This window comes from Eptesicus fuscus, chromosome 9 (genome assembly GCF_027574615.1).
Source record: "Eptesicus fuscus isolate TK198812 chromosome 9, DD_ASM_mEF_20220401, whole genome shotgun sequence".
In the NCBI taxonomy this organism is placed as follows: domain Eukaryota; kingdom Metazoa; phylum Chordata; class Mammalia; order Chiroptera; family Vespertilionidae; genus Eptesicus; species Eptesicus fuscus.
In genome coordinates this window covers 42,330,407-42,402,495 of record NC_072481.1, presented here as the reverse complement: position 1 = coordinate 42,402,495, position 72,089 = coordinate 42,330,407, and positions in this window count along the sequence as shown.

The following is a 72,089-nucleotide window of genomic DNA, read 5'->3' as shown; positions in this document are numbered from 1 at the left end:
GAATTGGCAACTGTTGTTATCAGCCTTCAGTCAAGCGCTCAGCTGCTCTCTCCCTCTGGCTTCATCTTATTTATTATTTTAAAAATAAACATTGTGCTGTTCATCATCTTTCCAGTCCTCAGAGAGTTCTAATCTGAGTCCAGGGGCTTCTTACTGCTGGCCCATCGCAGGTTGGGGAGGAGGTGCTAGAGAGGTCTGGCTTCAGGTAGCCATTTTCCATACAGCTGCTAGAGTCAGCTTTCTGAAGTGTAAAGATGACCATGCCTAAAATCCTCAGAAGGCCTTTTCTTCCTGGTCCCCTGCTCCCTCTCTAGTGTGGCCCACCCCTCCTCTACCTCCAACCCTGAGTGTTTTAGCTGCTCCTTACTCCCTCTTGTGATATATCTGCTCTGCTGGTTATATTGCCTGGGAGGCCCTTACCCCACCTTGTGTGAAGCCTTCTCTAACTTTCCCCCATGAGTCATCCCTGTCCTCTGGGCTACCATGGTGTCTTGTACATACACATCTCTTAGTGTATTGTGCACATTATGCTAAATTAACTATTCATCTACCTCCCCCATCAGACTGGGTGCTCCCAGGGAGCAGTTTTGTGTATTATTTATCTCAGTATTTTTAGCATATAATAGGGACTCAATAAGTGTTTGTTGAATGACTAATTGACTGATTAAATGAATGGAAGGCATACAGGCCTTTAGAATTTTCTAGTAGCTAGCTCTTGTGAAAAGGTGGATTGGGAGTCCTATAGATAATTACACTATCACACTCTGTAACGGATTGGTGCTAGCCGGGGAGTGACAGTATGTCCAAAAGGCAATGAATTAAAACCTTGCTTTGACATATCCCCTTTCAGAAATGGGAGCAGTCTCTCAAGTGACTTGAAAAATAGGCTTCAGTAACAGTGTAAGAAAATATATGCAATTAGACTCAATCAATAAAGTTGTCCTTGACTAATGTCTACATTTAAGGGGATTTAATTAAATTATGAAAAAGGCCTTTCTAATTTGACTGTCAGTCTGGTTTATCATGTATGTACATAAGCTCTGCATAGGGTTTTCTTTCCCAATTTCCAGACCCTCAATCAACACAAGGATACACAGATGTATCAACACATTGCTTAAGAGGGGGGAGTCTGGTAGGTGAGTTTGAGAAAGCAGGGTAGCCAAAGCAATTTGTCTGGGTAGGCTGACAGAAATGGAAATTCTGCAAAATGCATTTTCTCCCTTCATTTCATTCATTCAGAAAATATTTATTCAGCACATACTATATGTCAGGGACTATGCTAAGTGCTGGCAATACACTGGAGTGGAAAGACAGATGTTGAACATAAATAGATGTAATTGCAAATTACATATATTGTGTTTATGTTCATCCAAAACTCAGAATGCCCTCTCTTCTTTATTTTGTTTATATAAATTCAACATCCTTGCAATCACCATTATTATTCGTAGGTAAGGAATAATATAAAAAAATGTGTTGAGTCTGTGTCTGACATTGTGCTACGTCCTGGGGACACAGAAACACCTTCAAGGAGCTTATGGCTCTAGTGGGAGAAGCAGAAACTTGAAGAAAAATCAGAGTGTAGTATGGACAGTGTAGGGATAGAGAAAGGTAAGCACAGTTACTGTCAGAGGAGCATGGAGCAGCGAAGCTTCCTTCCTCCCCTCCCCACAGGCACAGAGGTTGCCCATGGAACTGGTTGAAATGGAATACTTTCACCAACTCTTTTCCCCAAGGAGAGTCAGAGTCAGCTCTGAATGGACCTCCGCACCCCTGCCTACCTTTTGTCCTACACAAGGGCCACCCTTCCTGGGCAGAGGGAGAGAAATAAACACATCTGTAACAAGGAGCTCCTGGACAGAGCCAAGGAGCTGCCCAGAGGCAATGGTCCTGAATATGCCTCCAGGGGCTGAACTGCAGGACAGTTCAGAGCCCATCTGGACCGGCTCCATCACACATTACATGGTCGCTTCAAGGTGCCCCAGGCAGAAGGGACTGATGTCAAAGGCAGCAGCAGAACAGTCCTGGCCAAGGGATGCTCAGCTAAATGTTCATATTTAAAATACATTTAATTTCACTAATTTTATTTGAAACATTCTAAATACTCCTGAAATAAAGGGCCACCCCCAAATAAAGTAAGGGCTGAAATTGCAGTAGTGTCACTGGCTTTGGGGTGGTGATCAGTAGCCAGAACGCACCACCGGCAGGCACAGGATGAATTTAGATTGCAGATACAAGCATATTTTAAACTTTCAGAATAAACATGCTTTTGTAGATGGGGCAGGCTTCCTCTGTTCACAGTTCTGAGCACTCACCGTTGGCTGCTCCTGTCATACCTGTTCCCTACTGGTCCCAGAGGGCGATGAGGTTGCAGCCGCTCACCTAGGTGGACCCATTCTATTTGCCGACAAGGGAGCTAAGATGTGGAGGGAAAGCGACTGTAATACAGCAGAGGGAGGACTGCAATCGTGGGATCTCCTCTGGTGGCTCTTCCTCTGGTGGGGGCCACCTCTCAGAGGAGCCCTTTGTGAATACAGTGTGCCTGGTAGCAGGAAGCAGCCATCCTGAGCTGCCCTCTGCAAGGGGAAAGTCCCCGGTCCTACCAATAAATGCAGGCAGTGAGGACCAAGGGGCAGACCCGTTGGAGACCTATGTCAAGGTGTCTGCAATCTACGTAACTGTTTGTCCTTGCACTTGAGATAAGTGGCCGGGGGTGGGAAATGACCTGTCTCTCTCTCTCAGGTGCCAGTGCAGGTGAGGGATAGCTGGGTGTCCATGGGAGGGAGCTCAGGGCAAGGTTTGCCTGGGGAGCACACATCATTGGGGAAACGCCTGAGCCAGGGCCACTTTAGAATGCCTGTTTGCAAACGCAGAGGTGGGTGGGTGGGGAAGATTATGCACTAGGGCTTATCTCTCCCTCTCAGCTGGGTTTCTGTTATTCCTGGGCCCCGTGGTGGGGGCGGGCAGAGGAGCTGACCTATTGACTTGGCAGTTTGATCTGCACGTGCTTGTCTTCACTATTGTCAAGGAGCTCCCCTGGGGGTGGGGCTGGGGTTGGGGAGGTGGGGTGAATTTGATGGTAATCCAGGTAGGAAAAAGAAATCAAAACCACACAACTAAATACAAATGTACACAACATAGATGAACTGGTTGGTCCTAAGTAAACCAGGCCAGCAATTTAGGAAGAATATGCTTAAGAAATTATGGTTGATATACCAATCATATATATATATATATATATATGTATATGTATATATATGTATATATATATATATATATGGTACATATATCTTTGTCTCATAGGACCTCGTGCTGTGCTTAACACATGGTTAGTGCATGGCAAAGAATTCTTAAATAAATCTATAGCGTGCTAATTACGGAGTGTAAAATTATTAGTCCGTGCTAATAAGAAAACAAATAAGATGTACTCTTCACCCATAAAGAGCTTAAAATGTAATGGGGGAAAAGATGCAAACGAGGAGGTTTACACACAGAAAAGAAGAAAGGAAGAGCATCTTTAGTTGAATGAGCTGCACTGTGGAGGCAGACAGCTCCTCCTGATGTTGCTCTCCTGCACGGATACCTCTCTGACTGATGAAGAAGCAACACCAGCCTTGCACCTCGAGTTTCCCATTTCCCAGCAGAACTATGTTGGGTCAGGTCTCAGGTGACATGTCTTACATACCTGGGCTCAGGCTGACTTGCTATGTTTCTTATAGGTAGTGACTTGGCCACTTGACCTACTCCTGGCAATTAGATTCACTTTGAGGAAAAGTTTTTCAGATGTCTTTTAGAGCTCATTTTTGAAAGATGGTCCACCTGGTGCCTGCTCCCTGGCTCTGGATGGAGGCCAGGGGATGACAGCAGCATGAACTTGCCATGGATAACAAGTCCTCTGTTATGACTGGGAGCGTTTGCAATGCTATAAATAACTCTATCAATATTGTGATAATGGCACTTTAAAGAGGTCTATTTTACAAGTGCTGAATGTAAGAGAGACCACAGCTGCGCTCATTAATTCTGAAGTGTGCCTCCCTCTATGTAGGACTTGCAGGTGTAACAATAAACATGTTGATTCAATGAAAGTCTAGATAATGTTTAGATTAAGAAAGAGGTTAGGGTAACATTGTTAGTTTTTCCATTGTGTTGGCATAATGAAAACAAATTATAACAGCTTAATTGGAAATGGGAAAAAAGGGCAAAACATAACTTTATTACAGATTTCAGATGCTTACCAATAGCTCCTCCCCCCTCGAGAGCGAGTATCATAATTGACAGCAGTAGATCTTTTGATAATTAATTGCAGTAAATTATCACTTGGCACAAAGAAGGCATAATTGTAATTAATTTGCAACCTTCCCAGCATAACACTGAATTAGAAATGGCACTGCCGTCATTTTTCCAAGGGAGGGGATGGAGGGTAGGAACAGTGCTCCCTCTTCCTTTGATGCGCATTCTGAGTCTTGAGGCAAAACCCTGGCTGTAATTTTTCTGGTATGATCTTGACATCTCTGTGACTCTCTTGGGTTAGGGGTGTTTAATTTAGATTGTGGCTGATGGTGCTGGGCTATGATAGTGTCCCCTGCTGAGTTCTGCTGTGGCCTCATATCATTTTAGCCTCCCGTTAGTCACTTAACCTTAGCATCTTTCTGTATCTATCTTTCCGTATCAGTCTCATTCACTGGGGAGCTGAAAGACGTAATGCATTCAGATAATAGGCATTGCTTCAATCCAAAAATTACTATATCCTCACTTGAATGAATTAAGAAAATCTTGCCCTCGAAATGTTTCTCTCTTTTCCTAGTGCATCCTATATCTAGGATGGTGCAGATTGTAATTAAGAATCTTTGCTATGGTCCAATTTTGTAGTGATCACCACAGATCAAGGGTCAAGTTAATTTCTCAATAGTTAATTAGAAACAGAAACGAGGAGTAAAAACTATTTTCACCGGGTTCTAGGCAACTGTTTGTATTTCATCAGGGTGCCTGAGAGAACAAATCATTAAGCTATAAAACATTACATCTGGGTTAGAATTAATGTCAAGAGAATTGATTAAACCAAATGTTGGCTCAGAGATGACGGCCAGGCTACACTGTGGACCACAGGCGTCCAGGGGTCATGGAACCTTTTTTTCCTGCTCCATGTCCTCTTGGGGAGATGAGGAGGATAAGACTTCTGACAATAGGGCAAGAAACTGTTCTGCTTAGTTGTTGGTCATAGAAAAAGATAAAGTTCATGACCCTATTTCAGGAAGACCCATTTAACAAAAAGAAACTTTATTAAATTATTTTGGACACTCTTCGAAGATTTTCTTAGCCCCATTGTTATAGACACTGAAATAAGGTGAATTTATTCCCAGAGATCCTCACCACCGCTGCCCTGCCAATGAATCCAGGCTTGACCTCTTTGTAACGCCTTCTCTGGGGATTAACAAATCACTCAATCTTCATGCAACTTTCCTTTCTCAAAAAGCAAAGCCTTCAGTAACCCCTGCTACTCTGCACCCCGCCAATAACTTCTTCCAGTTGGGTTGAATTAGTCATGATAGTTTTCCTGTGTGAGCTAATATTCAGCTTGTCGGAGTTCAAACCACCCAGCATATGTCACAGGAGACTTCACACTGAGCTCAAGCCTTAGCCCTCGTTGCCAAAGTTCACTTGACTGAACTCCCTATGTGAAGACCTGAAGCACATCAGAAGGACACATAGACACGCCCTGCAAATGCTATATTTTGTGCCCACGAACCTGACATGTTAGAATCTTCACTGGGAACAGAACTCCAGTTTTCTGATCTCAAACTGGAACATGATTTCCACGGAGCAAATGGAGGGAAGACATTTCTGACAGCCTCTTTCTCTTGAAAAAGGAAGAAGACTTAATCCGTGTGTTTCCCAAGGAATAGAACTAAGATTCACGAAAGGATGCTTCGGAGGGTAGGTTTTGGCTAAAAGAAGAATCGTTTCGTTTACAGTTGTCTGAGAGGCAAAATGATGCCCATCGAAGGAGCTGTGAGATCAGTAGGCAGGGAGGGTAAACGGGACTTAAGATGTGGTTTGGGATGGGGACTAGAAGGCATTAGACTATGTGCTTTTAAAGGCCTTTTCCAATGTATACATTTTTTTTTTTATGGCTGTTTGATTGCATGGCATATGAAAGCCAGTTAAAATGAAAGACAAAACCCGAGGCTCAGGAATCTCTTCCCTGCCCTAGAAAATGGGCAGCGTCATTTCTCAGCGGGTGGATGTTCAGCCCCATGCTGAGGGCCTTCTGAACCAGTTTCCAGTTCTTTGGGCCACAACATTGCTAAGTTAATGGTTGAACAGAAGGTCATTCATTTATTTTTTCAGTCGTTCATTCACGCGACAAACGCTCTGCGTCTGCAGCATCGCAATGCGCCAGGCTATCCAGGTGTCCTGATGCTCTGGAATGATTCAGGTATAATCCCTGCTGGGGCCTGTCCTGGGTCAGGCTGGCCAGGGTGCCTCCATATGTGGCTATTTTGATTTCTAATTCTGACTCTGCTGTTCAAAGGAAGGAAAATACATTAGCTAATGAAAAAAAGAATAAGCAAACTTTCTGAATCTATACAAGGTTTAGTGTGGTCTGGCTCCTGCCTGCCTCCCTCCCTAACCTCATCTCATGACTCTCACAGTTGTTCTTCCTCTCCAGCCACACCAGCCTTCTTTCTTCCACTTCTGTGAATACTCCACACCTTTCCCCATTGTAGGGTTTCTACTCATGCTGTTCCCTTGGCCTCCCCACACCCAAATCCTTTACCTCTCAAACATGACTTCCTCAAGCCAGTTTTCCCTGCTCTGCCAATCCAAAGCAGCCCCGCCCACCACTGAATGTTCTCTGGACATCTTGTAGTTTTCTTTTATAGCACTTCATAATAGTTTCACAATATTTGAGTATATTAAAATTTTGAAATATGATTCCATTGTCTGTAGAATTCCTGAAACATAATTGAATCACAGTTTGAGATTCAGTATATAGATTGGGCTATAACCCATAGCACCTCTTGGAAGATACCACATTTAAAAAGAATAATACAATAATCTATACTAATAAAAGGGTAATATGCTAATTAGACCAGATAGACTGGACATCTTCTGGACGTCATTCCGGACAAAGCCACAGCGGCTGTGAGGGCTGAGGGCCAGGGGCGCAGCAGAGGCAGTGGGACAGGGGTCTGCGTGGTCCCGGTCCCAGTGCTGCCCCTTCCACAGAGGCAGCCACAGAGGCAGTGGCATAGGCCCAGTCCCGGCACTGCCTCCGCAGAGGCTGGACAGGGTGTGACCTGCTGTGCCTCAACCTCCCCCAGCCCCTCCCCCAGCCGGCCTGGCCCCAGACCGCCCCCACCCACCAGTGGGTGGGGGGTGGGGCCAGCACTAAGAAGCAAGGGCTGAAGGCCGGCAGCCACGGTGGCTGGCAGTGGCAGCAGCAGTGGGGTGATGGGGGCGGTGCCTTCCCCTGATGGGCCCAGTTGTCTCCCGCAGAGGAGGCCAGACTGAGGCTTAAGCCTGATCCCCATGGGGAGTGAGCCTAAGCCATCAATAGGACATCCCTTGAGGGCTCCTGCACTGTTAGAGGGGGCAGGCTGGGCTGAGGGACCCCTCCCCCCCAGTGCACTAATTTTCGTGCACTGGGCCTCTAGTAGTAATAATAATATCTTCAATTAGATACATGTTATGATTTACATGTATTTTTTACCCACATTTCTCTTCTCTTCCTCAAAACTGACTAGTGTGGTAAGCATTCATTGCTCTCCCATTTCACAGATGAGTTGTCAGAGTCTGCAGAGCTGGTTCATGGCAGAACTGGCCTGAAAAATCACATCTGGCTCCGGTTCAAGTTTCATTCTGTCCACACTGGCCATCTCCTCCTTCATTGTGTTTTACACTTAAATCAAGGTGTACACAACCCAGCACTTATATGGATATTGTTTTTGTTGTCCCCATTTATTGTCCTCTTTGTCCTATTCTTTCATCAGCAGCCCCCATTCTCCAGTATCTTGGGAGCAACCAGGCTGAGTTGGGGTAAAGAAGGAGAGTTGGGGCTAGCCCTGGGACTGGTCGATTTTGGAGGATTTTGGAGTAAGCATATTCCCATAGTCTGTTGGAACTGGAAGGGGATTATGCTGTCCTTTGAATTTTGACCTGTGCTCTGTGGAGCTTTAAGGTAGCACTGCTCCACTGCACAACTCCAGGGGGCACCTCCCACATGGCACTCCATCCGCATGGCGCCTCTGCAGTGCGGTGTGTCTGCGGGTGACTCAGTTACTGCCAGGGTCACCTTCACTTTATTCCAGCCACCTCTGCTTTGATCTCTTTTGTATATTGAGCTTCTGATAAGATTTTACTTGAAGAAAGGGCTCTGTTTCATAAAAGAAAGCACTTAAAACCTCAGTATTTAATATATTTTTAAATTGATTTCAGAGAGGAAGGGAGAGAGAGAGATAGAAACATCAATGATGAGAGAGAATCATTGATCGGCTGCCTCCTGCATGCCCCCAACTAGGGATTGAGCCTGGAACCCAGGCATGTGCCCCAACGAATCAAACCATAACCTCCTGGTTCATATGTTGGTGCTCAACCACTGAGCCATCGGGCAAAAACCTCAGTATTTAATAATGTACCACCTGAGCTTGGCTATCTAAATGACTTATCCATGGTCCTATAACCAGAGAATGGCAGAATTAGGGCTTGAATTCAGACCTCTGGGCCCAAAGTTAACCCTCAGGCCTTTATCCTGGGCTGCCTGTCTAGACATGGACAAGTCAGGTGATATGGTGGGAAGTGAAACTAGGTTGCCTCCTGGAAGAAACCTTAGAGTGGAGGGATAACGGTTGGGATGCTCCAAACTAGCCACACACTGGGACCCTACCTGCCTTGGCCAGACATGCTTATTCCTTTGATCTTCCCTGGAAACGTGCCTTCCCTCCCCTCATCCCAGCCACCTGCTAAGCCTTCTCCACTTCTACCTTGATGCTTTCTCCCAGGGAAGCCTTTTCCTCTCAATTCTGAGATTACTGAAGATGAACACCAAGGTCCTCTCTCTGTTTCTGAAAATTGCTAGTGAGCAAATTACTCAAACTCTCCCCTATCCTCTGGATTGAACTTTATTGAGACCTTGGTCTCAGCAGTGACCTGTGTCTGCCTCTGGGACTTTTCAGCACCTTTTCCCAAGAATGAGAATGCTTTCAGGTGACCTTTTTCAAGAATGAGAATGCTTGTTTTTGCAGTTGCTCTCGACCATTAGCAATAGCAAAAAGGCCAAATAGTCTGAGAGTCCCTTTTACGCCTTTCGCTTTGGAATGAGATAGTCATTCTCCCTTGACCTCATGACTTAACGTGCGTGGTCCTGGGAGCTCTTGTGGGATTGGGACTGAAAAAGGATTTCTGGTCATATTCAGACCCAGGCAAGCACAAGCACACTAAACAGAAAGAAAGGAAATTCCTCTCAGTGTGTCTAGAGTTCAGTCAGAGTCAGCACATATTCCCAGCTGGAATGAATGACTGTTACTCTATCTTAACTCACAAGTCCCCTGACAGTGCTGACAAAATCTGTGTTTCTACAGTGTTAGATGCTCTGGCTAGAGGATATATTAATTGGACATCAGATGATGTCTCCTCACCCATTAAGATGGAAACAAGACAGACTCAAATGCCATTTCATGGCGTGTGCAAGCACTAAACCCTCACGGGATGATGGAGCCTTGCCCGGAGACTTTTATTCTCATGGTCAACTCTGGCTTTGAGCTCCAGTGATATTTATATACATATATTTTTTCCCATTGATTTTTAGAGAGAGTGGAAGTGATGGAAGGGGGAGGGAGAGAGAGTGAGGAGAGAGAAAAAGAGAGAGAAAGAGAGACATTAATATGAAAGAGAAACATTGATTGGTTACCTCCAACACGTGTTCCAATCAGGGCAGAGATTGAACCTGCCATTCAAGTATGTGCCCTTGACTGAATCGAACCCGCAACCCTTTGGTGTGTGGGCCGATTATTGAGCTCCAGTTTTCATTCGGTCACCTCCTACCCTGCACATGTGTCTGGCTCCCCACCATACTAATTGAGATATGAACTCAGCTCTTTCTCCTGATTTCTGCCAGAAAACAATCCCACAGCAAGGCATTTGGGCATATAGAGGGCTATCCTGAAAGTGGAGGAATGGGAGGGATTTTGATGGCAGCAACACAGATACCTAAAATTTCATGTTAGCAATTTTGCTTTTAAAGTCTCTCTTTAGCCAATTTGATAATTGGGCTCCAGTCTTTGGCCAGGTGGCAGAACATCCCATGTCCCCATGTCTTCTGTCCCCTCTCCTGTGCACCCCATCACCTCTAGCAAGCAAAGCAACACAAAGTCATTCCATTTCTTCACGCAGTGAAGTTGAGCTCTTTCACACCTGTACCTCCCAATTCAGACCTAAACTCATCAGAGTCCTTAGCAGAACAGAAGGGCTTTTATGTAACAAGATGCTTCTCTCCTTAGAAATAAAAGAGCAACAGTAAACAAAAATTGCCCTCGGTTCCATAAAGAGTCAGTGTCAGGTAGGGGAGGTGACAGAAGGCCTTTGGTGGGTATTGACCGGCACAGGAACCCAGCTCTCAGGAAAATGGCCTGTGCTTGCAGGTATGAGAAGGAGGGGCAGAGGCCATGGGATCTCTGCTGGGCCTTTGCAGGCCAGTAGCTTCCCTTTTGCTGACATTGCATTCCAGGCTGCTGTCACCATTTGCTCCCTGGAAAGGGGACCGCAGGAAAACGTGCCCTGCTTAGAAATGACAAGCTCACTAAGCCTTGCTGGGACTGAGGATGGCTGCTGAGTGGCGGGCACATCCTGAGGATGTCCCTGCCCAGAACCCGTGGCCTGAGTCAATAGTGATGACTGTCACTGACTTCAGCGATTATGTTCCTGTGCTGGGCTGCCTCTAACACCCGTCCCACTCAGAGATGGGAACTTGAACAATGGTGGGTAGGTGTATGTTACAATGTAAATCCAAGTGCAAGAAGCAGCTAGAGCTAGTGGGATGTACACAAGTAGGGTCAGGAGACGCTGTTCTAATCCTGCTGTACCTCGTGATTGCTGAGTGACCTTGGGTAAGTCATTGCTTACTTCCCTGTAAAATGAGGGGACTTGGTTCTCAAAGTGTGTTCCTCAGGGGACCCATGAGGCTTTGCATGAAGGTGGAGAAGTGAGGGGAGAAAGAGTCCCCAACCACAGCAGTTCTGGTTTTGCCGGTTTTATGGTTAGTGTGAAAGATTGTCATTGCATAAAGGATTTGGCCATAAAAGAAGTCTGAAAACCACTGCTCTAAAGGATGGCTGTCCATGACCTCTTGGAGGGCTGACATTACATGATTCTATATGGAGGTATGGAAGAAGAATGGGTGCTGGGAAAGACGCAAGCATAAGACAAAGAAATTCCTGCCACAAATAAATCCCTGGCCGATCTCTCATAATCCCTGAAAGTTTAAAGATTTAAAATCTATTTAAACACACACACAAAACTGCAGTTCTCAGCAAATAAAGACTACTTTAAATTTCAGGTTTGTTACACCCACAAATCACCCATCCAGTACATTCTAAATAAAAAACTAATAACTCTTTTGGTAGGGAGTATCCCTTGCAGAGGCCATGTATCAGCCATGAACCTGCACTGGGAGAAAATAATACTAGTGCTTTCCAAATTACACTCATTTCGGAAAATAACTTAAATAAATGAATTTGGCCAAATGCAGCCTGCTTATTTTCTTATTTCCTCTGCATTGAAATGCAGGGGTAATATTTTTCTGCCAGCAAGTATTGGAAACATAATCACTTAGAGCCATACTTAAGGAACATTTTAGAATCTTTCACAAAATTAGTTTAGTTACAGTTCCAAAGTCTTTGCTTTTTATAGTGCTTAGGAGAGTTGGAGAGGGGTTGGGGTAGAGAGGGCAGAAGAAAAAAAGACTCAAGGCTATGAGCCCAAGGGCATCAAGTTCAGGGACCTTAGCAGTCACCTAAGCCCTCTCCCTCCCACCCCCACCCCCCAGCTCCCCCCTTTCCATCAAGTGCTTCTGCCTCTGCTTGTAACATTTCTGCCAGGTGCTCATGCTGCCTCTGGGGGACCCTCTCTAGTTATTGGGAAATGCCTGGCCTATCGTAAGCACTCAATGTATGTGAATTAATGCAAATATTCTACACTCTGTTTTTTACCTTTTGGTCCTGGTCAGCCAATGGGACAACATTCCATCAAGCATGTGACTCAAAAGAGTCCTTTCTAGAGAGATGGTTGAGGCATGTTGCCTCGAGGGGGTGAGAAGCCAGGGACATTGTTTCAACCGTCTGCCTTGCATGGCACTGAGTGGCAGGGCTAACTCAGTGTGTCAGCTCAGGTTGGAAAAGCGGAAGCCAACTGAAGCATCCAAGACTGAGAAAGGCAGGGAGGGGCAGGGGCTGAGGACACGGGCTGTAGCAGGGGAGCTGGAAGCCCTAGTTCCAGTCCTAGCTGGGGATCCCCTTAAAACACGGACAGTGAGCAGTGGTTCGGGGTGTCTGAGCTTCCATTTCCTCAGTTGCTAAATGAGAATAACAGTGCTCAATGTGTAGGATGGTAGTGAGGACTTAGTCCAGAAACATTTACTGAGTACCTACTGTTTTGCCCAGAACTATGCTATATCCCTGTCTTCAAGGAATTCACAGTCTGAAGAGGAGGCAGTCAGGAAAGAGACCATGGGGACGTAGTGTGGGAAGTGGTGCAGAGTCAGTACGAGGTGCTATAGGGTTGCAGAGGAAGCACCTTCGTCCAGCCAGGGGGTGGGGAGTGGGTCAGAGCTCGCTTCTTGGAGGACAGAAAGCTGAAGTGAGGGTTGTGATCTGTGCTGGGAATAGAGGAAGCCACGGTGGTAGGCAGGGGTGAGAGCAAGAAAACCCTTGTTGATGATGCTAAGGACCTGGATGTCAGCTGGGTGATGGGGAGCCAGGGAAAGGTTTGGTGTAGAGATAACGTTTGCTAATGTATTGGAAAGCATCTGGCACACACTTAATCAACGCTCATTTAAAATTTTTGAGCTGGATCTTTTTTTTTTTTTATTATATCCCAGGAGAGTCCCTGCACTTCTTTGCTTTATGCATATGAAACAATTCATGGTAAGAGATTTAATGCTATAAAAAGAGCACTGGGCCAGGAGTTAGGAGTGGGCCCACCCTCCCCTGCTTATCTGTCTGATCTTGGGAAATTCACATAATATGGTTGATATTTAGTTTCATGATCTCTAACAGCATCCACCCTATCTACAGTACTGTGAAGGGTTACTTGCTGTGTCAATATCACGGGATGATGTTGTATTTTTTTTGTGGCTCCTCAGAGGATTCTGGGATTCTCAGATCGTAGGACAGGGAAGGAGCGAGCAGGCAGGGTGGTGAGAGTTTGGGGAAGGGGTAAATACATTTCTTCTTTTACTTTCTTAACCTGCACCTCCCAAGTGAGTGAAATGTATGCTGTGCGCATCTCGAGCGGCTGAGCAGAGTGGCCGAGGACGGAAATAGCCGGGCTGATTTATGAGCAGGAGGCAGATTTGCTTTAATATCGCAACACAAGAAAGTCAGGTCTCTTAAATAATACGGCTCGCAGATTTATGGCTGTGCTGCGTGCTCACCTCGGCGCTGTCTCTGGCCATGGACGGTGCTTTGCTCCGGAAAGGCTGAAGTCAGCAGCTTCGGAGACGCTGGGAAATAGATCCAGTGGCAGCAGCCAGTCCACTGGGTCAGCTGTTTTCAGCGGGGGCCCCACTCCCCTCCACCCGTTTATTATGTGTTGTCAGGACTGGTTTGGGTCTTATAAAGCCAGAGGTATAGCAGACAAAGGACTGGCACTTAGGGGGCATTATTTGGGAGATGACAGGAAGGTTCAAAATTGCATATGCTTCTCTCTATTTGGTGTTGGCTTCTGGGCTGAGAATTCAATAAGCCACTAATTCTTTAATAATAATAATGTGCTTATTCCACAAATATTTAGATTGCACTTATAACTCAGGCACTGTTCTAAATGGTTTACAATGATTAACTATAATTCTCTCAACAACCCTCTGAGGTAAGCCTGTTATTATCGCCATTGTACAGATGAGGAAATTGAGGTAAGTGCCTGAAATAAGTAACTTTCCCAAGGTCACAGGGCTCGTGAAAGGTGGAGACAGAATTTGAACCTGATGGTCTGGCTCCATTGTCCGAATTCATAGCCGTTATGCCATAAATAATAGCACAAACCCAGTTACAATAGCTATGAATATTCATGGAGTACTGTACACTGGGCTTTTCATGCATCTCATTTCATCCTCACATAACCTGTGAGGCAGGGACTATTATTATTCCCCCCTGTTTTACAGATGAGAAAGCTGAGCACATAGCTTGCTGAAGATCACGTAGGTAGCAAGTGGCACAGTTGGGATTGAAACTCAAGCAATCTGACTCAAGAGCTTGTTGGTTAAATGTGAATGTGGTGATTGAGTTTCTTTCCTTGTACTTTTTGCAGAGGAAGTGAGAAAAAGAGGGAGACATCTGTTAAGGGTAAATGTGAGAATAAAACTGTACCTGCTTTAGTTTCTGCCAACTGATGATTCCATCGGTCCTGCCACCAGTAGGGCCAAAACCCATGGAAACTGCACAGTGTAATGAACGTCCAGGCTCCTTGCATACCTTTGTCAACAGGGGTGATTGGTTTCCTCCACCCTTTCTTCTAGAACAATAGCTCCACCAGCTATCAGAAGTCATCCGTACCTCAGGGTCTTCCATCCTACCCTTGAGACCAATTCCACCTCTTCTGCTCCAGTCTGGTCCCTGAGTCCCCGACCTCTTCCCTCTACTTAAGCATCCACGTTGATGACCTGTCCATGTCACCCTTCCTGTAAGTCCAGCCCCTGCTTTGCTTTCTCCAGCTTGGCTCAGACCTCCAGGCCTGTGAATGTGGCTTGCTCTATACCTGCTGTCAAACCTGACCGTGTTGATAGGACACCTGCTTTCATTCCTTCATTCATTCGGTGCATGTGTATGAGGCTGAGAGAGCAACGACCGTGGGCCCGGCACCGTGTTAGATGCTGGGGACTAAAAAATGCACAAGAATTGGTCTCTGCCAACAAAGAACTCACAATCCAGTGGGGATAAAACAAATCAGCCATTACAGTGCAGTGGATGAAGTGGTGGGATAGCTGGGAGCAAGTGGCACTACAGCAGCAGAGAAGAGGAGTGTCTTAAATCACATGGGGGTGGTGTGTATGTGTATGCATCCTTTGTATCCTTGAGAATGATATATTATAAAGAACTCTCTGCATGGGGGTGAGACATAGAAATATGGAGAAAGCTGGTTTGTGAATGTTGAGGGAATGGTTGAGGGAGGACAGGGATCAGTGTTTTGCACAGAGGGAAAAGCAAATGTGAAGATTCTCAAATTTGAAACAGAATGACCAGTTTGGGAAACTCTTAGCAACTTGGTATGGCTGGATTCAGGGGTCAGGAGGGGACCTAGGAGAGTGTGGAAGGTAGGTGAGAGCAGGATGGGCCTTGTGTAAGATGAGATGAAGACTCTGAAGTTTGATGGAGAGTCTATAAGAGATTGGCACGATCATCGTCCCCTTCTAGTATTGCTCTGTCAGCTGTCCATGCCTTGCTGAGACATGAACTTGTGCTTAACTCCCAAGCTTGCTCCAAATGGCCCCTATTATTGTTCTCCATCTACCCCCAGGAAAACTGTGCCCCACCCACTAGATTGGACTTCCTGAGGGCAATTTGATGGCCTGCCCATTCATAGTCTTGGTGGGCTCTGCTTCTGTGGCCCACTACTTCCGGGCCATCTGAGGAGCAGCAAGGGGGCAGGCACAGAGGGGAGGGGAGAGAAGTGTTAAGATACATGGTAAGGAAGGTAACAGAAGACACACCACAAGGGCCTTGTGGGCCAGTGTAAGGACTTGACCTTGTGCTTTTATGGGACAGAGCACCATTAGAAGGTCTAAGCACAGACATGATATAATCTGAACAATGTTTTAATAGGATCATGCAAGGGGCAGTGTTGAAAACCACCCCACTATAGAATGGCAAGAGTGAACTCAGGGAGACTAAGTAGGAGGCTGTTGCCTAATTCAGGTGAGAGATGATGGCAGCTTGGGTGATGGTGAAAGCTGTGGAAACAGTTGGGTTCTGGGCATATTTCGGAGGCAGAGGTAATAGAATTTCCTGCTGTATTACATGTGGATTTTGAGACAAGAGAGAAAACAAGGGTGACCATGGGTTCATCACCTGTGCAAGTAGAATGATGGGGTTGCCATTAATTGAGATGCACAAGACACCCGAGTTTAAAGCCTGCCTTCACGGTCCCCAACAGATTTTGTTGGAGTGACAGGAGACCACAGGAGAGGCCCAGGGGATTACAGAGGATGTTCAGGGTGTGGCGTCCTGGCCTTGTGGCTCCCGCTGCAGGATCTAAGGTTTGGAATTCATTATAAGAAATATCATTTCTGGAAAATACAAGAAGCTTAGTCACTTCCGTCTATTTTTTTATATTTAGATATTTCCGGGCACCTGCGTGCTTCACCCCGCAGCCCCATTATATCTCTCAGAAGGTGCTGTCCTCTCTTGACTTTCGCTAAGTGACAGGATTTACTGTGGGCTCTCATGTCAGGCTTAAATCAGCCTTGGTGGTGGCGGCATTTTGCTCAGCAGGAACTCTGGTGCAGGGAATCAGTAATAAATGGGTCTCTCCACAAGCGTGGCGCGTTTAATAACTGCCAGGTTATCCCCAAGTGGTTTCCGTGGGAGTGGACCAAAAATTGCCCATCAGTCCAAATGAAGTATGCCACAATTTCCCCTGCTTTCCAGATAATTTTTAATTTCGGGACCACCTGCTCCTTAGTTCCACCAGGGCTGACTCTGCCAGCACCGTCATTGAGGGTTTTGTCTTTCTGTGATGTGTAACTCATCATTTCATGGGCCTGTCTCTGCTCAGTGGCTAGAAAACGTGTTTGCCAGTGTATCAGCATCTCTGGCCTGAGAGGTATAACACGGGCTGCCCCTCTTATATCCAGAGGAGACGTTAACCCGCTGACAAAAGCGCACCACATCATTACCTCGTGTGCATGAATTATTCTTGGCCTCAGGGTAAATGTTACCCAGACAAGATATGTGGAAAGAACAGGGGTGATTGTTGTCGGAAAGAACTGGGCTCAAGTCCTGGCTGTGTGACTTACTAGGTTGGTGACTTTAGGTAATTATGTCCATTTTGTGCTCTGAGTTTTCCCAGCGGTAACATGGGATTGCCCTGAGCAGTAGGAGAGCATTTGGGAAGCCTGAGGAAGGGCGTGGCACATGGTGGGCTCCTGAAGCATGTCCGTTGCCTCCCTGCCTATGTGTGTAGTCTCAGGAGTTTCACTGTGTGTAAAAGGGATCCACAACACCCCCAGAGGTCAAGAGTGCCGGCTTTGGAGCCAGGGCACTTAGGTCTGAGTCCAAGTTTGGCCTCTTACTTGTGTGATCTTGGAAAGTTACTTAATTTCATTCTACTCGGCTCCTCATTTTAAAAGCAGACATAATAATATCACAGGCTTCAAAAGAATGTTGTAGGGATTAGGTGAGTTCATTAATCCAGCGTGAAAGCACTTAAGTACTTAGAACAGTGCTAGGCATGGAGTAAGCCCTTTACAAAATGTTAGCCGTCATTCTGTGAGGTCTCCTTTCCTTCAAGGAGGTCTTTAATTTGTGGTTAATAAGCCCCTGCTTCAACTTTGCCAAGTCAACTCAGATACTTGTTTCCCAGAATCCTGGGAGGTAGGAGAAGAGTGTTTGTCTTTTCTTTTAATAGACACAGAGCAACGAGGTAAATCTCTCAAGGTCACAGACTACGTTAGTGGAAAAGACCAAGTCAGACTCTGTTTCCTCGACCCCTAGTCTCAATTCTCCCCACTGTCTGATATGGACCAAGTCCTTGGAGTGGTGTGGAGCCTACTGGCCCATGTAACTCTGGAATCTATGACCTTTTCCTCATTTGGAATAACAGAATCAATACACATTTATTGAGCATCTTCCATGTGTCAGGTGCTTTACATACATCATCTTGTTAAATAGCCCCACATCCTTTGTATTCTTGGCAATGATATAAAGAACACTTTGCAAACTGGGACATAGCTAACAACTCCAACCTATTCATTTTTTGAGATATAATTCATATATCATAAAAGTTTTTAATACAGTGGTTTTTAGTATATTAAAAAGGTTGGGTCATATGCTAATTTATGTTTTTGAGGAACTATCAACTGTTTTCCAAAGCAGCTGCACCATTTTAAATTCCTATCAGCAATGTATGACGGCTCCAATTTCTGCACATCTTCACCAATACTAGTTATTGTCTGTAAGGTATTAATTTTAGAAGGCCATATTTTTATTCTAAAACCTTCCCATCTTGGATACTAGTAAAAAGACCTCATTGCTCAGTCAAATAGATAAGAGAAAAATCTTTAAAATTCACTGGTAATAAGAGGAAAAAGTATGTTTGCCTTCTTGGCTGTTTAAAATGGCTTTAATGGAAAAGAACATTTAAAAATTTGTTATTTTATTTTTATTGATTTGAGAGAGAGGGAGAGGGAGAGAGAAATATGTTTTTTAAATATCATCGTGGCTGTTGTGTAGTGAATGGGTTGCAGGAGTCAATATTAAAAGCCAGGAGAGAGGATATAACAGCAGTGGTGCAGGTGAGAGATGGTGGCGTGAGAGACCACAGACTTAGGTGAGAGTGGGATGATTTTTGTAGAAAGGGGTCACAAACTTGTGTATGACTTGAAATAGGTGATAAAGGAGAGAGAGGAATTGAGGACACTATTAGGTGTGGGGCCTGAACAGTGGGTGGGTGATGGTGTCATTTCTTAGATAGGAATCCAGCAGAGGCCCTGGATTTGAAGGGCAATGTGCTAAGTGTGGTGGAGAGAAGGGAGCTGAGTGAGACCTGCATCCCCCTTCCTTATTTTGGTCTTTCCAATCAGGAAAGTCGCTCTTTAGGAAGGAGGATAAAAAATGTGAATGCCATACTTCCTCCTCTTCATTCAGGCCTGAGTGTGGCTTTCCCTGACCCTATCTAATCGTCAACTTTTATCCCTACCCCCACTCCTATCATTCTCAATTCCCTCCTTATCCTATTTAGTTTACAGTCATAGTACTTGTTCCTATCTAACATATTACATTTAAAAGTGCCTATGTCTGTCCATTCTATTAGAATACATGCTCCAAGAGTTTTGTTCATAACCCTCAGGCCTAGAGCATAGTAGGTCTATGCACATAGTAGGCATATAGTAGGCACATGGTAGGTACTCAATAAATTTTCCTTGAATGAAAGAAAAACCTGAACATGTGTGGCTCCATTCCCATCCTCTTGCCCATTTTCTTTTTCATAAGTTCTGCTCTCAGGATGCACACGATCTCTGCTCCTACGCATGGTAAGGTTTCATGTAGCTTTTTGTTATTTCTGTCCGACCACAGTCATTCACCAGGGAGCAAATAGGGATCTATGAGGTCTTAGCTTAAATGTGAACTCTTCACTGGTGTATTCCCTGCATACCTTATCCAAAGTAGGTTACCTTTACTGAAATTACTCTGCCTCAGCATCCTTTAGGCTTTTTGCTTCACAGGTCTTCTATTTACTCTGACTATTGCCAAACTACCTTGTGTCAAGAACCTTGCCAGGTACTTGGAGATCTGACATGGTCATTGCACTCAACTAGACTTCACTCTAACTGAGGGCCAGATAGATATCATTGCAGCAGAACTCTGAAGTGCAGAGCATGAGGCAGGGAACATACCAGCTAAACTAAATTCACTTACAACTGAAAGGAGGTATAAGACATGGCTTTGCCAAGGACTCACTATATAATCTGCTTCCTTGTTAATAGCACAAAGATAACAATAATACCCACCCTATTGGGATAAGGATGACATGAAACTGTATATAGAAAAACACTATTAAGTGCTGTGACTAGGTGAGATACGTGTTAACTTGCAATGCTTGCTATTGAAAACAAAAATGCTTGTTCTTTCAAGCCAGACTTGATCCCTCCCCTCTGTGTTATTGGTGTTGCCAGCTTAGTCTGTATTTGCAGCAGAGTCTTGTGGGTACAAGCCAGGCTGGTTATGGAGGTGCAGTAGTACAAAGGTTCCTCTCCAGCCCCAAGACACCCTGGCCTTGTAGCATGGACAGGTGGCCCATGTGTCCCTTGTCAAAACCAGATGTGACCAAGCTTTGACCAAATTGGGAAGATCCAACAAAACTGAGACAAAATATGGGCTTGCTACCCTGGAGTGCACATTGGTGGGCACCAGGCGACATGGACCGACAAGGCTGAAGGCACTTCATCCAACCTGGATGCAAGAGATTCCAGAAGTGTGGTGGGAAGTTCGGGAAGTTTTATTATTAGTCCATTCAGTATCTGAACAGTCTCATAAATGAGAGCTCTCGTCAGATAGGAACCAGGTTTTCATCTTAGTTTGGCAAATTTAGAGTGCTTACTCCATGTCAGTCCTCTTCTAGGAGCTAGGGTACAATACAGAAAACATGAAAACCCTTGTCACCACGCAGCATACATTGTAGTCGGGGAGAGAGATAACAAATATAATAAATAAGTCAGGTGGACACAGTACAATTTTAAATAAAGCAGGAAAAGTGAAGCCTAGTAAAGAGGAGAAGAAGATGGCCAAGTAACCATACGCAGATGTGAACGAAGGGTGTTCTAGACCAGTGGTCGGCAAACCGTGGCTCGCGAGCCACATGAGGCTCTTTGGCCCCTTGGGCGTGGCTCTTCCACAAAATACCACATGCGGGTGCGCACGTACAGTGCGATTGAAACTTCGTGGCCCATGCGCAGAAGTTGGTTTTCGACTCTCAAAAGAAATTTCAATCATTGTACTGTTGATATTTGGCTCTGTTGACTAATGAGTTTGCCGACCACTGTTCTAGACCACTGGTGGTCCGTGAGGTCCGAAAGGTTGGCGACCGCTGTTCTAGACCAGGGGAGGGTCAGAGCAAGATTCTGGAGCGCGGGTATGCCCCATGGGTTTGAGGAGCAGCCAGAAGACTGATGTGGTTGTAGGAGGGTGAATAAGACCAAGAGAAGTGGGAGATGAGGTCAGGGAAGAAATGGATGCCAGGTAGTGCAATGCTTGGTAGAGAATCCCGAAACTTGGAATGTTACTCATGTAAGATGGGGAATCCTGGGAGGGTTTTGATCAGAAGAGTAACACGACATATTTAGAAGATCATGACTAGATGCTGGATAGAAAATGGATTGTAGAGGAGGGGCAGTCATGTAAAGAAAGATGGTTGGGGGGCTATTCTAATAATCCAGGTGCAAGACGATGCTGGACTGGAGCTGGTAAGAAGTAGACACGTTTTAGACACATTAGGAATAAGAGCCAGCAGGATTGTCTACAAATTATCATGGATTAATTAACAGGCTTAATAATGCTGTCTCCTCTGAGGATTAAAAAGCACCGATTTCAGTGTATGATCTGATGTGATCTTTAATGGCAATCTTTTGATGTATGAAGGGCTGGTCTCCTCATTCCCAACACTGAGAGGGTCAGTGGTCTTCCCAGGGCCGCACAGCATGGGGACGGGTTGAACTGGCACTCTCAGCACCTCAGTCCCTGCCCCTGTTCTAGTCTGTCTCTTTTCTGCTGGCTGCCTTTAGATCTGACTTCTCACTTAGACCTGATCCTCTATTGTCCAAGCTTCCACTGGACCGGCACCGTCTTTAACGGCCTCACTCGGATCCATCCAAACCTCTCAATGCAACCATTCGACAAGGGCAAACAGGAGTCCACAAAGACTTTCTGGCTCCTGGGCCCCGAACCCCCTCCCTCCGTCTTTCGTCTCTCCCTCAGGTCTTCCCTCCCTCCGACACTGTTCGTCTGGACGGAATTCAATTATTTCTCGCACTCTCATTACAGTCTAACCAAGATTTATGAGTTGATAATTGTCTGAAAGTAAGACCACAAAGTATCATTTGTGTTTGGGGCTGACCTTCCCGTTGACCTTTAGGATTAAAGGCAAAATGAAAAGTGTGATGTCTGCAGAGCCAAACAGTGTAACCTGATCCAACCGGGCCAGTCATCCAAAGCCTCGGATTTCCCTGGGCGAGGACACATGAAAGCTGGCGCAAAGGGGGCGACTAATCCCGCAGGTTCATTTCGCAAATTAAATTTTTGAAGGTGTCCCAACCTCCCTGTCTCCCTTTCGGGTGCATTCTGAGTGGCGTTTTCCAAACAGGATGATGACAACAGCTCACACCTCTGAGGCCTTTATTGGATTATTTTTACAGGCTCTTTAAAAACACTTTTTTTTAGTAGCCCTAATTGGAAACAGACCTCTCTCCTTGTCTGAATAAGCACACGGAGCATCACTGAGGGTGAAAGGAAAATGAATTCATGGAAACTTTCCCAGGTCGGTGGGTGAGACCTGATCACCCACTTCCCTGAAGCACCATGTGTGCAATCATGGCCGTTTCTGAAAGCTCTTCCTCACGGCCGGCTCCTCAAAGACACGGCTGCAAAGAAAACACTACTTGAGACTCACCCGAAAGTGTCCAGCCAGCCTGAGACATTGGTGAGGCATTTGTGGTTCCCTGTTGGGAATGTGCAATAATGTGTCATTCTGAGTCAGAAGGCCACTTCCTAAGGGCAGAGGGGCAGTTGGCCTGTGTCCCATGCACTGAATCATAAAATGAGAAGGCCTAATAAAGATGAAACTGTGTGCATGCCTTCCCTCTGCGCTGGCAGCCTCCATGTTCAGTTCAACACATATTTATTTATTGGGCCAGGTTAGGCCTCTGAAAAAATGTCTGTGAAACCCCAAGGAGCTCACAGGCTAGAATCTCCCCTGTAAGGCCAGCAGAGACCCAGGGCTCTGACCAGGCTAGGCTGTAGGCTGGGCCTGGGGCTGGGGTTGGGCGTGCCTTGGACTGACTTGCAGTCACTGGCCTTGGAACAGAAGGACCCCACACCTTTGTGCTGGGAGAGAGGAGATTCAGGAAGCAGGAGTGTAGTGTCAGACCTAAGGGGTTGGGCGTGAGAGTGAAGGAGCTTCCTGATGGCAGGGCCACATTTGCATTTTCCATCCGTGATCTCACAGCGTATCTGGTTCACCGAAAGGTAAGATCACCCAGTGCTTAACGCTAACAATCCTCTCCCTCGCCCGTACCAATGTGTGGTGATGTCTCTGAACACATTGTATTTTGGACCAACTGTTTGAACACAGTCTGGGGAACTTGTAGGTATCCCACTTGGAGTGTTTCTTCACGCACGGTTTGCGTTCTGTATGGCATGTTAAACCAGCTGGACACATGCACCTGTATTGCAGAGCAAGGACAACCATAGGCTCTGGAGTTAGATTGTCTGTCCCATCTGTAAACTGGGGCAATCCGTAGTGGAATAAAGCATGTAAAGCACGAAAAACAGTACCTTGTCTATGTGAAGTGCTCCATAATGATAACTAACTGTTCATGAATGATTAACAAGGTTATTTATTGATAAATGTGAGCCAGTACGACCACTCGGATATCTGAAGCACATTCCAAAAACCTCCCTTGCATGGAGACTTGGTCCCAAATAAACTCTGCCCTGCCCTTTCTTTGTGGTCTGGTGTTAGCACTTTGTCTCCTATGGATGTGGCTTTCAGCTCCTTGCAAATACTGGCTTGGCCCGTACCTCTAACTTTTGCACTCCAGATGGCTTCATGTAAGCCCTCAGCTCACACCTGGCTCTTGAACCTTCACTCTATCCCTGGTGCCCTGGTCAGCCCTCTGGCCAGGTGAGGTCCATCTAGCAGTGCACTGGAACGGGTTGCAGCAACTCGTAACAGCCAGTTATTAAAAGTTGCAGGACTTTTGCTAGCGGTTGTTAAACACAGCCACAAATAAAATTCAAGTTACATCAACTTGCAATCAAAGAAATGATATTTAAAGCAGCTAATAACTACTCAGAATTCATTATTTCCAAATTTATTACCTTTTACTATGATCTATACTCTTGAGGTTATTACATCTATTGTAACTGTATGGGGGAAGTACTGTGTTGTGCATCTTTCCCCAATTCTCTGTTCTGTGATGTCATGTTGATAGCTTGAAATTGGTCATAGTGGGAATATTTGCACCATGGAAATTGGCAAGAGCTACAAATTAGGGCTTCTTTTCCCCTGGAGAACTGTTTGTTAAACATTGACCAGCACACCACTGTGTCCAGCCCACCCACTGACATAACAGTTATAGCACTGTTTGCAATTGCTGGTGTATCAGTTGTGTCCCTCACTGCTATGTGACCAGGTTGAGGGTGGAGATGAATATCCATTCATTTTTGGTATATAGTCTCCCTTGCCCCATGCTGGCCTGTCCCTAGCCTATTTACAGAATGAAACTTGAATGTGAGTTTATGAAAAGGTGGCCTCTGGTAACATCTGCTGACTTTTCCTGGCCTTTTGCCTTGATCTCTCAGGGTGACAGGTCGAGAGAGGGTGAATGGCATAAGGGCTGTAATCCCATCTTCACCATTGTAACTGGGGAAGCAGTTCTCAGTTGGGGTGGAGTTCTTCAGGACACTTCATGCCTAATCACCTGTACCACCACATCTTGTGCCGGGAACTTTCTATCAGCAGTACTTATTTTTTCAAAATGGAATTGTGTTTGTGTGTGTGTGGCAGTTGTATAGATAGGAAGGAGGTTCACTTTGTTGGGCTGTAGGAGGGAGAAGGTGAGTGGTAAGAGGGTGGCTGTTTAAGTATTATTTAAAGACACAAACCTATTCCAAACTTAGAAGCACTTTTGGTGATCAGAAAATAGATAAACATCTGCATTCAAGACATTTGCCTTGAACTTGGTGCCTGCATTGGAATGTCTAAATAGTGAATACCAGGTCCTTGTAACTGGGAATTATTGGGGAGCCTAGGAAATAACATATAGCCCTGGGCTTGGTACGTTCGGAAATTTCATATAATGATAACTAGTTAACACTTTTCAAAGGGTCCTAGGAAACAGCCCATATGAACCTTTGCATTTAAAATTCAGCTTCACACATTTTATAATTAAACTGCCTTCCAAGTGACTTATAACCAGGGGTTTTTCCCTTCCCTAATAGACTGCCTTGGCACCTTTTAGGACTTGGCTGTTAACCTGGGTGTCTGCCTTTGGGGAATAATCCCGAGTTCAGGAGAATAAAAAGCCGTTGCTTGTGCTTATGCAAAAGCACAGCCTCACTTAGGAGCCTGGCTGCCTCACTCGCCAGTAACCTGAAACACGTGTTTAGGTACATGTGTTAGGAATGTCACGGGCTAAGGTTTCTGACTCACTCAGGAACGCAGCACCAGAGAGGCAACCGCTCTTCAGGTGAAAAGCTGTCTTGTAGCGTGCAGTTTGGGACAACTGGGATCTGTAGGGCAATCATTCTGAATTTGTTTAAAAAAACTGCCTCAGTCAACATGTTGTTGGTGTTTTTCCCTAAATCAGTCATTTTAATCATGTGACTACCAGACTGTAGATACACTTCCTAGTCTGAGATCTCCTCACTCAGTCACAGCCAGGCACTAAAGTACCTTAATGAAAATTAATGAACATTTACTGTTATTTCTACTCAAAATAATCATAATGCTGGCTAACATTTCTGGGAGTACTGCTATAAACCAGGCATTCTCTCAGAACTTAATATGTACCATCTCATCCAGTCCTAATGAGCTGGGGGCTATTATCATCATCCCCACTTACCAGGGAAGAAAATAGAGGCTTAGAGAGGTTAAATAACTTGCTTAACACCACAGAACTAATAAGTAGCTGAGCCAGTCTTTGAACTTGGAGCAGGGCAGGTGGATCTGGCAGGGGAAATGGGAGATATCCAGCACAAGATACATTACTTAAAGAAGACAGGTGCCATTTAAGGAGACTTTTGTTCCAGTTCTATGTATATATATTTGTACATATTGGGTTACCATATAAAATGTATTTCTTACTGTGGGTAACAGTAAAAATAAAAGTTGGAAGAACATTTTAAAGGGGAAAGGGACTCATAGGGATGAGGGATGTTCAAGTAGGCAAGTGGTCAGGTGAGGTGACTAGATCAGATCTTTGACTTAGGGCCATCAGTTCTGGCTGCTTTGAACAAGTGGGTTGGGGAGTGTGTGGATGGGGCCAAGAGCAGGCAGGTGAGTTCTGGCTGCAGTTGTCTGAGTGCTGGCTGATTTCCTTTCAGCCAAGAAAGAGTGTCCATTGCCCATTTAAAAAATCTGGCCTATTCTATTCTACTTGAGGCAGGATGGCTTGGGCAGGGTGAGCATGAACTCTGGCTAGGTGTTCCTGAGCAAGGTCTTTAACTTCTGTCTGCCTCAGTTTCCTCATCTGTATAATGGGGATAATAATAGTAGCAGCCCTGTGGGTTTGTTGTGAGTCATCAGTTAATTTAAGCCCCTAGACCAGGACTCAATATAATATATAATTATTATATACTAGAGGCCCTGTGCATGAAATTTGTGCACTTGGAGGGGGGGGGGTCCCTCAGCCTGGCCTGCACCTTCTCGCAGTCCGGGAGCCCTCGGGGGATGTCCAGGAGCCTGTGGGGAGCGGGCCTAAGTTGGCAGTTGGACATTCTTAGCACTGCCGCAGAGGTGGGAGAGGCGCCTGCCATAGCTGCTGCACTTGCCAGCTGTGAGCCTGGCTTCTGGCTGAGCGGTGCTCCCCCTGTGGGAGCACACTGACCACCAGGGGGTAGTTCCTGCATTGAGCATCTGCCCCCTGGTGGTCAGTACGCATCATAGTGATTGGTTGTTCCACTGTTCGGTCAATTTGCATATTAGCCTTTTATTATATAGGATATGTATATATGTAAATATATACACGTTGTCTAATATAATTTTGAGATTGATATAAATATGGCAATGTTACAATTATGGATTCATTTAATCATTTTCCATTCAAGAACTATTTATGAATACCCATTGAGAGCTTACAACTTTGCCAGGCCTTTAGATACAGGCCAGCAGGGAAGGCAAAGGGTGATGCTATGGAGATAATAAACATAAACTAATTATGGGAACCCTGACATTTACTTAGGGCGATGTCCTCACTAGATTATTAGCTCCAGGAGAACATGGATTTTTGTCTTTTATTTTCACTCACTGCTGTATTTTTAGCAATCTGAGCAGTGACTGGCACACAGTCATATTTATCTGACAATAAATATTTATTGTCAGGTAAATATGCTAGCCACTATTTTAAATCTATAATAATAAAAATGTAATATGCTAATTAGACCAGATGTCCTTCCGGACGACCTTCCAGATGAAGCCAGGGCTGCAAGGGAAGCCCAGGTCCCAGGTGCTTGCCAGCAGCTGGAGGAAAGCCCGGGTCCCGAGTGCTGGAGAGAAGCTCGGGTCCCGGGTGCCACAGGGAAGCCAGTGCCAGCAGCCGGGGAAAGGAAGGCCTACTCTTGCACGATTTTTGTGCATTGGGCCTCTAGTAGATTTATATGTAGGAAAGCACCTAACTTCACAACAATCCAATGAGGTACAACTTTACATGCACGTTTTAACAATGAGATAGATAAACCCCAAAGTCACTCACTAGTAAGAGGTAAAGCTGGGATTTGAACCATAAGGAGGATTTGAACCTGATGCCCACTGACCCTGCTCTTAACCACTTTGCTATGCAAAAGAGATAGTGCATCAAAGACCTGTGGATGTTCCCATGGCATCCCCTACGGGGCACCACTGATGCACAGAGAAGGTCCTCGTGTGCCACCTTGTTTGGATCTGAGCTACTGAGATTGATTGGGCAGGATCCTGACACCATCCCACCCTGGACTGTCTGCTTTACAGGAGACTTCCAGACAGAGTAATCATCCCAGGACCATCTTTATCTACACACTTTCTTTTCAAAGCACTTCAACCAGTCAAACAATTTATCAGGCATTTATGATGTGCTGGGAGCTGTGCTAAGAGCTGTGGGGGAGATGGAAGAAGGAGATCAAGTTTGCGCTTTCAGATCCCACGGACTCCATCTGAGGAGGAAGGCTCTCTGCACAAGGGAAGGCCACTGAAGACACAGGTATTTGCGATGCGTTGTAGGAGCGCTGAGGTGGAGTGGCCATGGCCACTCGGTGGCAGGTGAGGGTCTGAGACAGAGCTTGGAATCACAGATCTTCAAGGCCCATTGATGCAGAAAGGCCCGCTCTCCGTGACTCCACCAAGAACCCACTGGAATTTGCTATTTTTGCTCTAGGTTTTGGCTAAGACTTGGGATTGGAACAGTGGGAGAGAGCCTCAGGGAAAGGAGAAGGCCCGAGGAGCAAGCAGCATGTGGTACCTGGCAGGGGATATTCTTTGATGGAGAAGTGGATTTCCTGGATAGTAATAAATGTGAGCTAATGTGTCTGCTAAGCTGCGTGCCTTCAAAAAGCAACTATTATGGGTATTTCCCCTCCTTACTACACACACGAATATGCCCACCAAAGTAACTAGTCCCGAAGGCTGACATCTGCTGGGAAACTGGACCCACTGGGCCATTTTCTGCTTGGAAGTTCATTGAGTTTGTCCTGTGCTGTGGGGAGGGCCGGGTAGCCCTGCCTGTCCTCGATTCCTTGTGTTTTCCTAAACAAAGGAGACGGCTCTGTTCACCTCTCCCTAATCGAGAAGCTTCCTCTGCCTCTAGCCCCAGGTCTGCACTTTGCTGGGTGCAGGACTCTAGAGGTGTCTTCTTGCCTCCTGAACCCTGGGGTGCCCCGCCTGTGCAGAGAACAAGCTGCTAAGTGGCTGGTTTTGGTCCGTGGAGCCAACCCACCAGTCATCAGCTTCCATGATTGATGTGGGGCCCCTGCTCTGGGTTATGTGAACTCAGGGGTGTTTTCAAGGGAAAATTTTGGTCATAGGCAAAGCCTAGCCAGATTTGAGATGTGTGAAAAAAACCATCACAAAGGGAAACAGACTCGAAGTTTCCCGACAAGGGAACCATTTCACCCTGGGTTTAAGGCGTGCGAGCAACGCACAGACATGCACCTCTGTCTCTTGTCGCTGCTGGAGAGTGACCGGGCGTGTGTGACCGAAAGCATGTGCTTGAGTATGTAGTGTGCGAGTATGTAGTGTGTCTGTGCACACGTATTAGAGGAGGAGGGGGAGGAGGGGAGATAGAGAGAGAGAGGCAGAGAAATGCGCTCGGGGAAGGCAGGGATATTAATCATGCTAAGAGCAATCTGGCCCCACGGGAATTTATAAGGATCTGACTAAAATCAATGGGAAGTTTTATGAGACAATTTTCTTCTCGCTGGCTCTGGGGATTGTTTGAACTCTCATCGAGCTTCGGGCAGCGCTGGCTCAGAGCCCCCCGGTCCTCACACCTGTGCATGAGACAGGGCGTATTTTCCACGTTAGCAGCTCCCAGCTGACTCATCTCCAAGGGCTGCTGCGAAGGGGGCCCCTGGCCTCCGATAGCCTGGCCCTCTAGCTCGGAGCAAAGCATCTTGCTGAGGTCGGGAGGTGAGTGAGGAGGACAGGCGCCGAGGGGGTGGGTGGTCAGTGCCTTGGTGGTGTCCTGATAATGCTCACAGGCCTCAGGTAGCGTCAGGTGGTCCCCACTGGTTATAAATAAATATTGATTTTATTTTTTATTTATTTATTTATTTATTTATTTATTTATTTATTTATTTATTTATTTTAGAATTTAGAATTTAGCATTTTTAAATTTTTTTTTTAAAAAAATTTCTTTATTGATTAAGGTGTCACATATCCCCACTGGTTTAGAGTAGAGTCCAGATACTATGGCTGGCTCCCATCTACCTTTTCCCACTGTTTCCCACCAGGCACCCTTCACTCCAGTCAAAGCACAGCTGCGTGCTACGTCTAGAACAGGCTGTGCTTTCATGGTCCTGGGCTCCTGCTGATGTCATTCACTCCGCCTGGGAGCCTGCTTCTTCCCCATCTCTCAGCCTGATACGGGTCTTCTCATTTACACGGGATTAAGCATGAGCAATTTCAAATTTCCATCCAGAAAAGTACATAAATTGCTTCCCAGAATCTCAGATGCCCATCATCCAGCTTTAAGAGATGTTATTTGCCAAGGCCCCGTTTCTGTCCCCCTCCCCAGAGGTAAGCGCGATGGTAAAGTCAGTATGCAGTCATTCCCAATGCACTTTTACTATGTATCCACAATTAATATATCATATTTTATGTGGTTTTATATTGTGCATAATTGTATTAATCTGCCCACCCACATCCTTCGATGAGCCATTTGCCAATACCTGGTGAGGAACATGCACCAGGAATTCCATTTATAATTGTCGTGATAAGGAAAGATCTCACCTGTGGCGAAAGCATGTACAGCGACAGTCAATCTAATAGAGCAAAAGTGGTAACAGCTTAAGTAGGCAAAGAAAACTATGTGTGGTTTAATCAGTGAAATAGTATTTAGTAGTTCAAATAGATATAATATACATGCATATAAACATACTGTTAGGTTTTTAAAAAAAGCCCGTTGCAGAACTGTCTGCTCATTATTCATGGCTAGGTTGAAAATGTAATCTTTCTCTTTATTGAAGCATTAGCTGAAAAATCCCATCCAATGGAATTACTTGAGCTTTCTCACCCCATAGAACTGTATTTATAACTCTATTTGTTTAAGGCTGACTTCTTCCCTTCACTCTCCATCGCATGTACCTTGTGAACCACTTAAATGCAGAAATCGGGACTTAGTCATCTGTGCAGCCCCAGGGTCCCAGCCTGAGAGCTTGCTTACTGTCAGTACTCAGAACATAGTTGTGCAGAGAGGCAAATGCACATGGATGTGTTTCCAGATACTCTCACATATTTCATGACTTTCTCATGTCATGAGATCTTTATTTTCTCTGTGTTTCTGATGAGGAGACCGACTAGTACATTATATCCAATGACTTGCCCTCGGCCACTGAGAGCAATGACGGATGAGAGTCCAGGTGCCATCTCTCTTGCACTAAACTGCATTGCATCAGACGAAGAAAGTGAGAAGATTTAAATTTTATGTCACCTGCTTGATGTTTTGGGAAGAAATGGCAGAAAACTTTCTTGGAACCAGGAGAGCATATACAAGAGACCATTAGAAATAGAATAAAATACGGAGCCCAGAGAGGGAGACTGATTTCATTTTGACTCAGCATAATTGAGTAAATAAATTTGAATATTTGTAATGTGCCGAGCAATTGCTTAAGCTCACCCAGGAAGAGCAAGTGAGGAAATCACAGAGGAAATGTCTAGTAGAGCATTGGCACAGAGTAAGTTTCAATAAAGGTCAATTCCTTTTTCTTCTTGAAGGGCAGAGGCAGGACTAGAACCCAGATCTCCAGTATTCTTGCGGCTCTGTCAGGGTCATCCAGAGGTCAAGCGGGACAGTGAATCTGTGGGAGAGCATGCCTCTACACCTCGCTGGCAAAAACTGACACCACGGATATTTCTGACAGCTCTTTTGCTCCCTCACTTCAGCCCCCATCTCATTTTATGCTCACATGGCCATTACTTTCTATTAGCATACTAATAAATGTTTATGAGATTATACTGTATAAACTATAAACTTTTACATATTATTCATTAACCTCGCACATTGGATTGGAGGCTCCTGAACATTTACTGACTTGTAAAACAGGAGAGTGGCGTAGAGGGAGCCATGTCTGCAAAACAGGTCTTACTCTGCTCTGTCGGCAGGAAGTGTGCATCGTCATTCGGACAGCCTTGTGCTTAAGGACAGCACACCTGGCCTTGCCTCTTCCCGTCTGGGACTTTTTCAACCACTCAAAGGTCCAGTTTCTTGGTTTGCAAAATGGGCATAATAAGAGTACCTATCGATGGGGTGCTTAGCACAAGGTAGTTACCCAATAAACATAAATTGGATAAAATGGAACCAGTGCAGAGCCAATGAGAGGACATGGCAGGGAGTCAGAGAGTTCTCTTTGTTAATGACGAAAAGACCGATGAGAGGGATTTCCAAGAGTGGGCAGCCTGCATTCCAATGTGGTAAGCAGTGTGTTCTCGCTAGAGGTGTGCAAGGAGAAGCTGGATGAAGCAATGTCTGCATGGGGTGTGAGGGTGTACTACATACGGTTTCCTCTGTTCCTTTGACCCAAGGATTCCAGGACTGTGATTTTTCAAGGCCAGAGAGAAGGCAAAAGGGGGAGTTCCAGTTTTAACTTAGGCACTGATTAGTTTACAATTTAGTCTAGATTCAAGGCACTTACACACTCTCTCTGTTCTTTTATCTGTAAAATTGCTACACAAATTCAATGTGGTGATTAGAAGAGAGTGACTAAGAAAGCACTTTTAATAAGGTTGATCTATAATAATTTAGTTAGTCTCACCATCTTTGGTGTGCAAAGTTGAACAGGCCTGCATTCATCGGGAACATTGCAAAAGCATCATGGGAAGAACCTAGATTTGGGGTTCAGAGACAGACACTATTAAGTCATGTGACTGGGATTGAGTATTTCCACCCCTTGCATCCTAAGTAACCGATCTCAGGTATGTAAAATGCTGTGCCAACATCACTGGGGTGTCCTGAGAATCGGGTAAGAAAATAGATGTGATCAGTGCTTTGTAAACACAAAAGGGCCATGAGATGCAGGGTATACCTAGAACACCTCACCATACTGCAAATCCATGATGTTTTCATTTCCTACCCCACCAGGCTATGAGACATTTAAGTACAAAACTGTCTTTCCGATCTTTATATTTGGCAGTGCCCAGCCAAGCGAACCTATGGGTTCCACACACGTTTATGAAGTGTCTGCTGTGGGTCAGGCACGGTGGTAAGTGTTAGAGTGAGAGAGGAAAAGGATGTGGCCTCTGCCCTCGAGGAGCTTGTGTTCTAATAGAGGACTGAACTACAGACATAACCAGAAATAAACATAAAGGGAACTCTTTCTGAGATTTAGCTGTAAAGGGGACATCCTGTTTGGGAACGTTGCCACCTTCAGGGCAAGGAAAGCTTCCTCTCCTCTCTGCTGTCCTATAATCAGCGTCTAAGTTGTTGATGGTCAACTTTTTTGAGAGCCAGGCAGTAGTTGGCTTTGTGTCTTTCCCCGCCCTTGGATGCATTCCGATGGAGCGCACAATGGCAATTCATTCTTGGGGTCCACTCACACGGTGGCTGGAGGCAAAGATTGGTGAAATGATTTAAAGCTTATAGAAATGGTTAAGTCCCCAGCAGCTAGAAGGTACTTTCCAAGGAGGAAGAGAGGATGCCTCTTATAAATACAATTACTATTGATTACTGTCAGGTTCTTTTATCTGATTTTTGCCCATTAGGCCCTCTCTTTTGCTGGAAGCTCTCTCTCCTTCCCTCTGCTTCATATTGCCTCCAGAAGTGCCTCTTAAAGGAGTGCTGCGGAATCCTGGTGATCCCTGAATAGCCCGGAGGTGTTATGAGAGCATTCGGAAGAATACTTCAAAGCTTGACAATAAATAACATTTTTACGATTATGACATAAGTGGGAAGAAGGGCCACATCTCTTTAGTGCTCCATCTCAGAACAGGAGCTACAACAGCAAAGTCAGCCAATCTCTATGCAGCTGCTTAGCAACCAGAGGCTTTGAGTGCCTCATTGTAAAGTGTGTGTGAGGGACACCTGTTGCCTTTGCACCCAGAGTATCGTCCCTCCGCTCCTAGTAACAGCACTCCACGTCTGCTTGGGAAGGACTGTTCCTCCCTCATTGTCAGCCCTGTACTTTGGGACACCCCAGGGGTGGAGCACTCCATGTAGGCTTAAATCAATATACAAATCTCATCTTCCGATCGAAGGGATGGGCACATGATCCAGTTAAGTCCAAGGAGAAAGTGCTAGGCTTATGAAAAAACCCACCACAGAGACCATGTTGGGGGGTGTGGCGGGTGTCTGAAGCTGCTAGTGGCAGAGAAGGGGCTGCGCTGTGAGCCTGAACCATTGCAGGAGGAGCAGAGTCAGGATCTACAACCTGGTGGGAGCAGCTGAGCCTGACTCAAGCTGTGTCTGAAGCCAAGTCTGCTCATAGGCTTTCCAGGACATCTGTTTTTCAAGCTTGAGCCAGTTTAGGTTGGATTTTTTTTCTGCCATTTGCATCTAAAATGGTCCTAAGGTGGTATAGTATGCGATGATTTGCTGCATGTTAGCCACTTACTTGGCTAAATACTAATGTAATAAATTATTGTATTTAATTATCATGGAAGGGTCGGAGGTAAGTTTTATGATCTTGTTTTATAAGCGAGGAAACTGAGTCTCAGAGAGCACAAGTGACTCTCCTGAAGGAATAAGCTTGTAAGTGATTGGGATTGGCCAGGAACCTAGGGCTTCTGACCACAGCGATTGCTAAGATATATTTTCCTCAAACCAGCTACTTATGGAAAGCAAATATAAAAGGAATGCAAAGGGAACCACAGCTCATGCTGATGACCACAAGATGTTATTTGCTGGGAAGTTTGATCCAAAAATACATGGTTCCATTCAAAATTAAAAGACATTCAACCAACTTTCCTATGGCCATTGCCTGGGTCCATCAGACCTTCATCATTCCTCACCAAGTTTATTCCAACACATTTTTAGGTAGTCTTTCTGCCTCCAGTTTCATTCCCCTACTATGCATCATCTACCTCGTGACTGAATCATTTTTCTAAATGCAAATCAGATTATAGCATTGCTTGCTTACAACCCTTCAGTAACTCCCAGAGCTTTTAAGATAAAGGACGAATTCAGCTTTGCACACAAGATATTTTATGATCAGACTCTTGTGAATCTCTAGCTTCATCTGTCCCATTTCTCTAGTCATACTGAGTGAACTTTGGTTCTACACATGCTGATTCATTGCTCTGCCTTTGTGTCCACCCTTCTCACTGGGTGGAACTCATGTCTTTTCTGTTTTTGTTTTCTTTTTTGTTTTGGTCTGGCAAACCCATCCTTAGCCTCAAAATCATCATCATCCACCAGATGTTGTTTCCTCTGAGAAGCCTTTTGTGATCCATCAGACTGACTTGGATGTTTCTTCTCTGTGCCCCTCCCTGCACTCTGGACATATCTCTCTCATCACACTTCCTACCCACACAGTAACTGTGTATTACATGCCACTATCTCCCCTAGACTGTGGGAAACATTTGTGCCCTATTCAGTTTTACAGACTGCCTGGCACATAACAATCAGTAAATGTTTGTTGCATGCATATCAAGAAAGAAAGAATATAGGGAGGAAATATAGAAGAAGAGATCAGTAATTATTTAATACTTTTCTCTAAGATATACTGATGGTATACATTTTAAAATTAAATTTAGATAATATGTTCTTCATGGCTTTAATAGTTGTATCAATTGCTTTGTTTTGTTTTGGTTGTTGTTTTTTAAAAAAGAAAAAAATTATGATGCTTCCAGTTAAATAAACAATGTTTATTTTTCTGAGATCTCAGAAACACCTAGAAAACATCGCGTGATGAGGCGAGGGAAGGAGTGGTGAGGTTTTGTGGAGGGGGAGAGAGATCAGGAAGCTGAGAGCTGGGGTCTCCTGGTCCCATTACTGGCTGAAAGCTTTGGCGGGATGAAAATGATTTATGTTAGGGATCTCAGAGCAACTAGCTCCAGTCTCCAGGGATGGAAACATTTTGCTTCCAAGCATGTTAAGTTTGGGATCTTGTGCTTACTGAGTCTGACAGTTGATAAAGGATCTTTTCCCCAAGGAACTTGTCTTAAGTTTAACCCTGAAAACGTCCAGGGGGAATGGCATGTGTTCCTTGGGTTTCTGCATCTCTTTCTAATTATGTTGCTTACCTGCTGTTTCCTGTGAGTATTAAGTGTGCTCATGCTGAGCAGGAATTTTCCACATCAGGCCTCTTATTCTATGAGACTGAGCCTTCATCATTAACTCCCACCTATTCATAGAAAGCTTAGCGCCCATCTCTTATTTAAGAAATGGATTCTTCACAAAAGGCACTTTATACCGGGCCCAAAGTGTGAAAGGAGTTTTTGGCAGGTTGATTTCTGATGGGATACCTTAAGTGAACCATCCATCCACCCATCCATCATCCATCATCCATCCCATAACCATTTTATGAAATCCTATGCTGTTCCATGTTTTCTGTAGGCACAATAGATGACATACTTAGAGTGCTTAAGAATAGGTATGGGGCAGAATAGTCTTCCTGGAGGTGTAAATGCCCAAGATGAATGGGAGTTAGCTAGTTAGCTGTGTGGGTGGATAGGGGTTGGGGAATGGTTGTTCCAGATCAAAAAGTAAAAACATGGGTAATTGCACAGAAATTTGAGAGAGCATGATGAGTTTCAGGCACTGCAAGATAGAAGAACACATACTTATTGAGCACCTTTCTTGTGCCAGGTGCTGTACTGGGATCTTCGAGAATGAGCTTTGCTGAATAATTACCACAGTGAAGGCCTAATGATATTTACTAAGTATTACTCTTAATGGAAGATTTAATAAATAAGTTAGATGCAGATGGCAGAGGCAACGGAAAAGCATGAGAGAGGGGAAGTAAATTTTATTTATTGACAATACATGCTAGAAGCATTACATTAAAATCTTCTGTGTTGTTCCATGTGCTGCTATAGGAACAATTCCCCATAGAGATAACAGATATAAAAAGTGGAGTCTCTGAGAAGAAAGGCAGGTGTACACTGCCAGCTTTGGGGACTAAAAAAATCCACAAGCTTTCCACTGTGACCTTCTGTCTATCACCAAGAAAGAGCTCCCCTTTGACTAATGGCTCTGAGGATCAGGGCCTGTCCTATTTCCCCATCCAGCCTTGGAGACAGAGCTTAATCATGCAAACGATGGAGAGAGGGAATCCTTTCTGAAAAAGGGGCCTTAGAAAGGGAGGCTAGAGAGAAAGTGGATATCAGGGAGTCATGTCAGTTCCGAGCTTTGCGCCAACTTTAACCATCATCTAAGATCCATCTTAAGTCCTCTGTCCTTGATAAGCCTGCCCTGAAAACTCCAGGCCTTTCTCCTTTGCTCTCAGAAGTTATTGTCCATGTATTATAATATATATAGCAACTAATCATGTCTGGCCTTGTGGCAGCTCTTCTACTATTACCTTATACTGATATTTCTCTCTGGCTTTGTAATTCATCTTTGTGTGTGTATGTTTTTTTCCTCCAATCCTATATAATAAAACCCTAATATGCAAATCAACCGAATGGTGGAACGACCGGTTGTTATGACGTGCACTGATCAACAGGGGGCAGACACTCAATGCAGAAGCTGGACTCAGGGATGGCAAGTCCAACGGTGGTGGCAGGAGCCTCTCCTGCTTCCACAGCAGTGCTAAGGACCCCTTGGGGGATGTCCACCTGCCAGATTAGGCCTGCTCCCTAAGCTGGCAGGCAGATATCCCCCGAGGGGTTCTGGACTGCAAGAGGATGCAGGCCAGGCTGAGGGAACCCCTAGTGTACGAATGTTGTGTACCGGGCCTCTAGTTTGATTATAAACACCTTGAGGGCAGAGACTTTGTCACAAACATATTTTAAATCTTTCCTTTATCTCCAATACTAGAGGCCTGGTGCATGAATTTGTGCATGGGTGGGTTCCCATCGGGGCGGGCTCATCGGGCGGGACTGGCTGTGGGGTCTAATGCTGGAAGCTATAGCTTTCCCCCAGCTGGATCTAATTTACTTTAAGGATGACCAAAAGAAAACCCACAACAGAACTGTTTTGCATTTCACATGCCATGAGATGAAGTTGTTTATGTGTTGTTTGCAAATGTATATCAAGATGGATGATGGCCCTTTAATGATTTTTGCATTTTTCCTGTGGCTTTGCCCTCAGTTTCCCAACATGATCTTCATTTCTGTTTGTTTAAAAGTTTTTCTGTTTTTGAATGTGCCTACACTTTGCTGTTGCTCTTGGCAGCCTGCGGGTTCTTTTCGCCACCCCTTTTAAAGAGAAATTGAAAGCTCACCTAATCTGCAAGGCACTGCAATTTCACAAAATCCCCACCCAGCCTCTCTACATTCCTCAGCAAAGGGCCACCATCCCGTTAATGCTTAGGTCTCCTTTTTGGCTACTTGGAAGGTCTCCTGGGGCTGCGGGCCGTGGAGGGAGAATTCCACACCTTGGCTGCAGTATTAGCAGAGCCCTCTGGAGACTCTGGTTGGGGACAGAAGGGGCTGATAATTATTTTCTTGTGCTTTCACTAAATGCACATGTACCAGGGAGCCAGACAGTGATTTAGGGGTTTTGGGGGCTGATCAGGGTCGGGACCAGCCAGGGCGAGGGGCCACAGGTGGTTTGCCAGTCAGCCCTGCCCCCAATTGGGATGGGGGAGCCCGCTTGGGGGGCGGGACTGAGTGGGGTGAGGGGCCCCAGTCATTCCAGTTGTTCCGCTGTTTGGTCACTGGGCTTTTATTATATAGGGTGTAGCACAATGCTCTTAGTAAAGGCTCAATAAATACATATGTCTCAGCAGGAACAGCCTGATCTGATGGGAGGGGGACAAAGGAGTGTTTGTTAGCAGAAGCCAGGAAAGATTTAGCCCATGGAGCGTTACCCACAGTGGGTTGAAGTAACAAGCAAGGCCAAACTTGAGGGCTCTTGGGTCCCTCAGGCTAAAACAACTAACATGGAGTCTCTAGAGAGGGGTATGATGACAAAAATGCCATTAAATTCATAGAATGTCTCTTATGTGGCAGTGTCTGTGCTGTCTCTAATCCTTGCCACTGTCCTAGGTGAGGTTGAAAGAGATTAAATAAGTCACATGGCTTATAAGTGATTTAAATGACACTGACACTTAGATGTGTCTCACTCTAAAGAGAAATAACACCTAAAACAAATGCCTCCTTCATAATACTGCCTAGTCTGTAACATTATTCTCTAACTTCTAACAAACTAAATGGGCACCTGTACCTACCTCATTGCTGGTAAAACTCTTTGGAGGCCTCAGAACAGAGCTATAAACAGCAGAAAACTCATGACTCAACCCATATTGGACACGGAGCAGTGGCTTCTTCAATTGATAAGATCTAGGGCCACTCTGCAATGCGCTTTGATGACAACTTCATCTGGCTCAGCAAGAGTCTACAACAGAACAGGGCAGCTTTGGAGAGAACTGTGTCTTCTGTGTTTGCAGTGGGTTAGGTGAGAATGACCCCCAAGCAGAGGCCTTTGGAGGCCTTCAGGAGCTGGTGTCAGTAAGACTAAACAAATCCCATTCTTTTTTTTTTTTTTAATATATTTTATTGATTTTTTACAGAGAGGAAGGGAGAGGGATAGAGAGCTAGAAACATCGATGAGAGAGAAACATCGACCAGCTGCCTCCTGCACACCCCCTACCGGGGATGTGCCCACAACCAATGTATATGCCCTTGACCAGAATCGAACCCGGGACCCTTCATTCCGCAGGCCGACGCTCTATCCACTGAGCCAAACCGGTTTCGGCCCATTCTTTTCGTTTATCGAATAGTTTATGGACTATCTGGACATACATCTTGTTGAACTGAGATAAAAAATTCTGTGGGATTCACAGGGTGGCATGTATGTTCACATTTTGTAAACCAGGGGAAACAGACTCAGATGTAGTTACTTGATGTGCTCAAGGTCACAGAGTTAATTTGTGGCCGAGCTGGGATTGGATCTGGGCTGTTTGACTCCTAGTCCCAGGTTCTCGAGCAAGTCAGTTAAATCAACTGAGTCAACAATTAAGCACTTATTGAGTGTGAGGCACATGGAATATGGACGTGCTTTAGACTGGCTTCCCGTACACAGAAACAGCAATTGCCTGAATAGCACTTGCTGTGTGCCAGGCCCTTGCTCTAAATGCTTTACTTAGAGTGACTCATTTAATTCCCATAACAACTCTATGAGGGACTATACTTATTATCTTCATTTATGCATGGGGAAATGGAGGCATGAAGCAGTTAAATAGAGCTGGAGTTCAAATATAGGCAGGCTAGGTCAGAGTCTTTTTACTTAGATACTATACCACACTGCTTCTGGGCTCAGGGGGGCACCTGGGGAGAGAAGGGAGATGCTAAATGACAATAGATCAATACTGTTTGGGTTCGAATACTCGCTCTAGCACTTAAAGCTATTTGACCTTGGGCAAGTCACTTTATTTTTGTGTGCTTCACTACGGTAGTTGTGAAAATTTAATAGATGTGTGTGTGTGTGTTTGTGTTTGTGTGTGTGTGTGTGTGTGTGTGTGTGTGTAGAACTTAGAACAATGCTGGGACCTGCGGTTAGTATGACATGAGTGTATGTTATCATCATCATTCCAATGGGGCCTTGACATGGACTAGTTTCTAGACGCATAGCATGGATAAGTGTTATAAATTTTCAGAAGAAGGAGAATTTATTTTCATATTCATGAGACTTCCATGTTCACCCAGCCAGTTGGGGGCATGGCTTTGACTAGAACCCAGGTATCCTCACTTCTAGATCTGCTCATTTTACTGTTCTGTCTCCAAGCAGTTCCTGTCTGAATTATTGTAGGCTAGCTAAATTAGAGACTATGTGTCCTCAGTCTACACTAGTGCTGCCTCTTGTGGCACCAAGTCCAGTGTGAGTTCATACACTGCCTTTTCTCTACCATCCCTTTGGGAAAGATGCAACTGAGCAATGAATTTGCCAATGATGGGAAAGACCTTTCACAGAAACAAGGGGCTCAATCCTACCAAATAAAAGAGTAATATGCAAATTGACCCTAACACCGCTATACCCACAAGCCACGCCCACCAGCCAATCAGGAGCAAATATGCAAATAAACCCAACCAAGATGGCTACAGCCACAGAGAGCAGGAGGGAGGCTTGGGTTTCCCTGGCAACAGAAGAAGCCAAGCTTTCCACCTGCCCTGGCTGGCCTAAGCCTCCACTCAAGGCTACAAAGTTTCAATTATAGAAGGTAAACAAATCCAAACAGAAATGGCGGCAGCTACAGAGCTGGAAAGAGCAGGAGGCAAGGGTTGCCCGCGGCAATGGAGGAAGCAAAGCTTCTGCAGCCCTGGCTGGCCTAGGCCTCCACTACAGGCTACAAACTTTCAATTATAGAAGATACATAAGTCCCAACAGAAATGGCTGCATCCACGGAGTGAGCAGGAGGCTTGGCTCCACTCCAGGCTACAAAGTTTCAATTGTAGAAGATACATAAATCCCAGATACCAGGGCCTCTGCTTGGGTCACCAGGGGGCGTGGCCGGCCTGCAAACCACCACAGGCCCCTCGCTCAGGCCGCCCCACGCCCCAAGGGAACCCCCACCCTGATCTGGGACACACTTCAGGGCAAACCAGCCAGCCACCACCCATGCACCAGGCCTCTACCTATCTAATAAAAGAGTAATATGCAGATTGACCATCACTCCAACACACAAGATGGCTGCCTCCATGTGGTCAAAGATCCTGACCCCATGTGGACACAAGATGGCCGTCACAAGATGGCCAGCAGGGGAGGTTAGGAGGAACCAGGCCTGCAAGGGAGGGCAGTTGGGGGCAATCAAGCACGCAGGGGAGGGCAGTTAGGGGTGACCAGGCCAGCAGGGAAGGGCAGTTAGGGGTGACCGGGCCTGCAGGGAAGGGCAGTTGGGTGGGACCCAGGCCTGCAGGGGAGGGCAGTTAGGGGTGACCAGGCCTGAAGGGGAGGGCAGTTAGGGGCAAACACGCTGGCAGGGGAGCAGTTAGGCATCAATCAGGCTGGCAGGGGAGTGGTTAGGGGTTGATCAGGCTGGCAGGCAGAAGCGGTTAGGGGCAATCAGGAAGGCAGGCAGGCGAGCAGTTGGGAGCCAGCAGTCCTGGATTGTGAGAGGGATGTCCGACTGCCCGTTTAGGCCCGATCCTGGTGGGCCTAAACGGGCAGTTGGACATCCCTCGAGGGGTCCCAGATTGGAGAGGGTGCAGGCTGGCCTGAGGGACAACCCCCACCCCCGCCATGCACAAATTTTGTGCACTGGGCCTCTAGTAATCTATAAACAGTCTCTGGATAAAAACAACTAATGTCAGGTGTCTACTTACTTTTCTCATTAATCTCCATAGTAACTGGATATATTCATTTTTTATCTTTCTTTATACAAATAGAAAACTAAAGGCTTAGTTTTTGGCATCTTCGTTTCAGTAGCTTTCTCCAGGTCTCACAGTAAGAAAATGATTGGATCAGATGTAAACAATGGTCCATATTCTAACCCTGGGGCAGACAACTGGTTGGATCCTGTTTGATGATTAGTAGTACCTGCCTGGAGCACTACTGAGGAAATTGAGAGGAAAGGTCTTGAATCTGTTTGGCAAGAACACCGTGGCCTGTTAGGGATGTCTGCCATGGTGGGAGAATGGGGATTGGCAGCACTACAAGTTCATTGCTGGCCTGCTCACACCAGTCTGTACTACCTCTCCAGAGAGCTGGAGTCCAGATTGAGGCTGTCAGTGAGAGGACACTGTTCTTTTAGAGAGGGGTAATAGCTTCTTGGCTAGCTTTATCTTCTATCCATCCATCCATCCATCCAACCCACCCACCCATTAATCCATCCATCACTCATTCACCCATATGTCTATCCATCCATCCACCCATCCATCCCTCTGTTTCTCCATCCAACAAGCCTTTATTGTGGGGGTGCTCTGTGTAAGGCACTGACTGTGCTTGGTGATGTGGAGCTAAGGTAGTACCTAGGTCTCCTGGTCCCATAGCGTTGAATGGAGCTTCCTCGAAGGATATTTTGGGATAGTGCTAGGGAGGAGAGTAATGAGGAAAGGTTTGTGCAGAGACTGGGTATTTGGGGAGACCATGCAGAGAAGCAGGCAGGTTGCTCCCCCACCTCTGCTTCTAAGGCTGCAGATGAGTGCCCAGCTGGCCAGCTGGCCATTGGCACAATCTGCCTCTTTGTGTGAAAACCAGTGGAATCACATATGTGCTGCTCCCAGATGTGGTCTCGGCACCAGCACTTTCCAAGCGGGAGGTTCTGTCGTGGTGCTGCCTGCCAAATCTCGTCCAGAGGACTGAGGCCACTTGGCCAGCCGACCAGGCTGTGTCCCTGTGCAGTGCATTGCCTGGCTACTGAGGAGATCAGGCAGGGGGAGGCAGGGAAGGGCAGAAGCCGGGTGTGTGTGTGTGTGTGTGTGTGTGTGTGTGTGTGTGTGTGTGTGAAGCTGGATCAAAGCCCTTTCTTGCTGTGCTGTACTTGAGACATTTCACTGGGTGTGAGACAAAGAGGCTTTGTGTGCTGTTCCAAGTGCTGTGTTGTGCTGACTGTGAGATACATCTAGAGTAAACCCAGCCCAAAGCCATGGCCGGCCTCAGGTTCAAACCCCAAATGCAATTTGCAGTGGTTAGAAAGGACAAAGGATGGGTGGCAGGACCCAGAGGACACACAGTGAAACCCAATTGACCCAATAGGTCTGGGGGCACTGATTTGGTGTTTCAGGTGAGATCTTTAAGAAAATCTTATCAGATTCTTCTTATCCGCACACACAGAAAAATCGGTAGAGTCTACATTTCACTGTCTGTCTGGCAAAGGTAAGGTCCACGTGAAATTTTCTTGGAAGATTATTGTTGCTTTGATATTTAGAGTGCGTGTCAGGGAGGGGAAAAGAAGATTGCTGGCCAGGTGTTTTTCTTTCCCTTTTAAGCCTCACCTGCTTTTCAGAGCAACTTGTACTTTGTCAGCTGAGAGCAGTGCCTGGCGTTCAGGCTGGTGTTTTGGACATAATTGAATTGCCGGGGTGCGTTAAGCATTGCAGGGTTTTACTAGCAGAGAAATAATTTAACGATGTGGCCTTTAGGATGGTTAATTAGCACTGTCTGCATGAACATGTAACAATAACACCACCTACTGTAAAAGCGAACGTGCTACACTTCCGAACACTCCGTTTCTTCCGGGCTTCCCGCAGAGAAGCAGTCATTAACTCTTTTTTTGACAAACGCTTTTAGACATGCTCTCTAGGCCCCTGAAGTCACCTCTCTGGCCAATCCCAATTCCTTCTCTACTTTTTATCTACCAGGCAAGCTGGCAAACAGGCAAGCATGGAGACCCGTGAGCTTAGCCCGGCAGAGTGGCACCCAGAGATGAGGAGGTGCTGGTCTTGCCCTGCAAGGCTCCAGGGACACTCATTCCAAGGCCCAGGAGGAGATTCAGAGGAAGATGTGGAGAAATTGGGACCCTTGTACGTGATTGATGGGAATGCAGAATGGTGCAACCACTATGGGAAACTGTATAGGGGCTCCTTAAAACATTAAAAAACACAACTACCATGATTCAGTAATCCCACTTCTGGATATTTACCCAAGAGAACTGAAACCAGAGCCTTGAAGAGATAGTAACACTTTTATGCTTCTTGCAGCATTATTCACAATAGCCAAGATGTGGCAACAGCCTGAATACTTCCGGATTGATGAATGGATAAAGAAAACGTGGAATATATACACACAGTGGAATATTATTCAGCCTTTAAAAAGAAGGAAATTCTGCAATATGTGACAACAGGGAGGAATCTTGAGGACATTGTGAGAAGTGAAATAAGCCAGTCACAGAAAGGCAAATGCTGCACGATCCCACTTACATGAGGGAAGGGGACGTAGTCAAATTCACGGACTCAAGGAAAGAGCAGTGTGGTGGTTGTCAGGGGCTGGGGACAGGGGAAAATGGGAGCTGCCAATTAGAGGGTATAAAGTTTCAGTTAAGCAAGATGAGTAATATCTAGAGATCTGTTGTACAACATGTTACCTAGAGTCAATATACTGTCTTTTACAGTTAACATTTGTCAATAGGGAAGATCTCATGTTAAGTGTTCTTACCACAATTAAAAAAAAGGAAGGTCATGGGGTCAGGTCACTGGAGGAGAGGTCATTGGCTCACTCCCTGCCCACCCTGCTGGAGGAAATGGTCAGTGGCCATGAGTTTGGAGGAAGCCCGCCACTGCCTCCTGCTGCTATTTTCTCTGGCTTATGGAGACTGGAGGCTGTTGATAATGGAGGAGTGACAGTTTCCCTGCCTTCTTCCATTTACATCATAATGGCCAAGTGCCTTTTCAATCACCCGCCCTTCCCTTTAGTCACAAGTGTATCTTTTCTTCCAAAGACGTATCTCTCTGAGACAGAAGCAGCTGCATTTAGGTATCTGAGCACTAGATTCGGCCTTCTCCTCTATTCAGCCAAACCTTCCCAGGGCCATGCTCTAGGCCTGGACATCTCCAATGAGAAGTCCAACTTGGAAACCTCAAGTTCTAACATCTCTCTCTCTGCCCACATCCTCCTGTCCTTCTGGCACTCTCCTCTCACAGCCTCATCTGGCCTCTTGTCCAGAGATGGCATATACCTGGTGTGCAATTGCCACTCTTTTTGTGCCCATGGAGAACATTCGTGATCCATCTGCCATTCTTTCCCATTGAACACAGAGGTAACTTTGGAATCCTTCTCCGCACAGGATTCTATCAATTGGTGTTGACCCCTTGAGATGGACACTATTTACCATTCCAACTCCAATGACTTGACCCATTTTCTTTCAACCCCTCAGGTTAGACCTTGTGATCATCTGAACTCTTCATAGCACCCCCAGTTCCCTTGCACATATGTGTCTGTCCAGAGGCGAGTTCCCTCCACTCTTATGCCCAGACTCCTCATGCTGTTTGAGTAGTTGGCAGGACTGTGTGGAATTTGTGCCACACCACATTTGTGGTTTCTACTTCAGAGCTGCCTTTTTGCTTGTCCTTTCTGAGTATCTTATCTTCTCAAAGCAGCCTTTCAAAGCATAACCTGCCATTTCAGTCCCCAAAGACCATGCTACTTCCACCCCTTAACTGTTAACCTCCCCTCCTATTTCACTGGGAAAACTGGGAGAGGCTTGGTCGACCTCCCCCTTGGCCTCCTCCCCTGCTTCCCACTTGTACCCTGCTTCCCTCCACATCTCTCACTGGAGACTCTGTAATTACTGCCTAGAGCACTATGTCCTCCCTCTTCTGAGATGTCAGCTTTTCTTTCACACCCAGAGAAAGCTCGTCTGCTTGGTAAAACCTTCCTTTGCTGTCTCTCACCAGAAGCCGACTTGGACTATGTTTTTCCACTGCATCTTCTGTATTCATCCCAGTGAATTGGCATCTCTCTCTTTTCTAGTCTCATGTTCATTAAAGACTCTAACAATATCTAGAATGAGGCAAGAATTCACATTATATTTGTCAAGTAAATAAATGAAGTGGGAAGTTGAGGCAGAGAATAGATTTTGCCCATCTCCCAGCCCCTTGTTCTTGTTGTTAAAATTCTTTATCTGCACTTCTCTTTTTCAATGATGTTTATCATTTCCTACCATTGATTTTAGTTATCTTTATGCAAGTCTTATCATCCCTCACACACTGCAGGTGGTTATCTAGGTCTCAGTGAACTCTGTTTCTCCCCAAAATATACATATATAGTATATTCACACATGTTGTCTTATTTATTTGAATGAGTAATTCTTGTTGTCTTTTATTACTTTGCTCAGAATATGAGCTCAACACAGGTTTTTTAAATTAAACTGGATTTAACCCTTTGACATAGAAATGCCTCAATAACTAAAAAGGTCTAAAAATGAACTAGATTATAAAGTCCATGAGGTGAGGGATGGCGTGCTTATCTTGTTTTCATATTGTTCCTAGTAGAATGATGGATGAGTGATAGGTACTAAATAAGTACTTATTGATGAAACTATGAACATCCTTTACCCTACCCTTTGGAAGAAATCAAACCCAAGTAGCCAAGAGTAATACTAGTACCATTTTTTAAGTGAAGGCCCCCAGAACATGGCATTTTTTCTTCCAATACAATTAACCAACCAAAAGTCAGGAGGGGCAGTTGTCATAAGCCCCTGCCCTTGCTCGATGGACAAAATGCCTTCTGATTTGGGTTAGAGTTAGATTTATGTATTTTTAATCCTAAGGCTCTGGAATGGCGTTTGGGTTTTCAGAATCACTAGCTCAGACTGACAGACATGTTATCTTTCCCACTTAAACACTTCCCTTACTAGCTGGGGTCTGGTGCCCTTAAACACAAATGCATTCCCTCAGGGGAGAATGGCCGTAATTCAGCTGCGATGATGAAGTGGGCAGTACTCTGTCAGATCAATTATGTACGAGGCCCGTCTTCTCTAGGGTTCCCTCGATTCTTTTTTTCTTCCTGATAGCTCACCTTGTGCCCAACCTTCTGTCTCTCAGAGTCAGACCTGCAGATGATTGCCTGCCACCGGCTATCTTTCCTCTGAGAACACGACACAAAGGAACGCTTCCCTGTGAAATTCTTCATTATCCTTCAGATGAATTTTCCCTGATTTCTACAAGAGTACTTAAACCTATTGGTGGTAGGCAAACCCCACACTCCTAAGTGGCTTTTATTTATACTTTTATTTTAAATATCTTTTTATTGATTTCAGAGAGGAAGGGAGAGGGAGAGATAGAAACATCAATGATGAGAGAGATCACTGATTGGCTGCCTCCTGCTTGCCCCATCCTGGGGATTGAGCCCGCAACCCGGGCATGTGCCCTGATCGGGAATCGAACCATGACCTCCTGGTCCAAAGGTTGACACGCAACCACTGAGCCATGCTGGCCGGGCCATCCTAAGTTGCTCTTAAAGATATTAGGCGGTACCCCACGGTGACCTCAAGTTTCTTCTAGTTATTCTCATTTTCTGTTTCTTCCAGAGTAACTGTCACTTGGACCACCATAAGCAGGACCTACCACTAAGGGGCTGTTTCAGGAAACAGGGAGGTCTCTGCCCCTGGTTTTCCTCTGCATCTGGGCCACTGTGAGCAGCGGTCAGGGGAGCTGCTGGGCGCCTGGCGAGCATTGTTTCTTGTGACACTTCCTAAAACCCTCTCAGGGTGAGCAGAGGAGATGGCGACATCACGTTCCATTAGTTCAGTTGAATTTTCACAGTTTGACGTGGCAGAAGCCAGTCCAAACTTAATGCGAGTCAAAAGGTAGCTGCTTTTGCCTCTTTACAAAAGTTGGATCACAATGTATTCAGGATGTGTCCACTTCTTTCCATCTCCTCCCTTTGCCACCTCTGCGATTGGAGCTGGACTCCTGCAACACCCTCCCCACTGGTCTGTCTCCCTGCATTTTCTTGAGCCCCCTCCAAACAGCAGCCAAAATTATGTTTTTAAAACGCAAATCATTTAAAAGGCTTAAAACACTTCCATGTCTTCCTCTCTTACACAGAATAAAATAGAATTCTGTCTGATGGCCTGCCAGGCCCCGGGAGACTGGCTCCCCCTCCTTGCCGACCGCAGCATGTCCCCTCCCCCTCCCTCAGTTCATCCTGTTCCCAGGGGCCTTCTCCTCTTCTGTGGATGCACCACGTTCCTTTCTGTCTTTCGGACTCCGCACTCTCTGTTTCACTTAGAATGCTTTTGAACTAGACCTTTGCATGCTTAGAACCTTCTTGTCATTGAGGCCTCAGGTTACGAACAACTTTCCTAGTGACTCCTACCTGACCACCCCATTATAAAGCAGACCCATCTACTGTGCCCTGTTTTACTTTCTTTATTGTACTCAACTCTGTCAGGTCTTTTCTTACTTATCTTATTTGTTCCACATATATAGTAAGCTACCCCCCAAATAATATTATTCCCAGGATCATCACTGTATCCCTGGGGCTTAGAAAAATGCTTGAGGTGAAGTAGGAGCTCAATAAATATTTGTTGAATATTTGAATGAATGGTGCATGCCCTGAGTCCTGTCTACTTAGATTGCACAGCTATACCTTTCCTTTATCCTTTCTTCAAGAAACATCTAGTATGCAGTTGATTCAAGCTTGGGATCTTGACTCTGACCACGTTGTGCTCAAGGTCTCACTTTGCCACATGCTAACTGAGTAACTTCTCAGGCCTCATTAACTAGTCTCTGTAAATGGGGAGAATAACAGCAGGGCAACCTCCTAAGCTGGTTGTGAAGACACAATGGCATAATATTTTCTTGGTATCTGACATATAGTAGCTGCTCAATAAAAATAAAAATTTGGTTAGTTTATGTAGGTTAGGGTGGTTTTAATTCAAAGCCTTGAGAGGAAAGATAGATGCCTGCCAAGTCCTATTCCAAGAGAAAATTTTCAAGTACAGGTTATAGTGCCAGAGACACCTGGGTCCCTTCCGATCTTGGACCCACCATTTAGGAGTCATTTCATCAGTTTTACTTTTGTTCCCTGTGATGTGGAAAAATTACACATCTCTAGTAGGGTTGGGGTGAGAATTCGAGATAATGCCTAAAAAATGCCAAGCTGGAGCCTGGTTCTGCTCTCAGTACGTGGCAGCCACATTGCCGGTGCCCGAGCGTCCCGGGTGGCGGGGTTTGCTGTGTAGAGAGGAAGAGGAGGAGGGAAGCAGACAGCCTGGCAATCTGTGGAAATCCTTTCCTAACACTTCGGATACGCAGGAGCCCAGGTGCTCTCATTGGACTTCCTCTTACTCACCTTCCTGTCTGGTTGGCAGTCACTGGGCTGGAGGCCACGCCACGGCCCCACCCTGGTGGGCCAGCAGGTGTTATTTCCTCTCAGTCCTCTCTAATGAAAAGCACTTGCATCCAGTAAATCTTTCCTTTGCTCTTATTAAAGCACTTGATGCTGGTAATTGAGGTCTATTCCAAGCGAGGTGGGAATCAATAAGGCGTTCCACTTAACCACTTCAGCAGTCAAAGAACTCTTTTCTTAGTCTGCACTCTGGCCAGTGCCCACAGAACTCAAAGGCTTAGCAGGCCTTGGTCACCTATGGAGCAGCACAGAGAAGTCCCCCTTCATTTCCTCTCTCCCAGAGGACCCCAGGGAACCCCAAATCCTCTGAGCCAGCCCTGCTCTCTGGTTGTCTGTGTTTGGCTGTGTTTGACCAACTCTGTGCTTCTGGAAATTACCCCTTGGCATTAAGGGCTGTGGACAGCCAAGACCTGATTACAGATGGTCTCGCTTTGGCCACTGTGTCTTTGTCCACCCTGTGGAGCTGCTTAGAATGAGGGTTCCCTTGTCCCTAAAGAGCAAAAAAACCGTCCTCCCACCTCATGATTCAAATTTCACCTTTGCATTCAACTCCTGAAGAAGACTCAATCATTTGCTCCTCGTAATGTTTTGAATGTAGGTCTGGTCTAGAGTATGCTGAACCACATGTGGGGTTTGCACTATGTTCTGATCAGCCTGGGATCTCATTAAGGGAACCTGTGTCTTAGTCATCTCTGCATCATCAGCATCCACTCTAGTGCCTTGCACAAAGTAAGAGCTCACAAAGTAAGAGTTGTGTTTGCTGAAAGGAAGGAAAGTAGGAAGGAAGGAAGGTAGGAAGGAAGGAAGGAAGGAAGAAAGGAAGGAAGAAAGAAAATAATTACATAGTTCTGGAAATTAGCATAGGTTCAAGTCCTGGCCTTGCCAATAATTGCTGAGTGACCTTAGGCAAGAGACATAATCTATTTCAGCCCCAATTTCCTTATCTGTCAGTGAAGCTGATAATCTCTCAAATTCCTTCCAGCTGAAACATTCTGTAATCTTATGCCTCTAAGCCTGTGGTTCTCAGCTCTTTCATACCCAAAGCCACTTTATGTAACAAATATTTTGAAATCTCCTTTTGCCAACAGGAAATAAAATGCTCTTTCAGTATAACCTACCTCTAACCAATTAGAAAGAAATAATGTTCCAACTGTAACATAAAAGGAAAATAACTTATGATAAAGTAATATGTGTTCCTTACATAAATGCACAGCTAGGACTCCATGAAAAGATGTAACAAAGGAGTCAGGAGTCAGGAGTATCACCTTGAATGACATGCTGCTGTCATTAATGTGATCGTAATGATAAAGTTCTGTACCAGCACCACACAGTCTTTCCGAGAATCAACAGAGTAGTCACATTCTGGAAAATTCCGGGTATGTCAGACAAAGGTGGGTTTTACTCTCAGATGATTATAAATAGGCTTTTCACCAGTGTGACTATCCTGTGGCACACTGAAAATTTCTCTGGGTGGCAGGAGGATTCTTTACAATGCAGGGCTGTCTCTACCTATCATAGGGCCTCCAATCATTGTGCCGAGAAGTTCCCGCCCACCAATATCTAAAATGCCGTGAACAGGATGGTACCATTCCCCAGCAGGAACCAAACTCTAGGTTTTCCAAGTTCATGTGCAGAGCTGGCTTCATGGGCCTGTGATCTGTGGAGTTGCACAGGGGCCTCCTGTTCTCAGAAGGGCTCTGGGCTTGGTTTAATGATCTCTTGTTGCTGTCTTAAAATTCTTAATGATTTTGGAACAAGGGGACTTGCGTTTTTATTTTTCAACAGGCCTTGAAAAAATTCTGTATCCAGTCTGGCTTATGTATCCTGATAGGATTTCTGCATTCCTGACTATCTGAACGGTGTTTACTGTTCAAATGATTGTCTTGCTTTGCCTATCCGTGCTTTCTTTGAATTAGATTATCCCTGATTATTGTTTGATTGATGATCAATTTGTTCATTCATTAAAACAATACACATTCAGCTTCTATTTCATACCAAGTAGTCTCTGGAGTCCTCCGAAGACCTGAATTCTAATTCTGAAAGAGCTCACAGATCCTTGGGTTCTCTTTCGTTAACATGGTGTTACTAATAACCACTATCCTTATTGTACAAAGAACTGTGAACACAAAAAGACCCAGCACATTTGGAAGTGAACGGTGCACTATGATTCCTATGTCAGTTTCTGCTCTCCATGTCTGAGGCGAGGTTTTCTCCTTTTCTTCACTTAGATGTCAGGGAACAGGACACTCTTGACAAGGCACCGAATATTAGCTTCCCTATGAAAATCAAGAAATGAGGCGAGTAATTGGACTCGGCAAAATCTATCAATTTGGGTTTCATTAGTTTGGAATTTATGATAATTCATAAAACAATTTTACCAAATTAAACAAAATATGTTAAATTCAGTTAATCACAGAATTGTGGAAGTTTTGGGCTAAAATGGACTTAAAAAATTATCCAGTGTTTAAATCTGCCATAACCCCTTATTGAGTATTCATAAAGCCAGCTTTGGAGAACTCTCAGTGATGTGTGCTGCGGAAGCCTGTACTTCCTACGCTAAGAAGCTAAGAACGTTTAAAAAAGCAATTTAGCAGCCTTCGTATGCTAATTACAAATTATTCTTATCTACTCATTAAAGCAGGGCAGGGCAGCATGCCTTCTACTTGGCAACACTTACTTAATCTTGTATTTTATAGTAACAAAACTGCTCTGAAAGATATCATTTATAATTCACACTTTTCACTAATTCAGCTCAGCCTTGAGTAATTAATTTTTTATTAGTAAGGTATTACCATATTAAGAAGAAATAAAAATTATAAGAACTAACTTTAAAAAGTATTATGCTTAAATCCACTGGGATATAGTTAATTGGTCCAGAGGTTATTATGCAGCAACAATTTGTGCTTCGGAGGAAGATAAAAGCTGGTCTTGCTTTACTTGGTTGGAGCTAGGGGTTGAGTCACAGTATGGTCCAGTCATGGTGTCATCTCAAGGGTGATCCTAACACTGTCATTTATGGGATGAGAAAGTGACATTGCATTTGGAGACTGGAGTTCTTCACTTCGTGGTATCTTTACGAAAATAGAATTGACAGGAGCCAAATCCTTTTTTTTTAAATTGATATTTTTAAAGGGAGGAGAGAGAAACATCACTGTGAGAGGGAAAACATAGATAGGCTGCCTCCTGCAAGTGCCCTGCTGGGGAACCCCGGGCATGTGCCCTGCTGGGAATCGAACCGGCAACCTTTTGGTGCTCAGGATGATGTCTAACCAACTGAGCCACACCGGTGAGGGCAAGAGCTAAATTCTTGTATGGATTACTAGCTTTACAGCTGAGAGTTTGAAAATTAATACTTTTAAAAAAGATTAAGGAAATGGCAGGTTTTGCTTAGGTAGATGTTATATGTAAACCTATTTGTATGCGCAAAGATGTATGTGTGTGTCGTATGAGTATGAAGAGGTCAAACAGTCATGCTCTTTGATAATACTAGGTGGGGCTGTTTTATAGTGTTGGACGGAATCAAGCACCTTGCAAGCAATATGCCACTTTTAGTACCCAAAAGGGTGTGAACCCCTCCTCCTGCTGCTGAAGCTCACAGAATGTCGAAATAATGCCGCTGCCTAAACAAGGAGGGGCAGATGGTTCAGGTTAGAGAGACAGGGAGCTGCAGCAAAATACCGAAGGCATTTTCCAAGTGTGCTGGAGGGAATCAGTTTTCCCTAGAAATAAATTATTTACCAGGTAGGACCTAGTATTTAAAGGCTGAACTCCTAAGAAAGTGTGCAGGCAAAGAAGAAGGTGTACTAGTAAGGCGTTTGAAGCCTCTGTGCGAAGAGCCTGGGATGAGAGCAGTGGGGCCAGGAAGGCAGACTGTTCTGCAGTCTCATTAGTGTGCTGTTCTTCCAAGCCTGGTCTGCCAAACACCGGCCCTGGGCTCACTGTCAAGCTTGTTTAAAAAATGCTCCTTCCTCAGCCCACTTCCGGTTTGCTGAATCAGGATTATGTATTTCTGTTATTGTTAATCTTCACCCAAGGATATATTTTCCATTGATTTTTTTTTTTTTTTTTTTTTTAGAGAGAGTGGGAGGGATGGGGGAGAGAGAGAGTGGGAGAGAGTGAGAGAGAGATACATCAGCATGAGACATATCGATTAGTTGCCTCCTGTACTTGCTCTTATAGGGGCCAGGATCAAATCTGAAACCCAGGTAGATCCCCTTGCCTGGGAATCAGAACAGTGGCCCTTCAGTGCTTAGGCCAACACTCCAACCACTGGGCAACACCAGCCAGAGCAAGAATATGTATTTTTTTTTTTTTAAGATTTTTATTGATTTCAGAGAGGAAAGGAGAGGGAGAGAGAGATAAAAACATTGATGAGAGGGAATCATTGATCAACTGCCTCCTGCACACCTCCTACTGGGGATAGAGCCTGCAACCCGGGCATGTGCCCTTGACTGGGAATTGTACCGTGACCTCCTGATTCATAGGTTGACACTCAACCACTGAGCCACACCGGCTGGCAGGAATATGTTTTTTTGTTTTTTTTTAATAAGTGTCCTGGGTGATTTTTAGTCACACTGAAGAACGAGAACCAGTTCTTTCAGGAGAACTGAATAAGTATTGGTTGATTGTCTCCCCTCTAGAATATGTGTCCCATGAGGTCAAAGGATCATGTGCTGTCTCCCAATGTAGGTATTTATGACTTCTTGTTTAGTCCATTGAACATAATAGCCACTCAGTAAATAGTTTAAAATGAATGAATGAATGAATGAGTGAATGAATAAAAGGCATTTTAAACTGAAATCATAGCCCACTATATTTATTTTCTAGCTCTTTGCATTTTGCTAGTAGAGCCAACAGATTCTAGTTTTATGTCAGAATGGGATTAGACATTGTCAATAAAATCCACTTAATGTCTTTACAAAACTTTTGCCTTTAGAAACTTCAAAGCATTGTTCTGTATAGGTATCTCGAGTAGGTGGATTCTTCCTGAATTACAGTAAAGATTTTGGCATTCAGGGTGGGGAGCATCAGGTGTGCATAGCGTCCCTTTTAGAATTCGTTCTTAATTAAATTTGTTTCTGCCTCTGCTCTACATTCACACCCAGTGAGAGAGGCATTGCAAGGAAACATGTATGAACTTACAGTTAGAACCCGGAGGAAAGAGTTCAAAGACAGAGCACATCATATTGTGGTGGTTTGAACATCTTTCAACTCCCTCCCCGTTACGTAACCTAAGGATACAGTGGAGCTGCAACCTTACCCCAGGCCCTTCTTCCCCAGACAGAGGCTGTTTCATAAACTGCGCCCAGGCCCTTCTTCTCAGGTTCTTCATACACTTTTCACCAGAAAAAAGAAATCATTCATATCTAACAAAGGGTCTTGGATTCTTTAGATAGTTTCCATTATAAGTTTTTGGCACTACTTATTACCCTCTGCTCAAGTTACCTGTCTGATCCCTCTTCTTTCATCTGCTGAAAATGGATTATTTCCTTATTAGCTTGAAACCGTTACTGTTCACCGGGTGGGCCCACGTAGGAACAATGCTACCTCTGGACTATTGCTGAGGACCATGGCTGCTCAGAAACTTTCCCTGGACACACGCTTTCCTGAGAGTAGGAGGGCAGTGTGTTTTCTGGAAAGGGCTATTGTCAACAGAGAACTTTCCAGACCTCTGTCTTAAGAAAGCTGAGCCCTGCCTGTTGGGAGACCTCATGGGCCTGCCCCCTCGGGGGGTTCCTGAGCCTGAGAGATGTGAGGAGCAGGCCCAGGGGATGGGTCTTCAAGTCCTTTACATGCTGCTCCAATCAGAGCCTTTCTGCTCTGAACTATTTCATCATTGAAGTTCATTTGAAAAAAAGGATCCTGTTCCTAAATATTTTAGAAATCACTCTCATACTAGTAGATTTTCTCAAATTTGAAACATTTCCTGAGGTTCTTAGCCAGGGTCCATGGGTCTGTGGATTTGGGTGGGAAAAATTATACCTTTATGTTCACTGATCAACATTGTGGGGCAAAAGTAGGTTTACATTGAGAGTACGCAAAACACAGTTTATTATTATATAATTATTAATTAATTATTGCATTATTTTCCACATGAACAACTATAAGCCTACTTTTGCTCCACCCTGTATAACTGAAATTTGTCATTTTTATTGGTGATGATTAGAGGCAAGTCACAGCTGCATTAGGAAAACTCAAAACAATGTCACTAGTAGGTATCACAGACATTTTCATATTGTGTTGCAGTCACAGAAGATATGTTAAAAAAATGATTTGTATTTGCCATCATTTTGGAATTCTAGTCACTATTAGTCGCTCCAATAGAGCTTGCTTTTTGATGAATTAATAAAGAAGCACTTATATTACCGTAGTACAGTGTTTTAAATATTTTAATAACTAGACTTCAGCACTACTAGTATTTTTGATAATTCAATGGATTTTCTTCTATGCATTAAAAATTATTCTGACAAGAGGCTCAAGGCTTCATCAGACTGCTAAATAGGTCCACAGCACAAAAAAGATTAAGGACCCCTGAAAGCAACCCAGTGTCTGCATGTCTTGGCTGCAGTAGCTAATGAGTTATGATGAGAAGTGGAAGGAGCCTTAGACTTGACATCAGAAGACCTGGGTTTGAGTCCCAGCTTTGCCACTTGTCAGTAAAAGAGCAAGTTGTGAGCTCCTCTTGCTATTGAGATAAAAATAGTACTCCATGGGGGTACCTGGGAGGGTTAAATAAGTAAAATAGGCTCTTTCTAACTCTGGTCTCCCGCCTCTAACTTCTTTTTTTTTGTCGAGGAAAAGTCATTTTTATTTAAGTACTAGAGGCCCGGTGCATAAAATTCGTGCATGGAGGGGGGTTGTTCCTCAGCCCAGCCTGTATCCTCTCCAATATGGGACCCCTCGAGGGATGTCGGACTGCCCGTTTAGGCCTGATCCCGGTGGGCAGTCGGATCCCTAAATGGGCAGTCAGACATCCCTCTCACAATCCAGGACTGCTGGCTCCCAACTGCTTGCCTGCCTGCCTTCCTGATTGCCCCTAACCGCTTCTGCCTGCCAGCCTGATCACCTCCTAACCACTCTGCTGCCAGCCTGTTTGCCCCCAACTTCCCTCCTCTGCCGGCCTGGTCACCCCTAACTGCCCTCTCCTGCAGGGTTGATCACCTCCAACTGCCCTCCCTTGCAGGCTTGGTCCCTCTCAACTGCCCTCCCTTGCAGGCCGGGTGCCTCCCAACTGCCCTCTCCTGCTGGCCATCTTGTGGTGGCCATCTTGTGTCCACATGGGGGCAGGATCTTTGACCACATGGGGGCAGCTATATTGTGTGTTGCAGTGATGATCAATCTGCATATTACTCTTTTATTAGATAGGATAGAGGCCTGGTACAGGGGTAGGGGCCAGCTGGTTTGCCCTGAAGGGCGTCCCGGATCAGGTGGGGGTTCCCTTGGGGTGTGGGGCGGCCTGAGTGAGGGGCCTGTGGTGGTTTGCAGGCTGGCCACGCCCCCTGGCAACCCAAGCAGAGGCCCTGGTATCTGGAATTTATTTTCCTTCTACAATTGAGACTTTGTAGCCTGGAGTGGAGCCAAGCCTGGGGCTCCCTCCGAGGAGGCCGGCAGCCATTTGTGTTGGGGTTATAATTGAAACTTTGTTGCCTTAAGCAGGTGGGCCCGGCCAGGGTGTGCGGAAAGCTTTGCTTCCCCTGTTGCCGGTGGCAACCCTGGCCTGCTCTCTCAAGCTCCGTTTTGCCGCCATTTGTTTGAATTTGTTTACCTTCTATAACTGAAACTTTGTAGCTTGAGTGGAGGCTTATGCCTGGTCAGGACAGGCGGAAAGCTTGGCTTCCTCTGTTACCTAGGAAACCTTGCTCTCTGTGGCTGTAGCCATCTTGGTTTGGGTTAATTTGCATACTCACTCTGATTGGATGGTGGGCGTGGCTTGTGGGTGTGTCAGAGGTATGGTCAATTTGCATATTTGTCTATTATTAGATAGGATTTGTCTACCACCTACTACCTGTATTAATTGAGTCATAGCTTCACAGTTAGATGCTTTCTTCCTTTTTTTTTTTTTTACAAGAGAACAGATCCACTTTTTATAACATTTACTTTTAACATTTAAAAATTTGTTATTTTTCAATTTCAGTTTACATTCAATATTATTCTGTATTGATTTTAGGTGTATGCATAGTGGTTAGATGATTATATACTTTACAGAGTGGTTCCCCCAACATTTCCAGTACCCACATGGGACCATACATAGTTATTAGAAATCGAAATCGTGCAGTGCCACCCACCCTTGAGTCACCGGTCTGGCCCTGCCTCGCTCCCCAGGCCCCGCAGCAGCCCTGGCTGCTGCCAGTCAGACCCTGCCTTCCACTCTGGCCCTTGAAGCAGCGCCACTTCTGATCAGACCCTCCCCCAGCGCAGGCGCAGAGGCCCCTGCCTCTCCACCCCCGACGCTGCATGCGCAACCTCCTCCTGTCTGGTTGACCCATTACGGTGTCCCGGTTAATTAGCATATTTCTCTCTCTCTCTCTCTCTCTCTCTCTATATTATATACATATATATATATATATATATAGATTACTGACTATATTCCCTATGTTGTACTTTGCATCCCCATGACTATTTTGTAACTACCAATTTGTACTTCTTAATCCCTTCACTTTTCTCACCCAGTCCCAACTCCCTTCCCCTCTGTCAACCATCAGTCTGTTCTCTGTATCAATGAGTCTGTCACAAACATGCACACATTTTTCTTCTAAAATAAAACTATGATGATGCTACTTCACTCCTGCTTATAGGATTTTATTCAACTCCTCAGTATAGCATAAGGGGACTTAACCCACTTTTCCTCTACTCCCCACCAACCCACTTCAGCCACAAAGGACTTTGGGCCATTTCCTTGCAACATCATCCATTTCCTTGCTTTAGACCTTTGCCCATGCAGTTGCTTGTGCTTATAATGCCTGTGCATCTTCCCCATCCAGAAAATGCCCACTCAAATCGTCCCACCTCTCTGCAGCTTTCCCTGGGTCTCCAGTGGAATCCCTCCTCTCCGTGCTTCCAAGGACTTGCTCTGTTTCTCTCCTGTAACATGTCACACATATTATACTAACTTGTGTTTTCCATGTTTGGTCCTCTCATTCTCCCTTATATTATGACCTTTTCCAGGCTTGGGGTAGGAAGTTGTATTGGGGAGGAAGCTTGAGCAGCTTGAAAAACCTTGTTGATATTATAATTGCGTTGATTTGATGTTAACCATGATATTTCTTTTATTTTGAATCCCAGATGCCATTAAAGGAAGACTTGAGATTTTTATGTGAACCCAAAGATGGCATCTACAAAAGGTTAAGGAGCATTCATCTACTGAGGGGAATGAATTTTAAAAAATCATCAAGGATGACAACACATGTGGTAAGTTCTGGGGAAGCACAGAGAAGGGGACTTAACCAGGGATGATCATCTTCCTTGAGAAAGTTTGATTGAAGTATTCCTCCTGGAATAAACTTCCAGTAAAGCCTTTACCTCTCTCCTTCCCCTTCCATGCCATAGAGTCCCCCCAAAAAAGAATGAGCCTGCCAGGCCAGTACAAAAGCAGGGAGGGGCTAGAGCCTTCTCACCTGCCCTGCTCTTGGTTTCACATTCTTGGCTTTAGGGCTGGTATTCTGGCTAGAGAAGCCATCGCCAGGCAGTGTGGCTATTCCGTCCATCCACCCAGCCTTGGATTCTAAAATCCCCACGGCTGAGGGCAGAATGGGCCTGGGTGGGCCTGCTGGGGGCTCTGGCCAGCTGTGCTCCTGTGGAAAGGTGGAAGAAGGCACCCGCATCTGGCGAGCACCCATGCCAGGCACTGTGCTGTGTATCTCGCAGCACCTCAAACCTTGCAGCCAAAGTGGCAGTTAGATAATCTTTACATTTTACAGGTAAAGGAACCAAGGCTCAGAAAGCTAAATGATTTGCTCAAATTTCAGTGGTGATGCTGGGATTTGAACCCAGGTCAATGTGACTGCATGACCCGTGTTCTTTCTACTCAGCAAACTGTATTACAGCACGTGTACTAGCCCTACATGTTGTTCACCCTATGTTCTCACTGGTCAAGGTGACCTTGGTTTCCCACAAAAAAAAAAAACAACCTAGAAAAGTATGTCTATTCATCTTTAGCCTTATGCTTTGTGTAATTAAGGACAATAGGAATGTATTTATAGCACATTAATATCCTCTCGGTTTATAAAATATTGATCATTTTCTTTGACACAACATTTCCCCTGCCACCCCCAATTTATAAACAAAGAAGTTGAGGCACAAAGTGGGTAAGTGACTGGCCCGGGAGAAGCAGATCTGTTCGGTCCTCAAGATGGGCCTGACCTTTGTCTACGTAGCATTTCTGACCTGAAAGGCAGAAAACATAGGCTCAAGGGGGAGCGCTCACTAAATCGCGTGTCAGATCGCCCTCTTGCTAATTTAATCCCGTCCTTCCGAGTTAGATCCCTTTGGAAAACCATCAGCAATCCTTTCTCCTTTGGTGTTTTCATGTTAAAAAATACTCCCTGTACGAATCCCCTCACGCCTTCACAAACAACCAACTCAGCAACATCCCCTGAAGTGTGTACTGCTCGTCCCACCTGCACCCCATCCCTGGGTTGCTCTGGCTTCTCTTCCAGTTGGAATTCATTCAGAACCTCCCGTGATGGGAGGGAGCAGGGAGAGAGGCAGTTATCTTTGTGGATCTGGGCGCCCTGGACCCTTTGTCCGTGTGATCATGTCCCAGTCAGAGTAAAGGGCTCCCCAAAGCGGGAGGTGATTTAAGTTTTGTAAATGCTGCCCTCAAAAAACCACACTGGCCATAAATGTTTCATGGCTGGGCTCTGCGCGGCCAGGCCGGGCCGTTCAGCGGGGAGGGTGTTTATATTTGTGGAACTCTCTTGAACATTTGCTGCGGGTTTCAAACAGCTGCTGTGCTGAAGCTCTGGGGAGAGGAGGATCATGAATATTCAGGTGAAGCCACCAGAATGAACAGCCGTTAATAGAATAAATGCCTAAACAGTTGTGTAAGGCTTATTAAGACCTATTGGGGCTGAGATAATAAATTCCCGCTCCGACATGTTGCAACTACTGTCGCTGAGACACTTTGGACCACCTCTTCCGAAATGAAGGGAAAAATGATGTTCGTTCTCTGCGCAAACACAAAGAAACACCTGGAAGCCTTGGCAAGGGGATGAGATTTGGCAGAGATCTTCCCGTGCACCAACACAGCCTCAGGAAAATGATGTGCGGTCCATTGTTCGTGTTGTCAAGGTTATCTCCATCCACTCTGGCCTGGACCGGCATTGCTCCTGCGCTGGCCAATCTGTCCTGACTCCATCCGACGGCCTGGACGCCAGCTGAGAGCTGACACGAATGTTAGGGGTTCTGAGCCCGGCCATCAGCACTCTCACCCCGAGCCCCAGGGTCAGTCCCTTTAGCATGGTATCGGAGGGACCGAGATACACTAACATTAGGCTCTTTTTCGCTCTGTTCCATAAGTCCACAGCAGGGAGGGGATGCCAAGCCCGCAAATGTAAAAGTGACCTTCCCAGGCGCCAGCACCCGGTGTGTTAAAAGGCCGCTGCGGACCGGTTGGAAATGCGCACGCTGTAAACGTGGGCGATGGGGAGACAGCGGAGAGGAGAGGAGCTGCTTTCTCCCTCGGATGTGAGCTGCCACATCGTGTTAGACCGGCTCACACTGCTCAGTTCTGGCACTCAAGCCACAAGGCATTAACCGAGGGGACACGGAGGAACTCACTCAGGTTCGCACCTAGAGGCAGACTCCGTAATATTTGATCAGAAACCTGCTGTCAATTCAGATCAAGGGCGTTTGACTTTGAATAAAGGCGACTAACCTGATGAAGGAAGTGTGTACACCTGAGGCCCCGTTTGCTTCTGCAAACCTGTCAGGGCGAGCTCACGCGCAACGGTCAGGTTGCCTTACTTTCCCCACCTCTGAAGACACTCTGGGGTCCTGGTAAAGACTCTGAGTCATCCGAATTCTGGAAAACGCACAAGGTGATACCCATTTCCTAGTGTGGCTTGGTAGGTGTAGTAGATTTTAGGGTGATGCAGAGCTGAGGTTGAATCAAGGCCTGAGTGACGCCAGGCACGTTTTCCACTTTTCTGGGGGACAGTGGCCTCATCTGTGACACAGGCATTATGCTACCTACCACAAGCTTATTCTGAAGATTAACTATATAGAAGCCACCTGGTAAGGGAACTGGCTCATGGTAGTTGCTCAACTAGTATTGTTCACTCACTCGTTCATTACTTCTCTTCCTCCCCATTCCTTCTGTCAATGACTTGAACAAGGTTAGGTTTCAAAATTCCCTTGCAAAGTAGAGATTGGCTTCTTTTTAATGCAGTTTCAGATGTCTCCATGCTTTAACACACTGGACACATCAGCAATTTGCCTAAAAGCCAGGCAAATGAAAGGGGAGGGGAAGGGAAGATCTTATGCACTCCTTTCCCTTCGTCTTCCATACTCTATCCTCCATCAATTACGGGTGACATGATCAGTCAATATAAGAACCAAATCTGTTTTTGGAAACTTTTGTGTCATGGCCAAAGTTCTGAGGAAAAACAGATGGAATAAATTAATTAGCCAAAGCATGCTTAACTGGAAGGACATTTCTTTCCAAGAGTGGCCACAGGGTAGGGGGCACAAGCAAGGGACGGGAGGCAGAAGGGCCTCACAAAGCCTGAGGGCTAGGACTGGGCATCGGTCTGTATTTCGAATGAAGATGCATGGGTTTGTTCTCATGAACAAATAAGTTAGGAGGGGTCTGGGAGCCCTTGTTCTTCCAGAGATGGGTCGGAAAGTGACCCTGAAAGTCTGTCCAAATGGCAAAACTCTTTCAGAAGAGGGGGTAGGAAACCTTTACTTGTTCTTAAGAGTTGAAGCAGGCATTTGTCTATAATGATGCCTCCTGGCCGAGGTTTGGAAGGGTTGGCTGATGCCGTTAGGACTATTTCCCTTTCTCTCTTTTCTACCCCTGCCCCCATCACAGGCCAGTGTCACTTCATCACCTCCCTACTTCCCCTTATGGCCCCCTCATGGTGACTATCACTCCCGGGTTCTGATTGGAAGAGTTCCGCTCCAGGATGCAGATGTTGGGGAATACGGTTTTGTTACTTTTGTCACAATAGGTGTGCACTCTGAGGGACCCCAGACAGAGCAGAGGATGTGGATTTGACACATTAGCCATACCTGCCCTCCCGCCCCAGACCTCTTGGTCACATAAAGCTACTCTACCATTTCCCTTTTGCTCTAAACCTGAACAAACAGTAAAAAAACACATGCTTTTTATTCCAATTGTGGAAAAGAAGAGCTGTTTCCAGTGAAAGTCCATGCCAAGTGGAGTCCCTCTTTTTTCAAGAGGTTTGGGCAATGAGTGATTTTATTTTCATGCAACAAATGGGAAAACAATCCCCCACACAAAATGAAGATGGCTTTATAGAAAATCAATGCAGGAAAAGACCCAAGAGATGATTGAGCCCAACCTGCTGGTGCAGGTGAAGAAACTCAGAGCTCAGCAATTCAATGACTGCCCCAATATTACGGAGGTCAGGAGAGAGCCGAGGCTGCTGCCGGAGGTAATACAGATAAAATGCATTTGCTGAGAACTTTGTTGTAGGTGCTCGCATTATTCCATACTCCCTCACAGCCCGCTCTTATTCAGGGGAGAAAACATAGGCTTGGAGCAGTTGGGTGCCTCACCCAGCATCACACAGGTGTGGGACTCACACTTGGGTCACTGGGATTTCCCACCTGAGTGCGCCCACCAACACTGTCATCCTAGACCACTTCCCACTGCTCCCCGCTTGCTGGTAGAAGCAGTGAGTCCAGAAGACAACTGAGGGTTCTGTGCTCCCAAGCAGCAATATCTGGACCAAACTTCCTGTGTTCAGTTGCCCAGGCGGAGCCAGTGAGAGCAGGGGAAGTGGGGATGCAGATCTCCTGAGCTGAACTTCAGCAAGTGAGCCTAAGCCACCAGCTTAATCTCTTGCAATCTCTGCTTCAAAAAAACTTATTTTGCAGTGTGGTTAGCAGTAATTTAAAATACGTTCCAGATGTGACCAGAGGCTGGTGAGCAGGTCTCTGGGCACAAGGGAGCTGGGCCATGTGTATACTAGCACCCAGGGCTGGCTCAGGAAGTGGGTCTATCAGCTGAAAAGGTAACAAGCTTCCTTTAGCCTCTGGCCAGAGGAAACAGAGGGTGGAAGGGGGAGGGCAGCAGCTGGCTTGAGCTGGGTGGCTGGGCGGAGAGGACCACTTTCATAGGGAACACAGCTCGCACTTTCTCTTTCCGTGCAGTGTGGTAGGTGATGCGTGATTTTCTGGGGTCAGATAGACTTGGGTCTGCACCTTACCAGTTGTAGCTTAATTTAATTTCCAGCTGGTAAGTAACTTAATGTCTCTAAGCCTCAGTATACTCATCTGTAAAATGGGGATCGATACTTGTCTTATAAGGGTTGTTTTGAGAATTAGGGAGAAAGTATGCAAAGGAGCTGAGACAGAAAATGTTGGCTATTATGTTTTTATTTGGGTGCAGGAATGATATTTCAATCAATAATTTTTCTCCAACTCTCCCCCTTCCTACTCACAAGTTCCTGAATTTTTTAAAGAGAGTGGATCCCAAGGAATATTTTTAGGTTTCCTGAATCAGGTTAAGGAATGGGGGTGTCAATGGCTCTACACATAAAAGAGATACAGAGTGTGGTGGCAGTGGCTACAGAGAGGAAGGAGTCTAGAGTAGGTGCAGGGAGGAATGGTGGGATAGCAAGAGTTATAGGGAAAGGAACCTTGGTAGACTTCCAAGGATGACGTAGACAAGGTTTTGCTTTTGATCTGAAAAGTTAACCTTCTGCTCCACCTTCGTGAAGAAGCCTTGGGTAAAAACCCCATTAAACTTCAGTGCTTTTGGAGTACGGCTTTTGATATCCACCAATAATAGGCTCCAGGGTAAAAATGGCTCAAAGTGACTACTTACATTCAGGTCACTTTGTAGGATCTGTGTCTTGGGCAGGGTTACTCTTTTTTTTTTTTCTGGGTATTGCCCAGTGGAATGGACCGAGCAATCACTGGCAGGCTGGGTTGACTTACTTTGGAGATCAAAGAGCTTTTCCTCTTAGTTAACCTCCAGAAGTGGGATGAAATTGGTAGTGGAATGTATGGGTGAAGGTGATGAAGATCAATTTGGGGTTCTCAAATCTGGGACCCTTGAAAAATTTCAAGGAAAGTGGAGTGTCTCTTCCGTGGTACATAGAGGGTTAGGGTGTATAGAGAAGGAAGAACTCATGAGGGCTATTTTAGTCCTGTAGACTCCAACAGATGAAAGTCCTGCTTGTCTGACAATAATGATAATCAATGGACCCTGCTCTCTGGGTGTCATGGAAGGAGGTCTACCCAGTGTGGGAAGAGGAATCAGGAAGCCAGGCCAGGAGACTAGGCTCTTCCACTCTCTTTGTGACAGTCACCACGTCTCTGGTCCCTCTGCCTTAGGGGAGAGTCAACAATGGCCAACAACAGGGCCTTTGAAGATCTACTAGTAATAGGTTATCATAAAAGTGCATTGTCAACTATAAAAGCACAAATATACAGTATGATGCAAATATGATCTTTGAACTCAACACTGTCTACTTAGGTGACCTTGGGTACTTCCTGTGACCTCTCTGAGCCTCAGTTTCTCTAAAGGAGAGGACAGGCAGCAATGCTGATTCTGCTGGGATGTTTTGAGGACCTAAAGGGTAACATTGGCAAAAGTGTTTCATAAACTATACAGTGCTATAAATGTTAAGGTTTACTGCAACTGCTTTTTCTACTTATGAATTTTAGTATTGCTCTCATGTAGATTAAAGAAAAAATGAAGCCCTTAATATTAAACACCACATAGGACACAGAGCTTTTTAATGCCCTATAAGACTCATTTCCAGTAAGAGGCAGCATATAAGCTTTTCTGAAATGAAACACTCTCCCAAACCATTTTATTTGAACTTAATTTTACTATGTGGCTAGTGTGGACAGAGTTCTTCTGTGGGTAATACATGACTCACCCTTAAAGCTTTTCCAACAACAGTGAAAAGTTACAGCTATTTGATTTCCCCAGTAAAGAGTTATTAGCAGTAATAATCCCAGAGAATATTAAGTTAGGTACAGTGATCCCTGTTCTCAGAGAGGCCCAGGCTTGAGTGTAGTGAATACTTCATGACATCTCATCGGCTAAACAGAACACATGTAGAGACATGGGGCTTTGAACCCTGATTGAGGCTGCCTCACTGAGTCAGTCTACTACTCCCTGGCTTAGTCATCCAGGCTTGGGCACTACAGACCTGAATTTATAAGGCCTTCTGGACATAGGGCCTTGCAAGTCCCTAAACTCAACATGTTCCAAAACCAACAAAGAACAAAGCATCTTTTCCATAGACCTCCTCCTGCTCATTGCTTCCCTGCCTGATTAGTGACACCACCATCTCCCTAGTCCCAGAGACTCAAGATTTTAGCCTCACAATTGATACCACACTCTCACTTCCCTAGGCCAATCAGCACTGGGCTATGGGCAGCCAGGGAAATCATCTAGCCAACATTTGCCATTTGTCACACCCTTCCCGTTATTGGACCTACTGTCCCATTTCAGTCCTTTATCATTCTCACATGGACCACTGCAGTTTTGCTTGTCTTGTTACTCTCGTCTGAAGCCTATAGAATAAGGTTTAAATTCCCTGGCCTAACATTCTAGGTCCTCCACAATCTGTTTTGATCCATGTTCCTTCCTTCACTCAGTCGCTTGCTGTTTCCTAGACATACTTTGCTCTCCTTCCTCCCTTCCTTTGTTCATACAGTTTTTCCCTCATATTGAATCTCTGCCCATTCTCTGAGAACCAAAACTGATGTCTCTTTCATGAGAAGTCCCTTAGCTGGAGGTAAATGCCTTTTTAACTTATACACCACTGAAATGTCTACATCTTATAGTTAGCCCCTATTACCTACACTATATCATGCAATATAAGTGTCACAGGTAGAGGGCAGCACAAATGATCCTTTCTCAGAGGTCACCTCTGCACACTCCCTTTAAAGTACAGGGCGAGGCAAAAGTAGGTTTACAGTTGTGAGGACGTGAAACAGTTTATTCTGACGTTATTATGTGTTAATTATTGTATTATTTTTCATACGAACAACTGTAAACCTACTTTGCCTCACCCTGTATGTAAGTACCTATTATTCTTTCATAGGATCTCATTATTTTCCTATAAAATACTTAACTATTTTTATAATTTTGTATTGGTATGTATGCTTATCCTATATAATAAAAGGCTAATATGCAAATCGACAAACGGTGGAACGACTGGTCGCTATGACACGCACTGACCACCAGGGGGCAGACACTCAGCACAGAAGCTGCCCCCTGGTGGTCAGTGCACTCTCATAGGGGGAGCGCCACTCAGTCAGAAGCCAGGCTCATGGCTGGCGAGAGCAGTGGTGGTGGCAGGAGCCTTTCCCGCCTCTGTGGCAGCACTAAGGATGTCTGACTGCCGGCTTAGGCCTAAGCTGTCAGTTGGACATCCCCTGAGGGCTCCCAGACTGTGAGAGGGTGCAGACTGGGCTGAGGGACCCCCCCCTCCCCGAGTGCACCAATGTTGTGCACCGGGCCTCTAGTTGCTTAATATTTGTCTTACCTACTGCACTGCTCTACCAGTTTGTTTATATCTATCATCAGGGCTTAGCAAAAGTGCCTGGCTCATAGTATATGTTAAATAAGTAGTTAAGTGACTAAATGAATAAAGTGTCTGCAACCCTACCTGGATTGTCAACTTCTTGAGGATATCTTTGCATTTCTGCATTACATCTATCACAGTCCTGCTAGTAGGTGCCTGACCAACAATAATTGAATTTTAATTTTAAGTCTCCATTTCTCTCTATTGAGTGAGGAAACTATTGTGTGGATGATCTTTTGGCTTTTGGATTTGTCCATAAAAAAAAAAGTGATGGAAAAGTATGCAATTAGATAGTCATTGCCTGCATTCTAGCAGATTTCCACATGGGAGGCCCCTGACATGCTTCCCAATAAAAAGACTTTTCATGATAAAGCTCGTCAACAAAGTGGATGTCAGTAACAGAGATACAATTAACAAATTTCTGACATGAGTCATTTATACTGCTACTGTCAAGAATAATTATGTTAGTTTAAGAAAGACCTTTTGCCTTGATTCTAAGTGTTTATGCATGAAAATGTTGTCAGGCATGGATTCTAGCTGTGAAATTAACATGGGTAGAAATTTATGTATGTGTTCATATTGTGGATGATCCCTGACTTTAATGAGGGCAGAAGAGAATTTATTTGTAAATTAATTGATGAACCATTCATATATTTGTGTTATTTTGTTCTTTCATATTACATTTACTCATTTGTTTTCTGACTTGACAAGTACCAGAATGATAATTGTGGGCTGAGAAGAGTAAGGGTTGTAAAGCGAAAACACAGCACGTATCAGTACCAGCCCTTGGTTTGAGCTTAGTGTGTCTAAAATGATCACAAAGGTTTCACAGAGAAGTCAATATAAAAATGATTCTTCCCTTTGAATGATAAAGGGAGAATGGGGTCTTCAGTCAGTAACTTTGTATTGTTCCTGTTTGTTGGGTTCACTTGGACATTAACCATTGTGTGTGTGTGTGTGTGTGTGTGTGTGTGTGTGTGTGTGTGTGTGTGAATAAGCTGTGTATGTGTGTAGGTATACATTATGTATGTGTGTGTATATATACAGTGAACTAGCCATGCCTAAATTTTGGTTATGAAAGAGAAATAGAGGAAATTAAAATTTCTAGTTATCAAAATCCATTATTTGCTAAATAATTTTTTAAATTGTAGAACTCACCATTCAAATCACCTACTGAGTGGAAAGCCAGTGTGTAACCAAGTGAAAACACTGATGGGTATCTGGGTGAGAGGCCCTGCACAAGTGGCTTAACCTTCACCCTCCAGTGTCTTGGGCTTCAAGATGCATATTGTAAATCCCACTGGCATAAATAATTATCTCTGTTGTCTCTCTTTCATTTTTTCCCTTTAATTTTCAAAGTTTTATTTACTAGAAACCTGTAATTGATATATCAAGAAGCAAGTAAAATACAACTAGTTGTGGGCACTATACTAGTACATGCACGAGATTCCTTCAGATATACAAGAGGTTATCTGGAGGTTAATTGAAGACCATTTCTCCACTCAAGTATAAGCTCTAAGAAGCATGGGGTTTTGACTGCTTCATTTTTTGCTGAAGTCTCTGCACCAAGAACCATGCATAGCACATAACCAGCTCTCTTCCAATAACCAGGTGAAGAGAGAGTTGGCACCTGTTAAAGTCTCTAACCTTGCAAGCAAGGTCATTCAAAGGGCATCCTGGAACCTGTGGCCAGGATCACAGAGGTAGGATCAGATTCCTAACGTGATCCCAGGTATGTCTGAAATATTTCAGGCCCATCAAATAGTGTCTATAATGGTGATGTGAACACTATGTGCCCACCATCAGCATAAGAAGGAGATGCTTTAGCTATAATGGAAGGCCTCTGTTTACCCTTCTTGAACTGCATTCCTCCTGCCCACACCACACCCCTTCTCTACCTTATGCTTTCAGGTAATCACTCTTCTTGATTTGTGGTTATTACCTTCAACTTCCCATCATTTTCTAAAGGCCATCGCGTATAATTTGGTTTATATGAACTTTAGATTCATTACTCAGCAAGGAGAATTTCCAATTATTTTAAATTTTCTGCCTTGGATTATCACCAAGTTCCTTTTTTAAAATTAGTTATCTGACCCTCTGAAGATAATTTGAACTTGACTAAGATATTTAAGTAGGTGGCTTCAACTTGAGTGTGTTGTTCCACTGAGACTGTGGTCAAGCTCCCCAGTAATTCAGCTCACTTATGGTGAATAGCAATTAGATTGGGAGGGACCAGGATGATATAAAAATGGAAAACTGGGTTATTAATCCTGGGGGAAGGCTAATGAAGAGAAATTTGGGGAGTGTAATTGCCATCCAACTATTTTAGGAGCTCTCATTCTCCTTCATACTTCTGACACCTAATTGATCATGAAGTATTCTCAAGCTCACTTCTTAAATATCTCTAAATGTTTCTCAACTCTTTCCCCCCTCTTCATCGAATACACAGTGCCTTTGTATGATTCTATTTTCTCCATTCCTTTTACTGAATCCAGAAAGATCTTTCTAAAACACAAATCAGAATAGGTTACCACATTTTCTTAACATCTTTCAATGGCTTCCCGTGGCCTTCAGGGTACATAATACAGTCCTCATAGAGTCCCTATCTATTTCTGTGCTACATCCCTCGACCTTTTCCACCTCACACTATTGCTTCAGTCATGTTGAGTTTCTTTTGGCTTCTCTTCTCATGTAGCTGTGCCTGGGCCCGCTGTGAATCCTACTTGTCCTTTAAGGCTTAGGTCTAGCATCACTTCCTCTGGTAACCTTTCCTTGATTGCCCCTTTCTGAGCTCTCATGACACCTGCAGACTTTTCATCTTTGCTTTTCTGTTTCCCTTTCTGGACTGCAGACTTGTAGAAGGTAGGACTATGGTTTTTCTCCCTGAAACAACATTCGCCACCATGCCCGGTTCAGCCATGTTTTGCAAAATGAATGAATGCATATGTGATGGAATGAAACTAGAGGAGGTTAATTGAAGACCATTTTTCCACTCGAGTATAAGCTCTAAGAAGCATGGGGTTTTGACTGCTTCATTTTTTGCTAAAGTCTCTGCACCAAGAACCATGCATAGCACATAACCAGCTCTCAGTAAACAGTCGACAAGTGGATAAACTGACTCCAAAGGGTGGAATTTTTATCGTGGTTGGAAATTCTGGGCAGACTATTCGAGGGACTCATTCTGGCCCTGTGACTTCCCAGCAGGATGTTCAGCCTTATACATGCTTTAAGCCAACAGAAGTCAGGTCTGCCAGCGTGATTGGCATTCCCTTCCCACAGTCTTCAAAGCACAGTCTGTGGACCAGCTGGGAAGCACCTGCATCAGTCACCCAAGGTACATGTTAACATTGCAGGTTCCTGGGTCCACAGTAGACTAGCTAAATCAGAATTTCTGGGGGCTTTTTACCAGCTTTACACTTGTTTCCTATGGATAACTAAGAAGGTTCAGCAACGGCCTGGGCTACTCTAGAAGGGCGGTGAATACCCCATTACTGTGGGGAGTCTAGAGGAGGTTGGGCACTGTAGGTTGGGTAACACTAGGCAAGAATCTGACTCTTATACTGCAGCTCCCAAGGAATACATGCACAGCACAGTGTAAGCACTTGGTAAAACTTGCTGAGAAGAATCATGGGAGCAAAGAATTATGCCAGCAGGGCTGGTTCTGTTTGGAGGCTCCAAGGGAGAAACAGTGCTGTGCCTCTCTCCCAGCTTCTGCTGGCGGCTGGCGATCCTTGGTGCCCCTTGTCTAGCAGATGCATCACTCCAGTCTCTGCTTTCATCTTCACAACACCTTCGCCTCTGTGACTGTTTTCTCCTCTTCTAATGAAACTTGTCATTGGATGTAGGGCCTGACCAAATAACCTAGGATTATCTCATCTTGAGATCCTTAACTGACTTACAATGGCCAGGATTCTTTTTCCAAATAAGATCACATATACAGAGGCTCTGAATATATATATAGTGGGTGGAATGGTAACCTCATATATATATATATATGAGGTTACCATTCCACCCACTATACATAGTGTCCCCTCATTAAGTGAAAGAGATGAGGTATAGGGAGGTAATGTTCAGGAAAACCTCAGGCTACTAGTATATCCTTGAAAATCAAATGATCATTAGCTGGGTGACAGCATTTTAATCATCTTTAATATCCAAATCAATAAAAAAGACAGATGTTGAAATGCATTAAAATTAGAATGGTAAAAATGATTACTTGCTTACTAGATCAAAAAGTACCTTGTGCCTGGCTGGCGTGGCTCAGTGGTTGAGCGTCGACCTATGAACCAGGAGGTCACGGTTTGATCCCCAGTGGGGGGCATGCAGAAGGCAGCCGATGTGATGGATTCTCTCTCATCATTGATTTTTCTATCTCTGTCTCCCTCTAAGTTCCTCTCTGAAATCAATAGAAATATGTTTAAAAGAAGTACCTGGTGAAGGAATCTATGGTCACCTGCTGAAAATTCCAAAAATAGGAGTCGGAAAGTCCTCATGGTTTATTTTGAAAAGGCATTTCTAGTCTGACAGGATTTCTTGATCCTCCCGTGCCCCCCCGCCCTCCCCATACTATTTCTATTGATTGGAAAGGAAGATCTTGGGCAGGAAAGCGTCAAGGTGACTGGAATAGTATCCACGAAAATGCCAATGCTCTATAAATACTGAAGATAAAACAGGCCAAACAACAGAGAAACAAGCCCCTTCATTGCCCTCCCTCCCTAAAGATACCTTCTGCCAAGTGAAATAAATTGTTAATGTTGTGTGCACCATGTTTATATAACTTTATATCCTCCTTCCGGGGGAGTGTTTTGCAAATTGATTAAGGTCGTTATAACTGTGGTTCCTCAATTTCAAGCCCCATTTTCCCTGTTCCAGGTCAACTTCAAATGAACTTTAATGGATTTCTTTTTATTGGCATT